Source organism: Macaca mulatta, chromosome 12 (assembly GCF_049350105.2).
Source record: "Macaca mulatta isolate MMU2019108-1 chromosome 12, T2T-MMU8v2.0, whole genome shotgun sequence".
Taxonomy (NCBI): domain Eukaryota; kingdom Metazoa; phylum Chordata; class Mammalia; order Primates; family Cercopithecidae; genus Macaca; species Macaca mulatta.
This window is the reverse complement of record NC_133417.1, coordinates 143,669,128-143,741,216: the sequence shown is the minus strand read 5'-3', so window position 1 is coordinate 143,741,216 and position 72,089 is coordinate 143,669,128. Positions and strand designations below refer to the sequence as shown.

The 72,089-nt window shown below is 46.4% G+C and overlaps 1 protein-coding gene across 3 annotated transcripts; it reads right to left on the bottom strand.

Moving 5' to 3' along the window:
- Nucleotides 1-33,304: 33,304 nt before the first annotated feature.
- Nucleotides 33,305-60,503, bottom strand: ASB1 (ankyrin repeat and SOCS box containing 1). Of its 3 annotated transcripts, none has more exons than XR_013401771.1 (6): nucleotides 60,364-60,503; nucleotides 53,720-53,861; nucleotides 51,413-51,715; nucleotides 40,672-41,057; nucleotides 37,991-39,018; nucleotides 33,305-33,774 (listed from the first exon to the last, which is right to left on the bottom strand). XR_013401771.1 is itself a non-coding variant. In NM_001261538.1 (5 exon segments), coding segments are annotated over 5 exon segments (1,008 nt in total). In that variant the 5' UTR covers nucleotides 60,413-60,479; the 3' UTR covers nucleotides 35,942-38,890.
- Nucleotides 60,504-72,089: the final 11,586 nt, after the last annotated feature.

Sequence of the window (72,089 nt, the reverse complement as noted above, 5' to 3'; positions counted from 1 at the left end):
GATACACTTTCCAATTTCTCCAATTCGCCTGGCTACATTCTGGCAAGACAAACTGATTTTATAAATATCTTCTTTTTTATCAGGGCAAATTATATATGCCATGCCTCCCATACGTTGCTTAATAAACTCACCATAAGTAAATAGTTTTGATTTTTTGCTATTAAATTTGCTATCGTATAACTACCTTTTACAACAGACTCCTTTTGAGTTGCAACTTTAAAAATATTTTTTTTGAGCAGACAGACATTTTTTCAGTTCTGTTATTTTTGTCCTTACGACACATTCCTTGATACGCACCAAATTTGGCAGCATGTCTTTGCATATAATGCCTTTTCAAATTATAGACTTTGAAAACTGGCACAAATTCCCTACAAATTGAGCAGAGTGCTTTACTATTTGCCTTGACAAAAAAGTCGTCATCTGTCCACTTTTCGTTGAACAATCTTCCCTCATCTGTATTTTTTTATTTTTGGGGGGTGGGTTGTTTTCTTTTGAGACATTGTAGAAGCCATGCTGGAATTTTAAAAAATAATAATAGATAAGCAATTCTATTTACTTTTATTATAAAAATTAATAGACAGGAAAATAGAAAGCAAGGTTTAATAACCAAATAAAATACTAATACTTACAGGTCTTCTAACTAATATGAAACACCTATCATTTACAAAGGCAGGTTGAAATATTATCAAAAATCATTGCTCAAGTCGCCAGAAGCACATACAACGCCTGATGGTGTCAATTCAACTGTCCGTGCTTGGAAGATAACACACTGGAGGCCACACATCGCCATAAAACTGAAGCCACACTTGCGTGCAGAGAGTGAGAGCATATGGTGCACGCGGCCTATGCCTAGTACAGAATACACACTTGAGTTCTTAGGCACAATTCATTTTACACGACATTGCAACAGAGTCCTCTTGTTCTTTATTAATTTTTTTTTTTCTTTTTTTTGAGACGGAGTCTCGCGCTGTCACCCAGGCTGGAGTGCAGTGGCCGGATCTCAGCTCACTGCAAGCTCCGCCTCCCGGGTTCACGCCATTCTCCTGCCTCCGCCTCCCGAGTAGCTGGGACTACAGGCGTCCGCCACCTCGGCCGGCTAGTTTTTTGTATTTTTTAGTAGAGACGGGGTTTCACCGTGTTAACCAGGATGGTCTCGATCTCCTGACCTCGTGATCCGCCCGTCTCGGCCTCCCAAAGTGCTGGGATTACAGGCTTGAGCCACCGCGCCTGGCCCTCTTTATTAATTTTAACGTTGTTTTTTGTTTGTTTCTTCTGACCAAAGTGTTTGCAATTGTAATGTGCATTAGGGATAACACTCCAGTATTTGTGGACGTGATATACTCTGATTATTCCATTCTGTTCCGTTGTCATCTACAAAGTTCATGCTTGAGAACTGTGCAATAGGGTTTAAAAAAATCGCAAAAAATCTCATCATGTTTTAAGAAAGTTTACAAATTTGTGTTGGGACACATTCAAAGCCATCCTGAGCCATGTGCGGCCCATGTGCAGCAGGTTGGCCATGCTTGCTATAAAGGAATACCTGAGGCTGGGTAACTTATAAAGAAAAGAGGTTTAACTGACTCACAGTTCTGCAGGCTGCACAGGCATGGCCCCAGCATCTGCTTGGCTTCTGGTGAGGCCTCAGGAAGCTTTCACTCACAGTGGAAGATGAAGTGGGAGCAGGCAGGTGGCATGGTGAGAGCAGGAGCAAGAGAAAGAGGGAGACATGCCACGCCTTTTAAACAGCCAGATCTCACAAGAACTCACTCACTATCTCAAGAACGCACCAAGGGGATGGTGCGAAACCATTCATGGAAAATCCACCCCATGATCCAATCACCTCCCGCCACGCGCCACCTCCGACACTGAAGATTACAATTCAGCATGAGATTAGAGGGTACAACATCCACACTGTATCACTGCCTGATGCGCTAGAAGCCAATACTATGACATGGGATTTTGAGAAAAGAAAAGCTTTTGATTGCAAGTCAACTAACAAGGAGATAGGAGTCGAGCTCAAATCTGTCCCTCTGTGCTAGCTTTAAGACAGTACTTTTCTTAGAAAAAAATTTCCAATAAACCTTTTCTGGTTTATTGAATTCTAGGATTATCAGAGATTGGTAGAGGAAAGGGGAGTGCTGGACAGTCCCCGGGCATGCACAGTCATCTCTTCATGCCTCCTCATGGGTCTCATGTACAAACTCTGCGGTGGATGCCAGCAAGCTGCTTCTGTTCAACCCTAGCTGCCATATTGCTTCCAGGTGATTTCAGCCAGTTTTGTTATCTTACAAGCAGAGAGAGTTTCGGCGTTTCAGCAAGTTGTCTCTTTTCTTATCTGCCATTCTGCAAACTCAAGAATTTCTGTTAGTCATTAGTTTAACTCTTTGGGGCACGGTCTCAACAAGAAGTAATTTACGGAAATATATATTAAGGCAGATGTTACTTTTTTTTTCTTTTTTTTAAGACAAGAGTCTTGCTCTGTTGCCCAGGCTGGAGTGCAGTGGCATGATCTTGGCTCACTGCAACCTCTGCCTCCTGGGTTCAAGTGATTCTTGTGCCTCAGCCTCCCACATAGCTGGTATTACAGATGCCCGCCACCATGCCCAGCTAATTTTTGTATTTTTAGTAGAGACGGGGTTTCATCATGTTGGCCAGGCTGGTCTCGAACTCCTGACCTCAGGTGATCCACCCGCCTTGGCCTCCCAAAGTGCTGGGATTACAGGCATGAGCCACAGCGCGCGGCCAGACATTACTATTTAAAAGGACGTAAAGCACTGCGGAGAAAGAGACCTGAGGAGCTCGGAAAGAATTCAGAACATGGCACACCCGAACTCCAGGATGCTGAGGCGGGGGGTGCGGCCAGCTTCTCAGTAGCACTCGGAACGGCCTGGAAGTGTGGCTCCTGGGTGTGCACCTGCAAGAAACACCAAGGAGCTTCCTGGCTCCCTGTCAGGGCCCCGAGTTCTCACATGAGGGCTGTGAAGAGAGAGTGTCTGAGAAACAACACTGGCCTGGTCCCTCTCACAGTTTCCCTCCCAGGGCATCCCTCATGGCCTCGGCACCACATGCTGAGCGGCTGAAGGAGGCTCCCAGGAGTGCACAGGCAGACTCTAGGAAGCCCAGAGCCGAGGGGACCCCCGGCAAGGAATGGCAACCAGGGGACCCAGTGCCGCCTGTCCTGAGTGTCCCACACTCCGCGAATGCACTAATGCAGCAAATGCGAAAGATGGCGGAGGGAGACTGGGTTCCATCAGGCGGTCACCCGGGTGCCAGCCATCCACCTACACTGCGAGCCAGCTGTCCACCCATTCAACTTCCTTCCCTGTCAGTTAGCATTTCTCCCAGGAAAAGTGGAGCAAATGGTATTCTGCTGGTGAAACTGGTTTGCAAATTGTCAACGCCAGCCAAGGAAAGTCCACAATTCACCCCTATGCTGCCCCTGGCATTTGAAGAGCATTCCTGATGCAACAAACCAGTATAGGGCACCTCCATGGCCCCTGAACCTCTGGTCAGTGCAGGCGGGCTGGCATCTGCAGCTCGGCTTCTCAGCACCGCTGCTTGAAGGAGGTGGTGACGGTTCAGTTTGCTGAACATGGAGCAGGTTTATTTGCTGCTGGAATTTCCCAGGCACTTAGAGCTAAAATAATTGCATTTACATGGTATTTGTTTACAGAGAATTCCACTCATGTTTCATTGAGTGCCCTCCTTTTAACCCAGTGGCTGAACCACCACCCACCAGGCTCCTCTTCTTCAGTTAATGCTGTTTCCTCTTCCCTGAGTACAGTTTGGGTCCCATAAGATGGCATCAGGTACAGTGCAAGGGAATTTCAGTGTAGGGTAAGGGTCAAGAAGGTAGTCTACCATGTATTAGCTATGCAAACTCCGCCAACCACTTAACCCATCTGAACCTCAGTGTCCCCATCTGTAAAGTGGGGATAATAACTCTGCTAACTACCTCACAGGCTATTATGATAGTCACATTTTAAAATCATTGACAATACTCTAAGGCAAACCACTACTAAAACAAGTGGGCTGGAATTATTTCATCAATCTGCTTCTGGTATGACAGAGTCACTTTTATCAGACCAAACTCCCTGCCCAAAATAAGAAGAAACACTGGATAAAAGGCAAAGGTCCCCGGAAGAAGGAAACTGCACTGAAGTGAACCTGACATTATGTGCTGCTTTCACCCTCCAGGTACTTAAAAATTCCTAAACAGCATGGAGTTGAGAGGATGAGAACCCAAGCAGAAACTGGCTACTATAAGTGAGAGAAGTTAAGCAGTTGCATTAGTCTCACAGGACTGAGGAATAAAAGTGGAGTTCAAGGTTATCAAGTCAGCTAAGAGCTGAGAAACTTAAGCAACAAGGGAGGGAAATGCAGGAAAGTGAGCCCAACCCTCTGTATCACTTATCTCCTCAAAATCATTGCTGATTTGCAAACAGTAGCCCAAAGGCTGAGAGAAAGCAAAAGTCAAGTGCCTGAAAAGCCAAGCAGAGCTTTGAGCACTCTCACTACGCTGTGGCAAAATTAGAGTTGGAGCATCACATGTGAATAACAATAATCCAGAAATAGACTTGGACTTACAAAGACTGAAAATCACCTCAAGGCAGCCCACTACCTGCCCCTAATCCAACTGCCTGTCATAAGCAAAAGTAAACCTTCTCTAGAGGAACACAACATCATTCATGACTGCACAATTCATGATCACAGTGTCCAGCATTCAGTTGAAAGTTACCAGACACACTGGACACAGCACTAAGATAAAAAATCCACAAGAGAATACTATTGTAGAAACAATTGAAATGTCCATCAACAACAGAATGAATAAATAAAATGTGGTATATTCATATAATGGGTTGATAGATAGCAATAAAAAACTGCTGCAGAGAATAGCATGGATAAATCTCAGGCATGATGCTAAGTTAACAAAGTCAGACACAAAGAGTTAATAGTATGGGATATATTTATAGAAAATCCAAATACACACAAAACTAATCCATGGTGACAGAGGTAAAAAAAAATTGCTTATCTTTGAAGGAAATATCAGATACAAGGGACATGATGCAGACTTTGGGGTGCCAGAAACTTAAAACATCTTCATCTGTGTGATAATTATTTGGATATGGAGATACAATAGATATGTATACAGATATGCATGTGTGTGTGTGTGTGTGTGTGTGTGTAACAATTCATCAGGCTAAATACTTAGGATTACTATATACATTATACCTCATAAAAAAAAGTAAGAACTAGTCATTCTAAATAAATAAATAGGTCCAATACATGACTTTCAAAGCAGATTTGACATAGTTGAAGAGAGAATTAGAGAACTAGAAGATAAGTCCATAGAAAATTAAATACAGAAAGAGAAATACAAATAAAAATATAGAAAATCATGTTAAAAGAAATTTGGAGCAAGAAATATTTAACATGTGAGCAAAGAAAAAATAACTACAATAAATATAAATTTATTAAATATATCAATTAAAAGACAGATGGATAAAAATACAAAGTCCAACTCTTTTATATTTATAAGAGACAGATCTTAAATATAAGGATACAGAGAATGTGAAAGTAAAAGGATTAAAAAAAGAAAAGATATACCATGCAATCACTAACCAATGGAAACACAGCAGAGCTACAATAACCAAATTAGACTTAAGAGAAAGAAACATCATGACCAGCCTGGCCAACATAGGAAACCATGTCTCTACTAAAAGTACAAAAAAATCAGCTGGGCATGGTGGTGGGTGTCTGTAATCCCAGCTACTCAGGAGGCTGAGGCACAAGAATCACTTGAACCCAGGAGGCAGAGGTTGCAGTAAGCCGGGATCACGCCACTGCACTCCAGCCTGGGAAACATAGCAAGACTCTGTCAAAAAAAAAACAAAAGAAAAAAAAAAGAAAGAAAGAAACATGAATAGAGATAACGAGGGATATTTCATAATAATAAAAGTGTCAACCCACCAGAAAGTTACGGCAATTCCTAATTTATATGCACCTAATAATATAGGCCTAAAATATGCAAATCAAATATTTATACAAAAAGAAAAATAGATGAATACACAACCAAAATGGGACATTTTAACAAATATCTCTCCAAAATGGACTGAATAAGCAGACAAAAATATCAGTAAACACATAGAAGATTTGAGCAACATGTTGAAATCTCAACAATTTCATAGAATTTTCAATTTCAAAGAATAGAGATCATGTTCTCTATTTTCTGACTACAGTGGAATTAAGCTACAATTGTGGGAAAATTAAAATTCCCAAATACTCTTTTAAACAACCTGTGATTCAAAAAAGAAACGATAATGGAAATCAGAAATATTTTGAAATGAATGGACATGAAAATATAACGTATCAAAACATACAAACATATGAAATTAAAGCTGAAGCCATGCTTAGAGGGAAATTTTTATCAATTTAAATACACATAAGAGAAAAGAAGAAAGGCTTAAAACCAATTATCAAAGTCTCCATTTTAAGAAAACAGACAAAAACAGCAAACTAAACACAAAGAAAAAAAAAAAACAAAGCTTAAGGGCTTATCCAGAAGACATTTGTGAATGTAACTTCTGTCTATTTTTTTGTATGACCTTTCCTGTGGTGCTGAAGCTTCTGTCTAATGGGGTATACCTGCAATGAAATTCACTGTAACCCACAATGTTTTGGAGAGATTTATTTCAGTAAAAAATACTGCCAGCTTAAACTGAAAAGGATAGAGATAGAACTAAATGAAAGGAGGTAGTTTGACCCCAAAACATATACTGACAAGAAGGCTGTGAAAACTACTCCACTCCAAACACACACTACATTTCACCAAAAAAAGAAAAGAAAAGTTGACTCGGGGTAGAACCAAGAGCTCAGAGAGCAGAATGAAGTGCTAGGAAGAGTCATTTCTGGGCCTCAAGACCTAATCAAGGAACTTCTAACATTTCCCCAGCTGGATTTCAGAATTGTTACGGACCAATGACTACTTTTTATCTCTCGTGTTTCCCTTTTACAAAAGGAACATCTATAATGGCAATATTATGCCTGTCCCACTGTGGTATATTACGCAGTGGGCAGACCATTTGTCTCTTTAGTTTCACAGGCCTGAAGATGGAGAAGCATTGTACAGCAGGAACTGTACTCGAAGAGCTTCATCCCAAAGACAGCAAACTTGGGGGTGTTTGACCCACGCATGGGAGGAAAGAGAAGGTGAACATAGCTACAGGGGTGTTTTAGATGGTTTGGGCTTCTATAACAAAATACCATAAACTGGATAGCTTAAAAACAACAGAAATTTACTTCTTGCAGCTCTGGAGGCTAGGAAGTCTGAGATCAAGGTACCAGCAGATTTGGTGTCTGATGAGCGCCCATTTTCTGGTTCATAGACAGTACCTTCTTTCTGTGTCCTCACATGATGGAAGGGGTGGGCTAGCTATCTGGGGCCTCTTTTATAAGGGCGCTAGTCTTCATGACCTAATCTCCTCCCAAAAGCCTACCTTCTAATACCATCGCCTTGTGGGTTATGATTTCAACATATGAATTTTGGAGTGACACAAACATTCAGACCATAGCAAAAGGGATTTGGGGTCAGGAAGATTTGGGGTTCTTTTTATGGAAGATAGTTGAACCTACAGTCAAAGAAGAAAGTTCACTCTGCCTCTCAAGGGAGGAACTGAAAAGCTATTATGGCCGGGCACAATGGCTCAAGCCTGTAATCCCAGCAGTTTGGGAGGCTAAAGCAGGCAGATTACTTGAGGCCAGGAGTTTGAGACCTGCCTGACCAACATGGTGAAACCCCATCTCTACTAAAAATACAAAAATTAGCCAGGCGTGGTGGTGCATGCCTGTAATCCCAGCTACTTGGGAGGCTGAGACAGGAGAATCGCTTGAACCCAGGAGGCAGAGGTTGCAGTGAGCCGAGATCACACCACTGCACTCAAGCCTGGGCAACAGAGTGAGACTCTGTCTCAAAAAGAAAAAAGAAAAGTTATTCTGGCAGCTGGTATGGATACAGGAAAGATGAAAAACTGAGGCCAGACCTCATCTCTGAACTCCAAAATGGTACATCCTACTAACCTAGTCCATATTTTTCACTGAGTGTCTCAAAGGTACCTCAAATTCAGCATGTCCAAGACCAGGCCTCCAATGGTAACTTGCATCTCAGTGAACAACGAAACTCTATCCAGTGCATGAGGCAGAAATCTAGACCTCATCCTGATAGCTTCCTTTTCACCACTACACATTATCCATCCAGTCAGTCACCAAGTTAAGGGGTTCTTTTTTTTTTTTTTTTTTTCTTTTTTTTGAGACAGAGTCTTGCTCTGCCGCCCAGGCTGGAGTGCAGTGGCGCCATCTCTGCTTACTTCAAGCTCCGCCTCCCGGGTTCACGCCATTCTCCTGCCTCAGCCTCCTGAGTAGCTGGGACTACAGGCGCCCGCCACCATGCCCGGCTAATTTTTTTGTATTTTTAGTAGACACGGGGTTTCACTGTGTTAGCCAGGATGGTCTCGATCTCGTGACCTCGTGATCCGCCTGCCTCGGCCTCCCAAAGTGCTGGGATTACAGGCGTGAGCCACTGAGCCCAGCCCAGAGGCTCTTAATTCTAACATCAGCCTCCTTCTACTCCTTCCCCTCCACCATTCGCCACCACCACAGTCCAAGCTGCCAGTATCAAGGCTGAACTCCAGCAATGGCCGGATTTTTAGCCTCCCTCAGACATCAAGGCCAGTTCCTGCAGTCAGAAGGCTCTTTCCAAAATGCAAGTCCCATGTAACTTTCCCTGCTTAAACCTGACCCAGCAATGCTCCATGGTCTCTATCTTCTGGCCTCTCCAGCCTCATTTTGCTCCTCTCTCTAGCCTTCTGCCCTCTAGCCTCGCTGCCCTGTCTCCTCTCAGCCCCTGGAGTGGGTTGGGTGACTTCCCACCACAGGCCTCTGTACAAGCTACTCCTCTTCCTCCACTCTCCAACTTGCCCCTCTCCTATAGCAAACTCTCCCTGACATCAGATTTTGGCTAAATGCAGCTTCCCACAAGGAGCCCTCCCACTCTCACGTTGATGCTTGCCTCATTAAACAGCATCCTTTGCTTGGGGTGCCCCTTGATAAGCCCCAGGAAAGCAGGAGCCAGCTCCTAGCACAGGGGAAGGTGCATGGAGACAACAAATGCTTGTTGAATGACAATGAATCTCACTTAACCCTTGAAATAAACTTAAGCAGTGGACATTCTTGATCTCCCTCTGTAGATAAAGACACAGGCCCAAAAAAGTAAAGAGAAATGGCCAAGATCACAGAGCTGGGGACAGGTCCCTCTCACTGAAAAGGAACAGAAAGTCTAATTCACTTCTGATTAACAAAGAGAAAAAAAAACTATTGGGAAAGTACATTTTACTTCAAAACTTATGATACAAAGAACAAATGGAGAAATAAAATGCTGTGACTGGGTTCCTTCTTGTTTAATACCTTTCCCCTTGTATTTTCTCTTTCTCTCTTCTGCCTAATTTTTCCCCTCTCCCTGCATTCAGTAGCTGACTTGTATCCCTTTAAATACTTCCCAAGGAAGCAGCCTGAACAGCCTTTCCCACAGATTTGGAAATGCTCTGCAATAAAAACGTCAAGGGTGAAATAAGACAATGCATTTTCTCAGCCCTACATCAGGCCAAATTACATAATAAAGGACCAACATCTGAACAATAAAACTCAGGATGAGAGTCACCTCTAACTTGCTGGAACCCTGGTTAAGGTCTGGATTAAATGGAGTGGGGGCTGGAGCTAAAGTTGTGATTCTCCAAGGACTTTCATACACGGGGCAAAAATCTGCTGGGCCCCTTCCCAATCTCCTCACTTACCTAGTCCCCACTCCGGCCAGAATGATACAAACCTTGCAGAGGCTCTGATGAACTTCCATCAGTTCTCAGTTGATTATTGAGAAATTGGCCTCTTGTGCTAGAATTAAAAGCCTGCATTGTTCCTGCTCGGAGTTCCTCCATCATAAGACAGATGCCCTTAGGCCCCAATATCCCTAGGGCTGTTGAAGCAATCCCCTTCCTGGCTTTCCTGTAGGTACCATGTACCTGCTAGACTAATCAGAGGTTTGTAACCACACACACCCCAAACAGGCCAGCTCAGGCCAGCAGCACAGCCAAATCCTGGGAGGCCAGGCAGCACTGGGCCAGTCCCCACTTGACAGTGTCAGGCCAGGCAGAGCCTGCAGGTCTAGATATCTCACACCCAGGCACAAGGTTGGTGTCCAGGGCTTTTCTCATCACTGTGTCTTTCATCACAGCAGGACCGACTTATGCTTCTGGTTGGTAGCTTTTTAAAGAATTTTCTTACTTAGGTGGAAGGACTGAAAGACTCCTCTCCCAAAGTACCGGAAAATCTCCCTTCTCTTCAAACACCAATTTGCACTTTGTTGCTCCCTCAATGACCAGCACACTTTTTCCCCTGGACTTTTATGATGTTAGAAGACAGTGCAAGTATCAGACATCAGCAGGATGGCCAGCTAGTGCTTCCTGGTACTTCCCCACACACCCCTAGAAAGGGAACAAAACAACAGATACCTGTATTTCCATTCCAGTGACTGAGAAGTTACACTGGAGAGCACCAGGGGAGTGGTGAAATCCCTGTGGGGCACAGAACCCCGGGATAGCACCCTAGAGAGGTGAGTGAGGTATCCTGCCTCTGCCACACTGTCTCCCCCACCAGGATCTGCTCTAAGAAGTGAGGGGACTTCTTAGAACAAAAGCCAATGTGCCATTCCCAACCAACACCCTAGAACCCATTTACAAGGATGGGTTCCTACAAAAGCTGCCTTATAAAATTCAAAAAAGCAACTGTTCCATTAGATGTGCAGGTATGAATGTAGGGATATGAGAAACATGACACACGAAAAAGCAAGGAAACATGATATCCCCAAAGAAACACAGTAAGTATACAGTAACAGACCACAAAGAAAAGGATATTTATAAAGTACCTAAAAATAAATTCAAAATAATGACCTTAAGGAAACTCAGTAACATACAAGAGAGTACAGACAAACAATTCAATAAGATCAGGAAAACAATTCACAATCTGAAAAAAAATTCAACTAACAAATAGATATCATAAAAAATGACCAAAAAAATTCTTGGAACTCAAAAATTCAATTAATGTAATAAAAAATACAGTTGAGAGCTTCAACAACAGACTAGATGAAGCAGAAAAGAATTTCTGAACTTAAAGACAGGTCTTTTGAAATAATCCAACCAGAGGGAAAAAACGAAACAATATTAAAAAATGAAGAAACTTACGAGACTTATGAGACACCATTAAATAAACAAATATTCACATGATAGGAATGCTACGGGGAGAAGAAATGGAGGAAAAAAGCACAGAAAACCTATTTAATAAAATTATAGCTGAAAACCTCCCAAGTCTTGGGAGAGACATAGATATCCAGATCTGAGAAGCTCAAAGATGCCCAATAAAACTCAACCAAAAATTATCCTCTTTGAGGCATATTATAGTCAAAGTCAAAGAGGGAATTCTAAAAGCCACAAGAGAGAAGCATCAATTCACAAATAAGGAAATTTCCATTAGACTGTCAGCAGATTTCTCAGCAGAAACCTTTCAAGCTAGGAGAGAATGGGATAATATATTCAAAGTGTTTAAAGAAAAAAAAAACTGTCAGCCAAGAATACTATATCTATAAAAGCTGTCTTTCAGTAATGAAGGAGAAATAAAAAACTTCCCAGACAAGCAAAAACTGAGGGAATTCTTCACCACCCAACTGGCCTTACAAAGAATGCTTAAGGGAATGCTATACCTAAAAACAAAGAGACAATAATTACTATTGTTAAAACACATGAAATCATAAAACTCACCAGTATAGGTAAATCTATCATACTTAGAATACCCCAGTGCTGTAATGATGCTATGTAAATCTTTCAATCCTCTAGTTTGATATTTAAAAATAAAAAAGGTCAAAAACATCAACTACAAAAGATAAAGATGTAGATTAAGGCAACTAAAATACAAATTGTAGGAGGATGGGGGAAAGTCTAGAGTACTTTCATATCACCAAACTTAAGTTGTTAGCAGCTTAAAATAGTGTATTATATCACGAGGCACAGTGGCTCATGCCTGTAATTGCAGCGCTTTGGGAGGCTGAGGCAGGAGGATCACTTGGGCCAGGAGTTCAAGAACAGCCTGGGCAACAAAGTGAGACTATGTCTTTACAAAAAATGATCCAGGCATGGTGGCATGGGCCCATAGTCCCAGCTACTCAGGAGGCTGATGCAGGAGGATCTCTTGAGTCCTGGGAGATCAACCTGGGCAAGAGAGCAAGACCTTGTCTCAAAAAAAAAAAAAAAAAGTGTACTGTAACTACAAGACTGTTTATGTTAGACCCATGATAACTACAAAGAAAAAAATTACAGCAGATACCCAGATGAGAAAGAGAAAGAAAACAAACCTTAACACCAAAAAACCCACCAAACTACAGCTGTAAACAAAAAGAGAAGAACAAAGGTCTACAAAACAAAGAGGAAACAATTAATAAAATGGTAGGAGTAAGTCTTTTTCTACCAATAATAACTTTGAATATAAACAGATTAATTCTACAGCTAAAAGATATAAAGTGGTTGAATTGATTTTTTTAAAACAGATCCATCTATATGCTGCCTACAAGAGACTCCCCTCACTACTAAAGACAAACAGACTAAAAGTGAAGACATGGAAAAAGATATTCCATGCAAACATAAACCAAAAACAAACAGGAACAGCCATATTGATAATCAGACAAAATAGACTTTAAGTCAAAAACTGTAAAAAGAGCAAAAGAAGGTCACTATAAAATAATAAAGGAAGCAATTCATTAAGAGGATATAACAACTATAAATATATATGCACCAAATATCACAGCATCCAAATATATAAGCAATGATTATTAGATCTAAAGGGAGAGATAGTCTACCACAAAAAATAGTAGGGAACTTCAGGGTTCCACTTTCAGCAGTGAATGCAGATGATCTAGACAGAAAATCAACAACAACAAAAAGTTGAACTTATACCACAGACCAAATAAACCTAACAGACATTTACAAAACATTTCATCTGACATCCGACAAAATACACCTTCTTTTCAACTGTACGTGGAATGCTCTTCAGGATAGATCATATGTTAGGCTACAAAACAAATCTTAAACTTAACAAAATAGAGATCTTATCAAGTAGTTCTTCAGACCATAATAGAAGTCAATGACAAGGAAAACTAGAAGTCAACAAGAAGAAAAATTTCAGAAGTCTTACAAGTACATGGAAATTTAACAACATGCTCCTAAATAACCAATGGGTTAATAAATAAATGAAAAAGGAAATTTTTAAACTCCCTGAGATCCAAGGTGGGAGGATCACTTAAGACCAGGAGTTTGAGACCAGCCTAGGCAACATAGTGAGACATTGTCTCTATAAGCAATTTTTTAAAAATAGCTAGGCATGGTAGCACATGGGAGGCTGAGGCAGGAGGATCACTTGAGCCCAAGAGTTCAAGGTTACAGAGAGCTATGATTGTGCCACTGTACTCCAGCCTGGGCAACAAAGCAAAACCCTGTCTGTAAAAAACAAAAACAAATTATAATAATTAAAATTCCTTAAGACAAATGAGAATAGAAACACATCATTCCAAAACCTATGGCACACAGCAAAAGCAGTTCTAAGAGGGAAGTTCATAGTGATAAACCTGTGTATCAAGAAAGAAGAAATATTTCTAATAAATGACCTGCCATGAACATCTAGGAACTAGAGAAGAACAAACTAAACCCAAGATTGGTAGAAGGAAGGAAATAATAAAGCTTAGAACAGAAATAAAATAGAGTGTAAAAAAAGGACCAATTCAAAAGATCAATGAAATAAAAAGTTCGTTTCTTTGAAAAGATAAACCATATCAACAAACCTTTAGCTAGGCTAAGAATAAAAGAGGATAGAAACAAATATATAAAATCAGAAATAAAAAAAGAGACATTACAATTAATATCACAGAAATATAAAGGATCATAAGAGACTATTATGAACACATATACAACAAAAAATTTGTAAACAAAAAAGAAATGAATACATTCCTGATATAACCTATCAAGATTAAATTATGAAGAATAGGAAATTTTAACAGACCAGTAACAGGTAAGAAAATTGAATCAGTAATAAAAAGTCTTCCATGAAAAAAATAAGCAAGTTTTTTAAAAAGCCCAGGACCTGATGGCTTCACTGCTGAATTCTACCAAATATTTAAGGAAGAACTAATACCAATTCTGCTCAAAATATTCCAGAAAATTGAATGGGGGGAAAACTTGCGAACTAATTATATGAGGCCAGCATTACTCTGATTCCAAAACCAGATAAGAACACAACAAAAAAGAAAACCACAGGCCAATATCTCTGAGGAACATAGATGCAAAAATTCTCAAAAAGACACTAGCAAACTAAATTGAAAGGCACATTTAAAAGATCATTATGATCAAGTGGGATTCATCCCAGGAACTTGAGGATGGTTCAACATATGCAAATCAATACATGTGATATACTACCTTAACTAAATAAGGCAACAAAATGATCATTTCAATAAACACGGAGCATTTGAAAATCTAACATTCCTTTATGATAAACACTCTTAGCAAATTAGGTATAGAAGATATATATACCTTGAAACAATAAATACCATTTATGACAAATCTACAGTTAACATCATACCAACTGGGGAAAAGATAAAATCTTTGCCTCTAAGATCAGGAAAAACAAGGATGCCCATTTTCACCACTCCTATTCCACACAGAACTGTAAGTCCTAGGAAAAGCAATTAGGCAAGAGAAAGAAATAAAAGACAATCTCTATGGAGTCTAAAAGATACTGCTTGAAATCTAAGGTCCTTTTTAGTATCAGTGACAAGGCAACATTGGATGTAGGGCTTCCCCTGAGATGACCATCTCCCAAACTAAGATCAAGAAAAGCAATGCCTCCAACTCCCCAGAGCGTCAGGGAAGGCCACGTGAGTAGGTCAAATCTTCATCTCCACCTGGCAGTAAAAGGTGGCCCTTCCCCTCCCCACTGGGTTTGTGTCAAAGGAAGCACAGTAAAGCCTAAATGTCTAGCACTCCCCTACCCAGGAGTAGTAAAACATCTTTCTTCATCCTTCTGGGTGTCAACGGAGGCCAAGAGGGGAATTTGGACTTCCACTCCTCCTGACACCTTCTTTTTTTTTTTTTTTTTTTTTTTTTTTTTTTTTTTTTTGAGGTGGAGTCTCGCTCTGTCACCCAGGCTGGAGTGCAGTGGCCGGATCTCAGCTCACTGCAAGCTCCGCCTCCCGGGTTTACGCCATTCTCCTGCCTCAGCCTCCCGAGTAGCTGGGACTACAGGCGCCCGCCACCTCGCCCGGCTAGTTTTTTTGTATTTTTTAGTAGAGACGGGGTTTCACCGTGTTCGCCGGGATGGTCTCTCGATCTCCTGACCTCGTGATCCGCCCGTCTCGGCCTCCCAAAGTGCTGGGATTACAGGCTTGAGCCACCGCGCCCGGCCCTGACACCTTCTTAAGTGACAAAGTGTCAGAGGAAGCTTGTAAAGACAGGAGATTTAAATAAGATCCTGAATACCCAAAATGTCCAGGATACAACTGAAATTCACTTGTCATACCAAGAACCAGGAAAATAATCAACTTGAATGGAAAAGAAAACAGTAAATAGACACCAATATCAAGATGACACACACACACGGGAACTACATGATGAAGGTTTTTTAATTTGTTAATTAATTTTATTTATGTATTTATTTATTTTTTGAGACAGAGTCTCGCTCTGTCACCAGGCTGGAGTGCAGTGGCACGACCTCGGCTCACTGCAACCTCTGCCTCCTGGGTTCAATAAATTCTCCTGCCTCCACCTCCTGAGTAGCTAGGACTACAGGCATCTGCCACCACCACACCCAGCTATTTTTTTTTTTTGTATTTTTAGAAGAGACAGGGTTTCACCGTGTTAGCCAGGATGCTATCGATCTCCTGACCTCATCATCTGCCTGCCTCAGCCTCCCTAAGTGTTGAGATTACAGGCGTGAGCCACTGCACCCAGCCAATTAATTTCATTTTTAATTGACAAATAATAATTGCACATATTCATGGGGTACATAGTGATGTTTCAATACATATAATGTGATCAGATTAAATAACATACATAAAAGATAAACATCAAATGTTTATCTTTTTTTGTGTTAATAATATTCAATATCTTGATGAATATTTTAAAGCAGCCATCATAAAAATGCTTCAACAAGGAATTGGAAACACACTGGACATAAATTTAAAAAAAAAATAGAAAGCCTTGGTAAAGACATGGAAATATGAAAAAGAAACAAATGGAAATATTAGAACTAAAGAATACAATAACCAAAACAAAGACAAAAACTCACTGAATAGGTTCCACAACAGAACGGGGAAGACAGAGGAAGGAATCCGTGAACTGAAAGAGAGAACAATACAATCAATCTAAACAACAGAGAAAAAAAAACTGACTGAAAAACGAACAGAGCCTCAGGGACCTGTGGGATTATAACAAAAGATATAACATTTATGTCATGAGAGTCCTGGGAAAAGAAAAGAAAAAGGGAGAGACTGAAAAAGTACTCAAAGAAATAATGGCTGAAATTTCTCAAATTTGGCAAAAAACACAAACTTATAGATACAAGAAGCTAAGCAAATGCTAAATAGGATAACTTCAAAGACATTCACATCAAAGATAATCATAATGAAACTCCTGAGAACTATGAACAAAGAAAAATCTTGAAAGCATTAAGAGATAATTGGACGGGCGCAGTGGCTCATGCCTGTCATCCCAGCACTTTGGGAGGCCAAGGCAGGTGGATCACCTGAGGTTGGGAGTTCGAGACCAGCCTGACGAACATGGAACAACCCTATCTCTACTAAAAATACAAAATTACCCGGGCATGGTGGCGCATGCCTGTAATCCCAGTTACTTGGGAGGCTAAGGCATGAGAATTGCTCAAGGTGGAGGTTGCGGTGAGCCGAGATCATGCCATTGTACTCCAGCCCAGGCAAGAAGAGCAAAACTCCCTCTCAAGAAAAAAAAAAAAAAAAGGATAATCAACATCTTACCTGTGTGAAAGAAGCAATTCAAATGACAGTAGATTGTTCATGAGAAACCATGGAAGCCAGAAGGAAATGGCACAAAACTTTTCAAATTCTGAAAGAAAAGAACTGTCAGTGAAGATATCCCTCAGAAATGAAGGGGGTGATCAAGACCTTCTTGGACTCAAAAAAACTAAGAAAATTTGGCACCAGAAGACCTGGCCTAAAAGAACGCTTAAGGAAGCTCTTGAAATGGAAAGGAAATGATAAAAGAAGGAATCTTGAAACATCAGGAATGAAAACAGAACAATAAGAAGAATAAAAACAAAATGGGTAAATACAAGAAATCAGGCTTTAGGAAAACATTTTACAAAACATGTATGTTTTTTCAGGCCATTGCAATGGTTACTATCAACAGATGCATGGATAATGAGTACTTGGAAAATCACTAATTCTTTTTAGGTTGTTTGAAAAAGCTAATTTAGAAGGGGTTTATTTAGGTTTTGTAAAGAAAAAAATGTCTTCCTGATTACTTTGTTTGCTTTTCAAAATATCATCATCCTTATTTATGAGTCAAATTTCTCACAGAGATCATTACATACTCATAAAAACTCAAATTTTATTCCTGAGCTTATTCCAAATAGTTTCCAGATTTAGCAAATAAAAAATACAGGAGGCCCAGTTAAATTTAAATATTGCATGGGACATAATTATAATAAAATGTATGGTTTATCTGAAAGTCAAATTTAAGTGGGCATCATTTAATCCTACAGGATTTCCTGTAGGATTTAAATCATCAGGATCTATAGAACAGAAGCTCTTCCTGATTAGACAGAACAACTCTTCTGGAACCTCCTCCTCTCTCAACAAGCCCTGCCAAGGGACCGTCCATCCTACTATCATCAGTGTTGGACAATAAATAAAAGTCCATCTTCAGAAATGCCTCATTGACATGATCCAGTGGTTTGAATGTATGTACCTCCCCACCAAAAATTCATATATTGGAACCTAAGACCCAAAGTGATGATATTAAGAGATGGGGTCTTTAGAAGGTGATTCAGTCATGAGGTCTCCCTCCCTCCCTTATAAAAGGGCTCCAGGGCTGAGCACAGTGGCTCATACCTGTAATCTCAGCCAAGAGGCTGGGAGGCTGAGGCAGGAGGATTGCTTGAGCCCAGGAGTTTGAGACCAGCCTTGGCAACATAGTGAGACCCCCATATCCACACTCACAAATAATTATTTTTAATTATGCTGGTGTGGAGGCACATGCCGGTAGTCCCAGCTCCTCAGCAGGGCGGAGGTGGCGGGGATCACTTCAGCCTGGGAAGTCAAGGCTGCAGTGAGCTGTGACTGCACCACTGCACTCCAGCCTGGGTGACAGAGTGAGATTCTGTCTCCAGAAGAAAAAAATAGGGCGGTGGCTCCAGCAAACTAGTTAAGCCCTTTGCCCTTCCTCCCCCTCTGCCATGTGAGGACACAGAAACGAGGTGCCATTGTAGAAGCAGAGGCCAGGCCCTCACCAGCCACGGAACCTGCCAGTGCCTTGATCTTGAACTCCCCAGCCTCCAGGACTATGAAAAATAGCTTTCTATGATTTTTAATTACCTAGTCTCAGGGACTGTGTTACAGCAGCAGGAATGGACTAAGACACACAGATGAGGATATTGTGGGGGCTTTTTTAAAGTTTTAACTCAGAAAGGTAAAACTTACTTGCTCCTAGTGGCCTTAAGAAGTAGGAGGCTTCACAGCTACTCAGGCAGAGATCAGCTACGGGTCTCTGCACAAGAAGGACCCACTACCCCCACCCCAGCACACCTCCCTACCCTGGCTGTTGACCTACACTTGTTCACTGATCACCTCTGCCGGCCCCTCCAGGCATGAAGATGACAAACCTGTACTCAGACCCTTCCCACAAATGTTTGTTGCTAGGCATGTCTAAGATTACAGGCCTCTGGCGAGAGACTGGGGTGGGGTCACCACTCAGCTGGGAGGGGAGGGAAAGGCTTCCTGACAGAAGCAGCATCTTAAGTGGAGCATCCAAGAGAGAGGACGGGCCCGGCAGAGCTGTGCAACGAGCAGGCCGTGTGGTCAGGGGAAGTGCACAGCTCCCTATGGCTGGGGCCAGGAGAGAGGGCACAGGGCTGGGTGGCCACAGCAATGGGTTGGGAAGGTGAGGGCCAGTGGATTGGCAACCCTTCTCAGGAAGGTTCCCCAGTCTCTCCCCAAGTCCTCCATCCTGTTGTTACCTGGTTACTGGGACATCAAATGTGGTTTGCACACCTGGAATTCCGGTTGGGTTTTACAAGCCATGAAATGTGAGCTCTCAGTGCAGCACAACCTCTCCCGCCCAGGCCCCTTGGTCCTCTAGAGCCGCCCTGGAGCCCAGAGCTCACCACAGCTTGGCTCAGAGCCCAACTGCGCCTTCTGACACAGTGTGGATATCCCATTTGGGATTTCAAATCCATAAATGCACATTTTCTAAAAACCCCTTCCCAGGGATGCTGGATGGCCAGACTCCCAGATACAAGACCTGAAGAGAAAGCAGCCTGGGAGAGCCACAGGCAGCCCAGAGCACGTGGATGGCAGGGTCTCTGCAATGGGCTCCTCTCAGCCCAGGGCACGCGGATGGCTGGGTCTGTGCAATGGGCTCCTCTCAGCCCAGGGCACGCGGATGGCTGGGTCTGTGCAATGGGCTCCTCTCAGCCTGGGGCACGCAGATGGCAAGGTCTCTGCAATGGGCTCCCCAGAGGCTATTTTAGTCTACAAAATAAATTCATTTTTGTTGAAAAACATCATTTACTCATTCCTTCACTGACTGGCATTGATAAAACACCTACAATGGGAAGGTTCTGAGAGGGACAAGGACACACAGCAAACAAACAGGCTGCCTCATTCCAAACCCAGGCCGCCTGCTTCTGTAGAAAGCATCCGTTACTCTTCTAATCCACTCTATCTTAGTTCCTCAACGAACAGGCTCCTCTTCCGCTCAGAGGCACAGGGCACGGCATGAGAAAGGCCCTGGGCTCGGTCCTGGCACCGCCAGGGCAGGGGGGCCACCACAGCCAGCTGTGTCTCCTCACCTCCCCGAGCCTCAGTGTCTACAGCGAAAGCCGAGGCTGAGCTAGACTCCACTGGCCGCTCAGGGTCTGAAGATCAAAGCCGGAATACATTGGAACTCAGGTTTCCAACTGATAATCTAATCTTCAGGGGACCCACCTTGTGTATCAAGTTCTCTTTCCTGTAGGAAACAGTCAAAGAATAGCTTAAATACCCGAGGCCTTGATTCCGTTAGGCCTGAAACATCTCCCGACCTCCACCAACAGAAGTTGGAGTACCTCAAGGTCACAGAGTGCTTCTCTCCTAATTTTTTAAATATACATGAAAGTGAGTCATACAAGAAAAGCCTGCTGGGACCGTCCAGGCCATGCACTGTGTGGAAGAGGCAACTGCGTGATAGAAATCCTGCATTTCTGCAATGCCGAGAGACACACGGGTCCGCATTTTACCACCTCTGATGCCAGGGCACGTCACACCAGCAACGGCGGTGTCAGCTGTGATTGGCGTAGTCAGTGATGTCATTTATCAACACTGGTATCCTGGATGCAGTGAAGCGTGGGCCAGACATGATGCTCCGCGTCTGAGCTGCATTGTGTCATTTATCCCTCACAACATCCCACAAAGGACATTGCATCGGCAGCCCCACTTTGCAGATGAGGAAACAAGCTCAGTCAGCTACACTCAGCTACACAATGCTCCTAAGGCCCCTCCACTAGGGCATATTAGTGCCATAATCTTAGCCCCGCTGGCTCCGAAGCCTCAAGCTCTAATGAGGATGCCATAGCACCACCCTCATTCAGGGTCCTCGGTGTGGCGGGGAGCAGGGAGAGAGGAGGAGGAAGAGCCACGACGACCAGTGCTCACTGAGCGTCTCTTAAGACACAGGCATCGTAAGGCGCCTGCCTGCTGGCCCATCCAGCTGTCCTAACAACCCTACCAGGCGGGCACTATTATGCTCCCCATATTGAAATGAAATTAAGAAAACAACCCCATTTATAATAGCATTAAAAGGAATAAAATACTTAGAAATAAATTTAACAAAAAAGAGCAAGACATGCATCCCCAAAACTATAAAACATTACTGAAAGAAATTAAAGAAGACCTAAATAAACTGGAAGATATCTTGGGATAATGAATTATTAGACTTAATATTGTTAAGATGGAAATATTCCCCCTAACAATCAATGGATTCAACACAATTACTATAAAAACCCAAGAAATTGACAAGCTGATTCTAAAATTCATATGGTAATGTAAGAAACCCAAAATAGCCAAAATGATCTTAAAAAACAACAAACTTGTAGTACTCATGCTTCATGGTTTCAAAACTTATTACAAAACAACAGTAATCAAGACAGTGTTGGCCGGGCGCGGTGGCTCACGCCTGTAATCCCAGCACTTTGGGAGGCCGAGGCAGGCGAATCACAAGGTCAGGAGATCGAGACCACGGTGAAACCCTGTCTCTACTAAAAATACAAAAAATTAGCCGGGCGAGGTGGCGGGCGCCTGTAGTCCCAGCTACTCGGGAGGCTGGGGCAGGAGAATGGCGTGAACCCAGGAGGCGGAGCTTGCAGTGAGCCAGGATCGTGCCACTGCACTCCAGCTTGGGCGACAGAGCAAGACTCCGTCTCAAAAAAAAAAAAAAAAAAAAAAAGACAGTGTTGTATTGCCATAAGGTTAAAAATATATCAATAGAATTGAGAGTCCAAAATAAACTCTTATATTAATGGTCAATTGATGTTTTTTGTTTTGTTTTGTTTTGTTTTTAAATGGAGTGTCCCTCTGTCACCAGGGTGGAATGCAGTAGTGCACTCTTGGCTCACTACAACCTCCACCTCCCGGGTTCAAGCAATTATCCTGCCTCAGTCTCCCAAGTAGCTGGGATTACAGGCACCCATCACCACCCTCGGCTAATTTTTGTATTTTCAGTAGAGACGGGGTTTCACCATGTTGGCCAGGCTGGTCTCAAATTCCTGACCTCAGGTGATCCACCTAGCTCGGCCTCCCAAAGTGCTGGGATTACAGGCTTGAGCCACCATACCCAGCCATGGTCAACTGATTTTTGACAAGGGTGCCAAGACAACTCAATGGGGGAAAGAATAGACTATTCAACAAAAATAGTTGCTTGGACAACTAGATATCTGCATACAAAAGAATGAAGTTAGGCCCCCTACCTTATACCATATATACACATTAACTCAGAGTGGATCAAAGACATAAAATGTAACAAGATACTAAAAGACTTGGAAGCAAGCATGGGAGTAAATCTTCATGATCTTGGATCGAGCAATGGATTCTCAGATCTGACACCAAAAGCACAAGTAAAAGAGAAAAATAGACAAATTGAACTTCTTCAAAATTAAATGCTTTTGTGCTTCAAAGAACATCATGAAGAAAGTTAAAAGAAAACCTACAGAATGGGAGAAAATATTTGCAAATCAAGTATCTGATAAGAGAATCATATCTAAAATATATAAAGACCTCTTCTAAGTCAAGAATAAAAAGACAACTCAATTTTAAAATGTGCAAAGGATCTAAACATACATTTCTCAAAGAACATATATAAACAGCCAAAGAGCACATGAAAAGATGTGTGGTAGTATCACTCACTAGGGAAATGCAAATGAAAACCACAGTGAGATACCAATTCATCCCCACTAGGGTGACTAAAATAGAAAAGACAGACAATAACAAGTGTTAGCAAGAATGTAGGGCAATCAAAACCCTTGTGCATTGACAGTGGGAATATAAAACAGTTCAGCCACTAAGAAAATCAGTTCAGCAGTTCCTCAAAAATTAAACATTGAGTTAATGTATGACTCAGCAATTCCATTCCCAGGTATATACCGAAGAAAACTGAAAACATGTATCTATAGAAAACTTTGTACCCATCATAGAAGCCTTATTCACAATAACCAAAAAATAGAAACAACCCAAATGTTCATGGATGGATAAATGGACAAACAAAATGTAGTGCGTCCACACAGTAGAATATTATTTGTCCATGAAAAGGAAGGAAATTCTGACACATGCTACAACATAGGCGAACCTTAAAAACATCATGCTAAGTGAAAGAAGCCACTCACAAAAGGCCACATATTATATGATTCCATTTACATGAGTATAAATGGGATAGGTAAATCCATAAACACTGAAAGCAAATTAGTTGTTGCCAGGCCTGGCAGGGACACAACTGGGGAGTGAGTGCAAATAGGTATGAAGTTTTTTGTCGGAGGTGATGGAAATGTTCTGGAATTAAGATAGTGGTGATCAACGCACAACTTTGTGGATATGCTAAAAATTGTTACACTTTTAAATAGCACACTTTAAAATGGTGAACTTTATGGTGTGTGATTAGATCTCCACAAAGGCATATAATTCTCTGCCACTGATGGCATGGCCTTGCTCAAGAACTCTGGAGGTGGTCCAGGCATGGTGGCTCACACCTGTAATCCCGGCGCTTTGGGAGGCCAAGGCAGGAAGATCACTTGAGGCCAGGAGTTCGAGATGAATCTGAGCAACATAGTAAGATCCTGTCTCTGCTAAAAACAAAAAATTTAAAAATTAGCCAGATGTGGTGGTGAGCAACTATAGTCCTAGCTTTCTGGGTAGCTGAAGGAGGAGGATCACTTGAGCCCAGAAGTTCAAGGCTGCAGTGAGCTATGATCGTGCCACCGCATTCTAGCCTGGGTGGTAGAGTAAGACCCTGACTCACAAAAAAAAAAAAAAAAAAACCCACAAAAAACAACAACAACAAAAAAAACCTCTGGGGGTGGGAGGTGCTGTACTGTGTGTCTTGTACTGTGGCTTCGTCTTGTCCAAGACTCCTCAAAATATTTGTGTATGTCCTTTACCCCAGTGCAGTACTCACTTAGTGGACACTGATCCTTTCGAGGAATGGCTGGCAAAACCAAGACTGCCTTGATCCCCAACAGCTGTCACTTGTCCACTGACTCAAGTCCCATCACAGTCCTCCCTCCCCCACCAGCCCACCCCTGACAGTGTAACTGGAACAGTATTTCTGAAATACAGATTGGGCCGCATTACTCCCTTTCTTGAAGCCCTCCAGTTGTTCCCCATAACCAGTCCTAGTTAAATGGCCTCATATTAGAATCCACTGGGAAGGTTTCTAAAACTATTGAGGCTCAAGTTCAACTCCCAGAAATTCTGATTTTACGGCTGTGGTCAGCAGATAAGAGACTCCGGGGGATGTCCACATCCTAATTCACAGAAGCTGTGATTATGTTGTGCTAACTGGGGTTGCTGATGGAATTAGTGTGGCTATTCAGCTGCCCTTAAGAGAGGGAGATCATCCTGGATGATCTGGTTGGCCTAGTGTCATCACAGGGTCCTGAAAAGTATAGGAGGGCGGCAGAGTGGAGGTCAGAGTGATGTGCTATGGGGAGGACCCCCAGCCAGGACTTTGTTGCTGGCTGTGAAGATGGAGGAGGGGGCTACAAGGCAAAAAATGTGGGCAGACTCCAGAAGCTGGAGAAGGCAAAGAAATGGAGTCTCCCCTGGCGTTTCCAGAAAACACACGGCTCTGCCCACATCTCGATTTTGGCCCAGTGAGGCTCATGTGGGGCTTCTGACCTACAGATATATAAAATAACAAACCTGTGTTGTTTTAAGCCACAAAGCTTGTGTCATCTGTTAATAACAATAGGAAACTAACACACAGTTGATCCAGACAATGCCCGGACAACAGTTTTTTAACACACCTCAGTCACTGTGCAGCCAGAATTAAGAACCACTGACCAAGGGCAATATTCCTCAGCTTTCAGCATCCACACAGACTTCTCATTTTAAATAGACATTTTTAATGATCACACATTTTTATAAATAAGGCATTTTTTCATTACTGTCAACCACCTCACTTTCACGTCTGAGAGGGATGAAGGGATGACCTTTCTGCGCCCTTCACCAAAGCATCTGTGTCTGGTTCAGTGATGGCTAAGTCCAGCTAAAGCACAAGTCTCACTGCCAGGCAGTTTCTTTCCTTATCCTTTTTTATTCCTTTGTTTAAACTAAATCAGAAAATTTTAGCCTACCATTACAGGTTTTCAGAAATGACACCCATCTGTGAGACGTTCTGAACATTTGGATCAAACGTGAATGCTTTGGAGCTATCCCTGAGGAAGACTTACAGCGCCATCAGACACCACACCGGCCCCCCTCGCAGCCTGACTGGGACAGAGCGGATCAGGAGAATGGCAGCAGATGGACTCCTTGTTCACTCTTTGTGGCATTTCACTCTAGAAAATATTTTCTTCATGTTCTGCAGCCGCATTTGGACGTGATTTTGAAAATATGCCAATAACATCAATTTCTCCAACAAAAGGCAGTGAGTTGGAAAGAACCCTTGTATGAAATCCTGGTACTAGCCAGGCATGGTGGCTCACACCTGTAATCCCAGGACTTTGGAGGCTGAGGCAGGTGGATTACTTGAGGCCAGGAGTTTGACACCAGCCTGGTCAACATGGCGAAACCCCATCTCTACTAAAAACACAAAAATTGGCCGGGCGTAGTGGCTCACATCTGTAATCCCAGTTACTCAGGAGGCTGAGTATCACTTGAACTCGGGAGGCAGACACTGCAGTGAACTGAGATTGCGCCACTGCACTCCAACCTGGGTGACAGTGAGACCTATCTCAAAAAAAAAAAAAAAAATCCCGTTACCTGACATCACCACCAACTGTGTTCTCTCGCCTTGAAACAGAAGGTTCACGCCACTCCAGGTACTGGATCCATCAATGAGGCACACCCCAGGAACAAGCCACATGGCTCTTACTGCTTATTTGATTGTGTGACTGAAACTTGAACTCAGAAATGATCTACACTTAACAAGGTTGAGACGCTGGAGTTTTCCTAGTGTGGAGGAGGGATTCCAGAGGCGTAGGGAGATGGGAATGTTGGACTGGGTTTAACATGTGTGACCCGCACACCTATCTCTCAACTACACACTGCAAGAAGGCCCCAAAGCACTCCTGCTTTCACTTGGGCACCGAGAAATGCCTGGGAGCACCTGCACCCGTGAGAAGCTGTACAACTGCTCTCCTTGGCAGGCAGGTGCGATGGTGGGGACGCTGCCACTGAGCTGGGCTCTCTGATTTCAATGGGAATGATAGGGTTCCAGAGGAGCAGAGACCAAATGCCAGTACTTGACCAGCAAAGACCAGGGGGCTACGTCTGCCAAGGGAGGGAGCAGACACACGCCGGGGATCAAAACACCTTGGTCCACAGGGCTCTTTGCCAGTGGCTAATTGAACATGGTGTCCCTAGGAATACAAGAGGACTGACTGATGGAAAAAAGAACAAAACTTTAGGTCTGGGAGCCAAAAACCTGACTGGAGTCACAACTGTGGATAGCAACAGCCTCTGTCCCAGTTCCCAGACCTAGCTCAATTCACAGGCCAAGATTCTTGAAAGGAAGACTGGGTCCCCTGAGGAAGAAGCCTGTAACACTGCTTCAAGCACATGACACGCCTCCTCCTCCAGCCTGCAGATCCGTTCCCCAGTGCTCTGCTGGGACCCGGGAGCACACCTTCCTTGCCAGCTGGCACAGGGCTGATGAGCCTGTCAGTGGGCGGCTCTGGAGGGACACTGGTAAGAGGAAGGGGTTTCTCTTCCTAATTCCACTGTGCTTTCCTTCCTTCCAACTCCCTTCGCACTCGCAGGTATGCGGGACGCCAGTGGGGCTCACCTCCAGCAGGTTTCAGCAGCACCCAACAGGGAGCATGCTGGCTGAGTTCTGCGGCTGTCCCAGCTAGCTTCCCAAAAAGTTCAGCTGCCCCACAGGCAGCCGCCCAGCATTTCCCCAGGAGCCCAGCCTTCTCCAGCTTCCCAGCAAGTCCAAAAGCATCCCCTGCAAGCAGCTATCCTGCAAATGTCTTTGGCATCCCAGCAAGTAACTTCCTGCCCACAGCTTTACCCTACCAAACATGAAGCCCTGGCCCAGGGCAACCCAGTGAACTTCTCCACCCTGGACTAGGCTGCTTTCGATTATTCACTCTGCCCTTGAGAGTGGCTGAGGGACATAGGTCTAGAGGTCCTGAGCATTTCTGTGCACTGTCATCCCACAGAGCAGCTACTGAACATGCGTGAATGCCTGGTTAGAAGGGGCACCTCCCTAGGTTTGCTGCAGTCTCCCCAACTCCCAACGATTCAGGCCTAGTATTTCTGCACTGTAACTCCTACATGGCCCCAGCAGGTCTTACCATCAATGGCACCGCCCACCAGCTTCCGTGCTTCAGGGCACGTGGCTCCTGGCGGTCCCAGGGAAAAGCTTCCCCACACGGAACTGGAACGTGTGAGACATCCCCGGATACAAGGGACCAAGCTCAGGATGCCCCAAGACGTGCTGGGACTGTCCTACCAACCACTCTCTCCTCAGAGTGGTGTGGGCCCAGAAACAATCCTGACATCCAACCAGGTCACAGCACTGAGCTGCACACAGAGCCCTTCAGTCATTCCAAGGTCTTGCACAGCAAAACTTCAGCCAAATGGACTGAGAGCTCTTCCCTGTATCCTATTGCCTCCACACCCCATCCCTACCTCCAATGATGGCCGACCCCATTTCTGTTCTCAGCCACTCCACATAATAAACAAAAACCCCCAAGTTAAAGGTGGCCTAATGAGGCAGGCATTTCCCTTGGAAGTTGAGTTGGAAGCCAGACAAATCCACCCAGAGTCACATGAGGCCAGCAACATCCATGAAAAAAGGTAAACCGTCCCTGTGAGCCACAAAAAGACCCTGGCTAAATTCCCCTAATCGAAGCTAGGTCATGTCCATGCCCTATCCATCCAATCAGGAAGAAGGGAATGAGGGCTCAGGCTATGTGGGTTTCCCTCAAGGGACTGGAAAGAGCATAGTGGGGTGGCTCAGGAGTCCCTGGCAGCTGGTAGAGGTGGCGGCTTCTGCCACAGGCACTGACAGTGACATGACTCTGGCAAGGGCTCTGGGCAGGCTGGAATATGCCACGTAGCTCCTGCAAGCTTCCCACGGACCCAGCACCATGCATGAGCAGCACCCAATGTGGACGTCTGAACAGAAGTTCAACTTCTGACTAAGGCCATCCCCACAAAGGCTGCTCTCAGATCTCCTCTCTGGCATGCGCTGTTAAGTCAAACAAGGACAGTGCACATTCCCTGCACACCTAAGGTCCTCCTCCAGCCAGAACTTTCTAGTGCAGAGTGAGGTGGAGCCCTTGGCTGAAGGTTTCCTCACCCTGGCTGCACTTGTAATGACTGGATCTCTGGTGCACATTCCGGTGCTGAATGAGGAGGTCTCTGTGGCAGAAGGCCTTCCCCTATATCTGCATTCATGAGGTCTTCCTTGGGTAGGAGTTTGCCGAGGGTGAGAGGCTGGACCTGCAACTTAAAGCTCTTCCAAACAGGCTGTACTGAGTGGCTTTTATGCAGCGCAAGCCTGGGGTTTGGCAGGAGGTTCCTTCCGTTCATTGAACTCCGAGCAACATTCTGGGTGATGCACATTCCAGGGCTAAATCATCAAGCATTTTGAAAATTCCATTCCATTCCCTCCTGCCAAAACCCCCCAAGTTAAAGGTGGTTAGGGTTAGGGTATGGTTCTCCGTTGAGAATTCTGCTGTGAGATGAAACAGAACTCCATTAATTTATGTTATTTATGTTATTTGCTGCTTTTAGGATCCTCTTTTTGTCCTTGACCTTTGAGAGTTTGAGTAGTGTATGCCTTGGGGTAGTCTTATTTGGGTGGAATCTGTTTGGTGTTCTAGACCTTCCCGTGCCTGGATGTTTAACTCCTTCTCAAGCTTTGGGAAGTTCTCTGTTATTATTTCTTTGAATCTACTTTCTACCCCTTGCCCTTGCTCAGCTCCCTCCTGAACACCCATGATTCTCAGATTTGGTCTTTTGAGGTAATTTTCTATCTCTTGTAGGCAATCTCCATTCCTTCTCATTCTTTTTTCTCCTCTGCGTATTTTCAAAGAGACAGTCTTCAAGCTTACTGATTCTTTCCTCCGCTTGGTCCATTCTGCTGTTGAGAGCCTCTAATGAGTTCTTCAGTTCAGCAAACGTATTTCTCAGTTCCAAGATTTGTTTGATTATTTCCATCTTTTGTTAAATTTCTCTGATAAATTTCAGAAGTGATTTTCTGTGTTCTTGGTGATCCCTGAGTCTCCGTAAAACTGCTATTTTGAATTCTTGGTCAGAGCGCTCACAAACTGTCTTCTCGTTAGGATCACTAGGTTTTTGCTTCGTCGTTTTTGAAGAGGTCACAGTTTCCTGTTTGCTGTTGTTTCTTGTGGGTATACATCTGTCTTTGCATTGAAGGATTATTTATTCCCGTTTTCTCTGTCTGGCCTGTTTTGGTTTTTACTGGATATTTTTGCTTAGCAAGTCTTTACTACTAGGTCACTGCCTCCTTTTCAGCTCCACATGGCACATTAAGCCCAGGCTCACCTCAACTCCAGTACATGATGGAAGCTTTGCCTGTCCTGAACTGGGAAGGTCCCAAAGGGATTATCCCAGCAGTGTGAGAAGGCTGGTGAGGGGTTTGTGCCCAAGGGACCTGGGAAACATACCTCCTCCAGCGTGCTGCTGCTGAACAGCCGCTCTGATTTGGCATCTCCTATGGCTGTTACAGAGCAGTCTCTCCCGGGCTGGGGATGGTAGTTCCCCCTCCTCCATTTGTCACTACCTGTCCTCAGAGATTTCTCTCTTCAGGCAGTCATGCTGCTGCCTGTGGGTTAATGCAAGGACAGGTCTCCCGCCAGGGATTCTAGCATGGTGGGAAAGCTGATTGACCACCTCAGTCTCACTTTTCCCAGTGTAAAAACTGGTGAGTCGGTGATATGGTTTGGCTCTGTGTCCCCAGCCAAATCTCATCTTGAACTGTAATTCCCATAATCCCCGGGAGTCAAGGGAGGGACCAGGTGGGAGGTGATTGGATCATGGGGGTGGTTTCCCCATGCTGTCCTCGCGCTAGTGAGTTCTCACGAGATCTGATGGTTTTGTAAGTGTGTGACAGTTCCTCCTTCACACACACACTCTCTCTCCTGCCACCTTGTGAAGAAGGCACCTGCTTCCCCTTCCATCATGATTGTAAGTTTCCTGAGGCCTCCCCAACCATGCAGAACTGTGAGTCAATTAAAGCTCTTTTCTTTATAAATTATCCAGTCTCAAGCAGTTCTTCACAGCAGTGTACTAATACAGTCAGGGAAAGATTCTCCACTCAACTGTTGCTAGGCAGAATCCGGGGAAGGGGCATCATGGATGCAGAAGTCTGGTTCTCCTACCATCTGCCTGGAGTTTTTTCACTTCTCTGTGGCCCCAGAATCTGTCTCATTCTCTTACTTGAGTCCTGGGTTGTTGCTGGTGAAAATTTCACACTGTATATTTATTTTGGTTTTCTGTTGGAGGTGTGAAGCCAGCTTGATTCTATACCGCCATTTTAAAGCTGAAAATCCTCCAGGGCTAAATCAGAGCAGACCTTTGGCGGAACACTTTCTGCGCATTTGTAAGGACTTTCTATAGTGTGAACTCTCTGATGCTGAATGAACTTAGCGATATGGCTACAGGTTTTCCAACCTTTACTGCATTAATGAGGCCTTTCTGTTGTGAACCTTCTGGCAACAAAGAAAGGTGAGTCCTTTGCTGAATGCTTTCCCACGTCAGCTGCACTCACAAGGCTCAGCACCACAGTGGACTCCCATGTTCAATGCAGCTGGAGTTGCAGCTAAGAAACTTCCCATACTCACTGCACTCATGAGACCTTTCTCCAGCACTGGGTTCCCCGTCCTCGGGTTCTCTGGTGCTGAACTGTGCATTTGCAGCTCACGGCCCCCTCACATGCCATACTTTCCAGGTGAAAGCTTCCCCCAGCTTCGGTGCTCCCGCGTGGCTCCCCTCACCGTGATGGCCTCTGCTGCTGCTGAAGAGGCCAGTGCTGGGTCCCATCCTTGCCTCACACTAAGGGCTTCCAGGATGTGTGGACTCCACAGCTTTCCACGAGGCCCTGCCCTCGGCCCTACTGCAATGATTCTCTCCGCTGTGCTGCTTCTGGGCTGGTTTAAACTGAAGCCAAAGCCTCTCCCACAGGCCTCTCAGGGGTATGCTTTCTGCCCGGGCTGTGCTCTCCGGCACTCAATCAGGGGCAAAATGCTTTTCAAGACTGAGCATTTTCTCTTCACTTCTCCCCATGGAAATGACGATTATTCAGCTTTTGCTCGCACACACTTCCCATCAGCCCTCCTCCTGCCCTCCATTCTCCTAATAGGGTACTATCATAATATGGTTACTGTTTAGTGCTTATATTTTAGGACTATATAAATACTATTCATAACTAAATTATATAATAGTATTACTGTGGTAACTTTTTCTTTCCTACCCAATTTGTTTTCCTTGGAGTTATGTCCCTTGGTTTCCTAGGTACTTGTCAATAATTCAATCTCAGCTCCTATGTAAACCCTCAATATGTTCAGAGGCAACAGGTGTTCTAACAGTTAAGTCATCTCTGGAGCCGACACCAAACCCAACCTGGCTGACTTCTATGCTGAGTGCACGGCTGCCATCCTGGAATCTCCTTTTGCTGTGCTCCTGGGGAGTCACCTTGCTCTTTGCGTTGGATCTCCCATTGCCTTTATGCCATGCTTTCTCCTTTTGGAGTACATTCTCTAGTCCTTTTATTTAAAAAGCTGTGTAAAGGCCAGGCGTGGTGGCTCACACCTGCAATCCCAGCAATTTTGGAGGCCAAGGCGGGCAGATGGCTTGAGTTCAGGAGTTCAACACCAGCCTGGCCAACATGGCAAAACCCTGTCTCGACAAAAAAATCAGCCAGGCATGGTGGCATATGCCTGTGGTCCCAGCTACTTGGGAGGCTCAGGCAGGAGAATCACTTGAGCCTGGGAGGTCAAGGCTGCAGTGAGCAGTGTTTGTGCCACTGCACTCTAGCCTAGGTGACAGACAGACCCTGTCTCAAAAAAAAAATAAAAATAAATAAAAGGGTGTGTGGAATATACATTTTTCAAGAGCCTACAAGTCTTTTGGCATGACTTTTAATCTATTTGGAAATAATCTTCCTTCAGAATTCAAGAAGGCCCACATTCCCTGTTTCCTATGTGGCATCTGAGGACTGCAAAGCTATTGATTCCTAATATTCTGCATGTGTACTGTTCATTCCCTCCAGCAGTTCCCCAGTGTTCTGAAATCTCACACTCATGTGCCTGGATGTGCACACTGATATGGAATGAAAGAAGGCAAGGTGCTTTCCCCTTCCATTGTGTTGGCACTAGGTTCGCTGAGCCCTTGTAATCTGCAAACTTACAGCCTTCATTCTCAGAATTCTTTTATTCGCTGGGATGCATTGAAAGACGTGTGAGGGCATGTCCTGGGCCACGTAATGTATGGATAACTTTAGGTCTTTCCTTTTAGGCTACTGAGATTCCTCAAAGAAGTATCTTTCTGTTTTATTTCTTGCTAGAGGATACGACTGAGCTATGGATTTGAGATACTGAAGGCTGAAAGCGGCATACCTCCTCCGGTCTTTCACTGGTTTGAAGTAGGCACAGTTGCCCAACTGTGTGGAATGGGGAGTCTAATGGCTTCTTAAACAGGCCTCAGCTTCTAGTTTCACCTTATCTCACAACTACTTCCAGAAGTACCTAGAAGTGCCAGTTCCAGAGCCTCTGGGAGCTCTGCAAGACAACTCGGACATTCAGATGTTCTCATTTATTTCTTACAATGTAGATTTCTCAGGTGTTTCTAAGGCAACTACCATTCACCTATTTTCTGGAGAGCTTCCCAATTTCGTTGCTATTTTTAATCCTCCTAGTGGATTTATGCTCTAAAGAAAAAAATTCCCTGTCATATCAATGGGATTTCAGGAAGCAGCAATGGTAAACAGTTACATCTAGCTGTACAGGAGGCTGGGAAATGAAGCCTTTATTCCGGGAATCCGAGTGTCCAGCTAAAAACTGTGAGTTGTATTATCACAGATGGAGAGAGTGGATGGTGAATGGAAACTAGCAATCTCTGCCACATAAATCCAGCTAGTTTCGAGGCAAAGAGAGACTGAGATTGTTCGTGATACAAAGCCTTCTTTGCAGGAGAGTAGGAGAGATGGCAGAGGTTCCGGGACAAGGAATGAAGAGGCAGAACACACAAGGAACCGCTGACAGATGGATGCATGTCTTTATTTAGTTCGTTCATTCCAGGTTCATCCCGAATCTTCACATCTCACCCTCCCACTGTGAAAACAGGTCCCATGTAACAACAGGGGGCCAAAAGCAACAGGTTTGCCCACAGTCTCCATCACCCCCCACCCCACGGAACACTGTGGGGACAATGGCACCTTACTTGAAAGCCACGGGTTTCAAACATTTTTAGGGGCACAACTCTCTTCAAACTGGAAACCACGAGCCACTAAATAAAACAGGCTGTCAGGGAGTTTCAAACTGGGCAACATTTGGGGTACGTCCCTGGAGCCCGAAGCTCCCTGAGAGCAGGTGAAAAGTCCTGCTTCAGAGTCCTTCTTTCTATCCAATCACTTGAAACGTTCCATAGAAAGAAGAAAGAAAGAAGAACTCCCTTCTTCTTGAAATGTGCACACCAAGATTTCACACGACCAACACTTCCACCTGTTGAAATAAACAGTCCACAAAATTAAGGCATTTGAGGGCAATTAGAGGGAAATAAAGCATTTATTAAAGTTACAATGGCATATCAAAAATGTCCATTATGCTTTTGAAGGCTCTTAACTAGGCACAAGGGCAGAAACAGTCATGATCCCGGCCACTGCAGGCAAACACGTGTTGATTACCAAAGCAGAAAGGGAGACAGAGGGCTGGTGGTGAGCATTCTCTTCAGCAGGTCCCCAGGCACCAGGCCCCCTCCAAGTCATGCCTCACATGCCCAACAGCAAAGAGAAGCAGTGGGAGCTGTGCAGACACCGCAGGGCAGGGCAGGGCACTGCCGGCTAAATTACAGCAGCAACTGTATGCACGAAACAGCTTCTTCATAAACACCATTCTCAAACTGGATTTATGCACATTCATACACTACCTAGTATATCTAAGAGATCTTGAAATCAAAGCAACATAAAAAAGAGAGACCCGCCTGCATTCCAGGCACTGAGCAATGACATGTCAAGGCAACAGAAGTCCCCCTCCTGCCCCCATTCACTTCTCCATCCCACTGTCTGCTGAGAATTTATAGTATTTATTCCACACATCACTGTACTTCAAAATCTGCACATTACTCTCCGTGGGATTCTCCTGGGATGTGAATCCCACCACCGTGCATCATGTACGCATCTAAACTATTTCATTCCACACTGAGAGACTCGGGTTTGGAGCCGGAGGAGGGAAGTGAGGCGTAAGTGAGAAAGGAGGTCATATGGCCCAAACAGATACTTCCAGAGTCCAATCCCAGCTGGCAGGGATCCAGGCCCCTGGAGGCCAGGCCTGCTTGCTGAGTACAGACGGCCAGTGAGGAGGCGGAAGCTGTAGCCCCAGAGCCAGAAGACCCACACTAGTGTCATCGCCACAGGCTCCCAGAGTCCAGGTCAAGGGGCAGTCCTCACCGAGAAGGCACACCAGCTTCCTGTGAGCGTGTCCCATGGATCCAGGGGTGGCTAGAGGCCCATCACCATGGGTGTTTGCACTTCCTAAAACTGCACACAGCGACCTCCAAACTCGTTCTTGGTTGGCAGCAGTGGAAATGCTGCAGTGCTGTTCGCCAGTGTACAGGCTGTTCAAGGACCCAAGAGGAATTTCTCACCAATACGTAAACATGCACAACAGCTAGACTGCGGTTCCCTGACTTTGGGATTTCAGAGACAGGCGAACTGAAGAAGAAATTCTGGGGCTGACAAACAGCAACCAACATTTTGTTTTGCAACCAAGAGCATTTCAAAAAGCAAAAATATTGCCCTCTACTTTTACCTTCATTACATAAAAGGACATTTTATCATCCAAATAAGGAAGAAAATAACCTCAAAACAAAAAACAATCCTTTAAGTTGAACAAATGTGACTTCATCAATTATTTACCATGTTGTTCTCACACACCTCACCTGCACAGAGCGCTCTGTCCCCTGTGCTATGCTATGGGCCACAAGGACTCTGGCCCATTGGGGCCCACAGTCCAGCCTGGATCTCCCAGGTCACAGGCTCATCCAGCCCTGTCATCACCTCAAATGTGTTTCCACTAAGAAGAGGGACAAGTCACCAGGACAGCAGTTTACACGCACATGGGGACTGCTTGCGTCACACACTGCTTCCCATGTGACCCCATAAAACCCTGCCAGAAAGGCACAGCAGGAAGCCTTGTCCCTGTCTAAAGCGGAGCCGCCTCTGTTAACAGGGACTTGGCCAAGGCCACATGGATGGCAGCGAAGCACAGGCCACGCATCTCTCAGACAGACTCTCCCTTAGCTCAGTTCTATGTCTGCTGTATCTTCCTCTCTTTCTCTCAAGAGCTTTTCATTTGAAAAATCAATTCATGGAAAAAGGAAAAAGAAAACTTACTTAAAACAATTGTTCCTTCTCTTTCAAATGCCAAAAGAAAACACAAAAAAACAAGCATTGTTGCCTTAAACACTTTTCTGGAACAAGGCAGAATACAAATAAATAAATAAATAAATATATAAATAACGTGAGTGATACAGAGAGTCACAGAATGTGGGTGATATTGATGGGTTTCTCTAAAACCCCTCACCCGGGACTCCAAAGCTGAATTCTCAGAGGTGTCAGCGTTGTCCCCACTCCACCATGGCCCAGCCCAGCCCATCTGCTGACGGCAGCCAAGGCCCAGGGCCCAGGACTCTGTTCCACGGCCAGCAGCTGCCCTGGCAGTGGTGACAGTCAGATGCTCCTGGGATGCAACCAGGGGCAACCTTCAGGCTCCTTTCCCCTGGCCACCGAGCCCCTCTCCTGGGGAGCACTCCGGGCCAGCCAGGCAGCAGCCTCACTGAGACGGGACTTGCGCGCCCCAGGGCCTAGGAAGGTGATTTCCTAACGTGCTGAGGTGGAAAGTGCTCCTCTTTCCTGTTCTGTATCCTGTCCTTGCCAACAGAAGAAAAAGGGAGCTTTAGTGAAGGGAGTGTCACTAAAACCAGGAGGAGTGACCTTAGCTACCCACCCTGTTTTCAGATTCATATTTGGCAGCTTTGAAACAAGACACTGAACCTCCAAATTGTTTGGATTCTGAAAAACTTGGCAAAGGCCGGCTTGAACAAAGAGGAAGTTGAACATGTCCTCTGCAAATGAAAAGCTGAGACCCTAGACACCTGCAGGCCAGCCGGGCCAGGCCACAGGCCAGGGAAGGGCTGCGAGAGGCCCCCTCCTCCAGCTCATTCTCTCCCCAGACACATCATTCCCTGGCCGGGTCTGAGTGAGGTTCCTCTGCAAGGATTCAGTCCATTCCTCCTAGAAAGACCAGGGGCAGTGACCTCGTCCCTCCAAAACAGACACTGGCTGTGCAAAGGAGCGTGACGCCCACGCTACCACACCTGGGTCCTTGCCTCTGTTCAGCCTGAAGGTCACACCAGCGCACTCATGCATGGGACTCCCACAAGGCAGCATTCCCAGGTGCCGCTTCCCAAAAGTTCCAAGAACTGAGCCACCTCCTGTACCGGGCAGGGCTGGGGAGGCCTCATCCTTAACAGGCCCCTGCAGGAAGCACTCAGTAGAGCAGACAGAGCATGTCATGTGTCTACAACACGGCTCACCTTGAGAAAAGTCACCCTCCTCTCCTACACTGAGCCCAAAGGGTGGCAGGAAGAAGAGAGTCGAGGTGGGAGGAGCTAAATACTAAGCCAGTAAAGAGCCAGAGTGCAGGGAGCTAACAAGCCTCCCTGAAAGCCCCTATCAGCCTACCAGGGTGACGAGCCACTGCCTACGCCCTCCAGTGACAAGGCCCAGCCCACTGTGGTGGCTCCAACTTCCATATCATCATCCTTAACTCCCTATAGCGCCTGCCCCAGCCACAGCCCAATTTCTGTCCCAGTCCCGCTTTGGGTGCCACAGAGAACATGCCCACTCCCTCCCCCAGGCTGAAGCCCCCACAGCACCTGGCCGCGGCTGTCCTGGCCCTCCCCCGCCACTCACCTGCGGATCCTCTCCTATCTGGGGAAGACCCTCCTGGCTTCAGCAGGACCCAATCCCAAGCTCCCCTCGGGAACAGCACACAGCCCATATTTACACAACCATCGCAGCTTCTAATAGTGTCACCTCAGCTGAGGAAACACCTCCATTTACCCCTCTGAATCCCCTGAGGACTGTTCTTCCCTTCGGAACTGCAACTGCACACGCACGGGTCAGCGGGGGCGACCCACAGAGCCCATTTGTGACACAGGGGGCTGGGGTCTAGAATTCTATCCTCAGGCTGTAGAACGCAGTAATGGCCAGACCCTGCCTGCCGGCGAAGAGACGCAGCGATGCTACTAAGTAAATAAAATGATATCGTTGTTCAATTTTTACAAATTGGAATTCTCTTATTACAGAAAATCTAAACACAGATTTGAAATCTGCTCCTTCCTAAATCTATCTGAAGTCTAGAATCACCATGGATCCACACAATGGTCCTCACGGGCTTCAAATGATGAAATGTGATTCACTGGAAACAGCAGCAACCTGGGAGGGCTCTGAGGCTGCAGCCACCAGCCCACCTGCCAGTGACCCTCAAGCTGGCTGTGCAGCCCTGGGTGAGGGGAAGCCCCACCCACGCAGCCAAAGCTACAGCAGTGATCACCCAGGCCATGTCTCTCTGGGGAAAGAAAGACTTCTGGCCTCACTGCCATCCCCTTGCAGAGATTCTAGAAGCAGCTACCAAGACAAAAGAGCAATCAACCAACCGCCAGATGTTTTGTGCACTGGACAGCATGCACCTGGAGGCTCAGAACCACCCAGAGGACTGGCTGCATTTTTCACTTTCTGGTATGTGTGGGGGGTAGAAGACAGCGCCTCGGGCATTTCCTCGCCTGTTAGAACTGGCAGTGAATGCTGTTGGAACAGTCCTTGGTCCCAAGGAAGGCAGTCATTTCCTGGGGAGTTTGGTGTGGGCCTCCTAAAATCAATCACTGGATGCTCCCTAAGGTGAAGTGGCAGAAAAATCATGACACCTGATGAGAGGCACAGAAGGTATTGGAACAAGTGCTGTGCAGCCAGGAAACCACCCTTGAAGGAAGACAATCGCTATGAGACCTCCACCATAAAGCCAGAATACTGAAGTGGCAAGGAAGGGGCATGTATGACAAGCATGTGTTACCCCAGGAAAGGGGAAAAACCCAGCAAGTTCATGTCTGCATTTCTGTCCTCTACTTTGCTTACAAAACTCCCTTTTCATTGAGATACTAGAAGGCTTTAATCGAACAATCAAATTGAGAAGTAGAAAAATAAAGAGAAGCACAGTTCCAGAAGTGCTAGGAGTCCTCCCTACAGGGAAATTCGTAGGCCTCCAACCTCAGTCCCTACATGTACACATTCCATGGCCCGTTACATTAATATGCAACTGAAAATCCAGAAAAGAGAATTTGGGAAAAACAATAATAACTTTTGTATGAGCCTCTCAGCTGACAATGACCCAAGGACTGTTCGGCGGCCCAGGCACCTGAGGAGCAATGACAGTCCACGACGACATCTTCAGTAGCAACAGCCATCAGGATACCACCAGCAGCACAGCACTCAGGGTTTGGTGTCCACCTTCTCTGCAGATCACCTTCTCCCTTGCTGGAATCAACCGCAGCACTCGAAGTCTACTCATGAAGTAGAAACTTCTTTATGGGGTCTGGCAGAGGCAGTGAAGGAATCAGATGAAGCCGGTATTTGCCAAGAGCTCTTCTCACAGCCACACGGCACAGACACAGCAAGGTTCTGGGAACACCTGGAGGCCGTGGGAAGAAAGAGAGGGAGAGCGGAAGGTTCATTCTATCCTAGCTCTAGAGAGCAAAGGCAGCCAGGACTGGCAGCCAGAAGTGCACAAATGCTCACGACCAACTTCCAAATGCTCAGCGAAACACAAAGTCATGGCTTTTCCTGATGGATGAGGAGAGCAGGCCCAAGGGCGGAAGGTCTCATTATCTGCTCCTTCTGTCGGTGGAAGGAGCCAAACCTTTCCAGCCTCGTTAACCCAGGGCATCTGCTCCCTGGGTCACAACTTGACCATGTTTAATGCACTAGAGAAAGAAATCAGAGTGGACCACTGAAGGCCCCAGCAGGTGCAGGCCGCTGACGCCCAGCCTCTGTCAGCCTCTTCCCTTAGTCAATCACTGAAGCGCCACCAGAGCCTGGGGAACACAGGCCAAGCAGTGCTTGAGGGGCACAGGCTGACAACTTTGCCCCCAATGAAAAGAGCGCAGCCAAGTTCTGTCTCGATTAGCGAGGAAGCTGAGGAGTGGAATGGTCATAAATGCAAGCTGCTTTTTCTATCAGTCTAGTTCCCAGCTGACCACTCATTAACTATTTGCGGGAAGGCTACACAGGAGCATGCTTTAATCACTGGTTTAGGGAAATCCAGTAACAAAAACACAATGAATTTCAAGTCCTTTGAGAGGCACGGAGAAGGAAGAGGTTATCAACTTGGATGTCTCAAGACCCAGACTGGGAGCGGTGGGAGGGGCTGACACGTGGGCAGGAAGTCAAAGACGACACATGAGGTCAATGTCTGAATCCCACAGAGAGCCTCAGACAACAAGACCTAGCTACGGATCGATTCCAATCTCTCATGTGATTAATGCATTAATCGCTAACAAAATCTTTGTTCATAAATAAGCAGACTAGGAACTTCATTGTAACAAAACTTAGGCTTATCACACAGTCCTAAATAGCGAAACTTCAGTGGAATTGAGAGGAGAGTGAGGAACCCTAGAAAGCCCCGCTTGCAATTTGTTTTAAGGGCTCACTTAAAAACCAGCATAAAAGAAGTCACTGTCTATAAGAATCTGTGGCCACAAATTAGAGCAAAAGGATAAAGAGAATATAACTTTAGACTAGGGCAGTGGCTCATGCCTGTAATCCCAGCACTTTGGGAGGCTGAGGCAGGCAGATTACTTGAGTCCAGGAGTTCAACACAAGCCTGGGCAACACAGCAAAACATCATCTCTACGAAAAATACAAAAATTAGCTGGGCATGGTGTGCACCTACAGTCCCAGCTACTTGGGCGGCTGAGGTGGGAGGATCGCGAGAGCCCAGGAGGTCATGGTTACATGGTTGTGCTTGTGCCACTGTACTCCAGCCTGGGTGACAGAGCAAGACCCTGTCTCAAAAAAAAAAAAAAAAAAGGAGAGAGAGAGCAGCATAATTCAAGGAGTTCTGACAATACACATGTACTTTTAGAGATTCCCTGATACCAGTTCTTGGTATTCAGGAATTTAAAAAGAGAAGATCAATCTGAACAACCATCTGGAAAACTGCGAGTGCTAACTGAAGATTCTGGCCAAGTGCTCAGTTGGAGGTTTTTGTTTTTTGTTTATTGCTACATCTTGATTCATTCAATCAACCCAGCCCACAAGTCAGAGCTGAACTCAAGCCACTTACTTCTGGCCTCTTTAAAGACCTGCAAGGCCTCAGGGTCCACCTTTCTTCTTCCTCTCGACTCTGGGCCCAACGATTCCCACTTCACTAGATTCAGGTTGGCTCCAAACTCCACCAGCAGGCTCACAAAGGCTGCCTCACAGCCGTGACGCAGAACAGCATCCATGACGCACCCAGGGGAGCCCCTGTAGAATCCCTGTGTGTTGACAGGACCGTTGCAGTTGAAGTCGGGGTTCGCTCCTGCCAGGAGGAGCAGCCGGAAGCACTGGAGGTTGTGGTAGGCTGCGCTGATGTACAAGGGGCAGACCACCAAAGAAGTGAGCCGCCGGGAGAATCGGGGCTGGATGTCAGGAGTCAGGTGGTGGTTGACGTCGACATCAGCCCCATACCTGCAGGCAAGAAAGGGAAAGTCAGACCGTGCAGGGGACTGACCACAGCCCATAGATACCACAGATCCCACAGCCACCCTGAGCAGAAGGCCTTGATTCAGTGACACCAGCTGCTACAGGAGACTCCACAGATCAGATAGCTTCATTACGTCCTGCAAGATAAGGCAGAGGAAAGAACCTGGAATCCCCGCACATACAAAAATTCCTAAGGGAAGTCCTTCAAACCTTTAAAGGTCCAATAATCCCAAGGCTATTTAAACTATTTCAGAGCAAAGACAAAGAAGAGAAACTTACAAATTCATGTGATGAAATTGGCACAATAACCCCAAAACCGGACAACGGCCAAAGCATAAGAAAAACTCCCAGCTAATTTCATTTATGAGTATCAACTTTTAAATCTTCAATAAAATTTTAACCGAAGAGAATCCTTAAGTATATTAAGAAAGCAACATACCATGACCTCATGGAGTTATCCCAAGAACGCACAGGTAGCTCCAATATTAGAAACTGTATTAATATAATCCATTGTAAAATGAGGCTGAGGGGAAAATCCTCTGATTATCTCTGCAGATGCAGAAAAAAAAAAGAAAAAAAGGTGGGCATATGACAAAACTCAAGAGCTATGCATGTTTAAAAATGCTCAATAAAACAGAAAGTGATGGCTTTTCTTTAACATGATAAAACATACTCCCTCAGGCCAGAAGTCTGCATCTCATTTAACAGGGAAAGGCTTGAAGCACTCTGGCTAAAGTTGGAGCAAGACAGCCTCCTGCTTTCCAGCCTCCTATTGAACACTGGTGTTAAAGGTACCCCGTGCAATCAGGCAAGAGAACGAAATTAAACGCATAAAACTGGAAAATAAGAGGTAAAAATTTCCTATTTTCAGAGGATACAATGTGTCTGAAAAGCCCTAAATAATATGGAAAAACAATTAACAAGCAATGAGAGAAATGATTGAAGTAGCAGGTTGTCAAACCAATAGCCTTCATATAAAAAGTAGAAGGGAAAATTCCATTTATGATAGCAAAATAAATTTTACAATGACATATCTAAGCATAAACTTAACAATAAATGTCTAAAATTTGCATAAGGAAAATGATAAACTACTACTTAAAGTCAACAAAAGTAGACCTAAGAGAATGGAAAGACATAGCACAGTACTGATTGAGACTCAACATTAAGAATCCTCCCTAAATTTATTTTATAAATGAAAATGTCATTACTAGAACTAAGTAAGTTGATTACAAACATAAATAAATAAAAGTAGCATCCCTGAAGCTACATTAGTTGATTTATAAAGTTCATCTGTAAGATCAAAGAAGATGAAAAAGTCAAGCAGTAAAGGGGGCAGGGGTGAGAGGTAGCCATACCATAAGTGAAGTTTATTATAAAGGCTAAAAATAAAACTGTGGTATTGGTAAGTGTTGCGGGAAGTCAGGGACCCTGAACGGAGAGACTGGCTGAAGTCGCAGCAGAAGAACATAAATTGTGAGGATTTCATGGACATTTATTAGTTCCCCAATTTAATATGTTATAATTTCTTATGCCTGTCTTTACTGCAATCTCTGAACATAAATTGTGAAGATTTCATGGACACTTATCACTTCCCCAATCAATACCCTTGTGATTTCCTATGCCTGTCTTTACTTTAATCTCTTAATCCTGTCATCTTCCGAGGAGGATGCATGTTGCCTCAGGACCGTGTGATGATTGTGTTAACTGTACAAATTGTTTATAGAGCATGTGTGCTTGAACAATATGAAATCTGGGCACCTTGAAAAAAGGAACAGGATAACAGCAATGTTCAGGGAATGAGGGAGATGGCCTTGGACCCTGACTGCCTGTGAGCCGGAGGGAACAGAGCCATATTTCTCTTCTTTCAGAAGCAAATAGGAGAAATATCACTGAATTCTTTTTCTCAGCAAGGAACATCCCTGAGAAAGAGAATGTGCCCTGAGGGCAGGTCTATGAACAGCCCCCTTAGAGGCATCCGTGTTTTACAGTCGAAATCGAAGGGATGAAATAAGCCCGGGTCTCCTGTAGTGCTCCCAGGCTTATTAGGAGGGGGAAATTCCTACCTAATAAATTTTGGTCAGACAGGTTGTCTGCTCTCAAACCCTGTCTCATGATAAGATGTTATCAATGACAATGCTTGCCGAAACTTCATTAGCAATTTTAATTTCGCCCCATCCTGTGGTCTTGTGATCTCACCCTGCCTCCATTTGCTTTGTGATATTTTATTACCTTGTGAAGTATGTGATCTCTGTGACCCACACCCCATTCATGCACTCCCTCCCCTTTTGAAAATCGCTAATAAAAACTTGCTGGTTTTACGGCTCTGGGAGCATCACGGAACCTACTGACATGTGATGTCTCCCCCGGACACCCAGCTTTAAAATTTCTCTCTCTTTCTCTTTCCCTTTACTTCTCAAACCAGTCGAGATGCTTAGGGAATAGAAAAGAACCTACGTTAACCATCGGGGGCGGGCTCCCCTGATAGGTATGTGAACAAAATGGCAGAATGATGGAACTTTAAGAAAAATCTCAAAATGGGCCAAATTGCATATAGAAATTTCATATATGATAAAGGCAGCATCTCAAATAAGGGAGAGTGTAGACGTTTTACTGTTTTTGGAGGTAACTGGACATCCATATGGAAAAAGGTAAAAGTATATCCATTCACCACAGCATATACCGGAATAAATTCCAAACTGACCATAACTTAAAATGTAAAATATGAAACCATGCAAAAACTAGAAAAAAAACTCCAAGTAAAATTTGCCTAATTCTGACACAAAATCCACAAAGAAAATGCTTTTAACATGAAAATTTTTAAAACAAGAACTCTTGCATAGCATAAGAATGACAAAACAACATAAGCAAAAGTAAACCAAGCAATGAAAAACTGGGGAAAAATGTTACAAAGGGGTTAATACCCTTTACATATAAAGAGCTTCTAAAAGAAAAAGATCAATAGCCCTACAGAAAAATTAAGAGAGATGGGGTCGGGCGTGGTGGCTCACACCTGTAATCCCAGCACTTTGGGAGGCCAAGGCGGGCGGATCATCTGAAGTCAAGCGTTCAAGACCAGCCTGGCCAACATGATGAAACCCCATCTCTACTAAAAATACAAAAATTAGCCAGGCGTGGGCGTGCCTGTAATCCCAGCCACTCAGGAGGCGGAGGCAGAGGAATTGCTTCAACTCGGGAGGCAGAGATTGCAGTGAGTTGAGATGGTGCCATTGCACTCCAGCCTGGGCAACAGAGCAAGACTTCGTCTCAAAAATAAATAAATAAAAATAAAAATAAAAAAAATTAGAGAGATGGACAGCTACAAATGGCTCTTAGCCACATGAAAAGACGCTCAGCCTCACTCGGAACAGAAATGCAAACTAAAACTATTCTGAGATATCACTTCTCACTTATCAGATTGGGAAAAATCCAAAAATTTATTGACCAGGCTTTTAGGAAACAGGAAATCTCATTCATTGAGCAATGGAAAGTGAACTTTCCTCCCGTGGAGGGGGAAATCTGTCAATCGCTAGTAAAATTACATATGCATTTACCCTTCGACCCATCAATCACACTTCTCGGAATCTATTTCCAAAATACATCTGCAAAACTATGAAAAGATATATGCACAAGGCAATTCATTAAAGCACTATCCATAACAGCTGGAGACAGTACACCATCCACGTGTCCACTAACGGGACTGGCTGAATGAACCTGCAGCTCATCTGCACTATGCAGCCCTGTGCAGCTCTGAAAAGGAGGAGGGTCGCTGTACACTGCTCCGGAACGGCCTCCGAGCACAGGAAGAGGGAAAGGAAGCAGCACAGTGAAAGCATACAGTCCACTACTCTTTCTATGGGGGAGGAGGTTGCAGTGTGCTTATGGTAAACCATGGAACTTTTTTTTTTTTTTTTTTTGAGACGGAGTCTTGCTCTGTCGCCCAGGCTGGAGTGCAGTGGCCGGATCTCAGCTCACAGCAAGCTCCGCCTCCCGGGTTCACACCATTCTCCCGCCTCAGCCTCCCGAGTAACTGGGACTACAGGCGCCCGCCACCTCGCCCGGCTAGTTTTTTGTATTTTTTTTAGTAGAGACGGGGTTTCACCGTGTCAGCCAGGATGGTCTCGATCTCCTGACCTCGTGATCCACCCGTCTCGGCCTCCCAAAGTGCTGGGATTACAGGCTTGAGCCACCGCGCCCGGCCCAAACCATGGAACTTTTTAAATGGCTATCTACTAGGGAGGGAGAGAACAGGATCAAGGAGACAAGGACACAAGCTAGATTTCCAAAAATTTATACCATGGCCAAGCGTGGTAGCTCATGCCTGTAATCCCAATGCTTTGGGAGGCTAAGGCAGGCAGATCACTTGAGGCCAGGAGTTCCAGACCAGCTTGGTCAACATGGCAAAACCCAGTCTCTACTAAAAATACAAAAAAGAAAAAAGAAAAAGAGCTGAGCGTCATGCACACACCTGTAGTCCCAGCTACTTGGGAGGCTAAGGCATGAGAATAACCTGAACCCAGGAGGCAGAGGCTGCAGGGAGCCAAGATTGTGCCACTGCACCACAGCCTGGGAAACAGAGCAAGACTGTCTCAAAAAAAAAAAAAATTATACCTTGTTTTACAATTTGACTTTGGAACCACATAAATTTTTTATGTTGTAAAACAAAATTAAGTAAAAAGTAATCCTTAAAAACTGAAAGCAGCAGGATGTGGTGGCTCATGTCTATAATCGCAGCACTTTGGGAGGCCGAAGCAGGCAGATCACTGGAGATCTGGAGTTCGAGACCAGCCTGACCAACATGGCAAAACCCCGTCTCTACTAAAAATACAAAAATTAGCTGAGTGTGGTGGCAGGCACCTGAAATCTCAGCTACTCAGGAGGCTGAGGCAGAAGAATCGCTGGAACCTGGGGGGCAGAGGTTGCAGTAAGCCGAGATCGTGCCACTTCTCTAGCCTGGGTGACAGAGCAAGACCCCGTCTCAAAAAAAAAAGAAACACATGAACTCAATCAGATATCCAGCTGGTGCCATGATGTGCTGCCCACTAGGGCATCTTTCTTTTCAGGCACACTAAACATCCAGACTCCCATGATTAGCACAGACCACTCCCAGCATCAGGTTCACCCGGAAGGCCCCAGGCCAGGATGCACAGCTTGCCGGCAGGGCAGCGTCACACAGCTCTTCACATGGGCATGCACACAGCCATGAGTGAGGTAACCCCTAGGCTGCCCCTCCTGATCCCCACTGACAGCCCGATGGAGGAAACAAAACTCACATAGGGCAGGTGCAGGAGCCACCTGACGTAGAAGCCTCACTCTCCACCAAAGCCAATCTCTAAATGACTCCATTTACTTTACTTGCCCTTGTCACTGTACTCAGAGATGACCAAATATATGGCTCTCTATCAGACATTTAGGGTTCTTCCAGGCCAAGTGCAAACTCCCATTTTTACTCTAAAGAGGGATCAGTCAATGAGGGGGCCCTGGCTCAGAGTCAGAGTCCTGACAAGGTAGGAAGGCCACCTGGCATGAGAGGTGAGCGTCCAAACAGGTCAGGAGCCATGTATGGGAAGGGGCAGTAAAACGAGGCTAGCTGGTGCCACACAGCGGACAACACGGACAACACAAGCAATATGTGGAGGGCAGGGGAACCGGGTTTCTCACTGGTGAAAGGAGAATAACAAATGCGGAAAGGAAGAAAACTAGGATGAGTCTTGTGGTGTGAGCCTGGATTTAAGGTAGCCAGGTGAACTCCTATCAATGTATAATAAAGATATATAAACAGAAATGTGGAATGTACATACAACCTTAGCTTGGTCCAATAGGAGGGTGTGAAAACAGTGATACCCCAAAAGCAATAGGCACTTCTAGTGTCCAAAGGCAGGTTTCCGCACACCATTCTTCACTAAAAGAAACCAGGACTCCTTGGAGAAATGACTTATTCCAGGACTGAGGCAGTCAAAGCACGAGATGAGCCAAGAACATCTTGTTACAGGAGAAAGCAAGGCGCTGCTCACAGAACGATTAAAGACGTCAAAAGGACAGAGGTGGCTTGAAGCAGCTATCAGTAGCCAAACTGAGACAATATGAATATCAAAATAAGTAACAATAATAACGAATTATAACTCATTGAATAAATCAGAAACCATGAGTCTACACTAACAAATAAATGAACAAATTAAAAATCTGAGACGAACAGGACATATACACGGTTGTAAAGCGCCCCTCCACAAAATACTACTTACAGAGAGAACAGGAATAGCTTTACGGTAGCGAAACACAGCAGGCGCCACCTTAATCAAATAACGGAAGTGAGTATCGGCAGTAATGGGCACACGGAGATCATATGTAGCCTGATAGGATGGAAATGTGAATCTCACTTCGAGATTCCTGACCAAAACGCACGACGTGACTCTAATCTGAATCAACGTTAGAGTCGGCACCTGTTTTCTTGAGCTTTCATCAGCCCACACGGTCCCGCAATGTCTCACAAGATTTGTCACCTCCGAAGTATTTCATTTGTAATAGGAAAGGGCAATATGTGGGGAGCAGCGATGACAGGGCCAGAACACACAGGGTGCAGGGAGGACAGAACGGTGTCACCTTCCGTGCTGCACTCACACCGCTCGCCAACAGGTAAGGCCAGCAACCACACTTTCTAACCATCTCGGCACCATCCTAAGTGTCCAGAGAAACGTTCCCCTGGAACCAAAACCGCTGCTTTCAGGCAGCACAGGCCTGAGGACGAGCACGTGGACCAACACACTCACATGACAATGAACTTCCTCTACAAACACAAACACCACCCACTCGCCAAGACATTCTAGGAGTGACAGGGGAAGCATTCTGAAGCACACAGAGCCAATGAGAAATTGATACTTTACTTCATACACCCAACCAATTAAGCAAAGGAAAACTAGATCTCAAGCAGTGATGGTTTTTTTCTCCTTATTCTTAGGGAAAATCTTCCAAAACGTTTGTAATTTTGGGCAATATGACAATCTGGTATTAGCTGAGTTATGGGACAGATAGCCCTTCATCCACTCATAAAAATATACTGGATGAGATCCAGTTAATTTTAATCCTGAATATTTTCCAAATTCCTCTATTGCTTTTAATATCACTGGCAAGGAACCACTGGAAGAACTCAATAAATCAATATAACTTTTGCACATACAGAAATACCACTCTGTACCTTTTTTCTAAAATATGAGCAATACATATCAAGGGAATTTACAAATAACAAAATGGAGGTGACTTACAGAGGGACAGAAAATTACAAGAGTGAAAGATGAGAGCCCTAAGGGGGAACTGGCACAGGGAAGGCAGAAGCTAAGTTATTTCCAGATAACATCACTGTTCAGTAACTTAACCACATCACTCTACTTTCCAAAAGTTAATTATCTTGGAATTTAGAACATAGAAAACTTTTTAATAGAATAATACATGTTCTTGGTACCACCTTGTAAAAGTAATGTCCTGTGCTCCAGTGAGGGAGTAAGATGTCTCAGTAACGTTTTCGCAAGAAGGGCATCTGTGGCTGGGCGCAGTGGCTCATGCCTATAATCCCAGCACTTTGAAGAGGCCGAGGTGGGGGGATCACAAGGTCAGGAGATCGAGACCATCCTGGCTAACATGGTGAAACCCAGTTTCTACTAAAAATGCAAAAAAGTAGCCGGGCGTGGTGGCAGGTGCCTGTAGTCCCAGCTACTGGGGAGACAGAGGCAGGAGAATGGCGTAAACCCAGGAGGTGGAGCTTGCAGTGAGCCAAGATCGTGCCACTGCACTCCAGCCTGGGCAACAGAGCGAAACTCCATCTCAAACAAAAAAAAAAAAAAAAAAAAAAGAAGGGCATCTGTATATGTACTTCTCGGGTAGCCTGCAGGTAACTCAAAGCAGTTGTGCATCATGAATTGACTGAAATACCCAAAGGGATTTCTGGAACCAACATGGAATTTCACTGATTGATCCTACTCAAAAACATTTCCAAATTAATAGCTTGCATTCTCCAAGGTGCAAAGACATGGGACTGAGGTAACTTAGATAATCAGGTTAGAAATCCTTAAAAAGAGGGAAAAGCCTCACAGCTTTATCACCCTCTAACATAACAACCTTACCACTCTCATTCCTTTATCCCCCAAAAAGCCAATTGTGTAGCTATTTAATTTATAAAACCCTTCAACAGGAAAAACACATTCTCAGTACCTAATTTAAAGACCATGTTCTATGCTGGGTAAAGGGAATCCCAGGTCCCTGCTCATCGGGGCCACCCTGCAGCGTGTAACAACAGAACCCTTACCTAATCCTTTTCAATATGGAAAAATTTCCCTGAGAACCAGCCACCTGAACTGCACCCTGTCCAAACACAAAGCCATTTGGTCTCCAGAGTAAGACGGGGAAAAAAGCATCTTTGCTGGAAAGAAGTCACTAGAAACACGAAAAATAAAAACAATCTGGTTCAAACAGAAAAAAAGAAAAGGTAACCATTAGTATGATTAAAATAAGACCGTAGGCCAGGTGCGGTGGCTCACGCCTGTAATCCCAGCATTTTGGGAGGCCGAGGCGGGTGGATCACAAGGTCAGAAGATCAAGACCATCCTGGCTAACACGGTGAAACCCCATCTCTACCAAAAATACAAAAATTAGCCAGCCATGGTGGCGGCACCTGTAGTCCCAGCTACTCAGGAGGCTGAGGCAGGAGAACTGCTTGAACCCGGGAGGCGGAGGTATGCAGTGAGCCAAGATCGGGCCACTGCACTCCAGACTGGGCAAAAGAGCAAGACTGTCTCAAAAAAATAAAATAAAATAAGACTGTAAACCTAATACAATGGAAGGGGAAAGCAAAAAAATATATATATATATGAAGAAAAGATATCAAATGGAAATAGTTACAAAACAGAAAGATAACAGAAACAAACCCTAACATCAGCTATAGCAATAATGTGAACTGTATTAAAAAACAAAACTTGGCCAGACGCAGTGGCTCACGCCTGTAATCCCGCCACTTTGGGAGGCCGAGGCGGGCTGATCACGAGCTCAGGAGATAGAGACCATGCTGGCTAACACAATGAAACCCCATCTCTACTAGAAATACAAAAAAAGAAATTAGCCGGGCGTGGTGGCGGGCGCCTGTAGTCCCAGCTACTGGGGAGGCTGAGGAAGGAGAATGGCGTGAACCCAGGATGCAGAGCTTGCCGTGAGCTGAGATCGCGCCACTGCACTCCAGCCTGGGCGACAGAGTGAGACTCTGTCCCAACAACAACAACAACAACAACAACAAAAAAACTCCTAGACAAATAGTTCCACACAAGCACAAATAGAACTTCCGAAACTCCCTAGGATTAAAACTAAATATTACATAACGACATGTAAATGGGCCTTAAATAAAATTAAAAGTACTCTTGTTTTGATAGAGCATAATACCTAAGCAGGAACTTTTATGAGCTCAATTAGCATCAAAATTTTCAAAGCAAAACCTATTCAAAGTACAAGGGGGAAAAAATGGCAAAATCACAAATGTGATCAGAGACTAACAGGCTTCTTTAAATTTCTGGCAGATCCAATGACAAAAATGTTAAAAAAAAAAAAAAAAGAGAGAGAGAGAGAGAGAGCGCGAGCTAACCTAACAAAGTGTAATGTGTAAATAAAAGACCCATGCTCATGTACCTGTTTCAAGCATTCACGACAATGTAGTCTGATATTAAAAAATAATAATAAGTCAGCACTGTGGTGCATAGCTGTAGTGTCAGCTACTAAGGAGGCTAAGGCAGGAGGATCACTTGAGCCCAGGAGTTTGAGGCTGCAGTGAGCTATGATCACCCCACAGCACTCAAGCCTGGGCAACAAAGTAAGACCCCATCTCAAAAACTAAACAATAATAATAATAATAATTTTTTTAATTCAAAGAATCCCCAAAATGAAAACTATCTGAGCATAATACAATAAAAAGTGTTATTAAAACCTTATCTTCCATAACTCTAAGAACAAAGAGGAAATCAACTTCAATTAGAGCTATTTAAACAATAAGGAAAAAGCTCAGACAGGATGGTCAAAACGACAGTAAAAGGTAAAATGTTGCAAGTTTGCATTCTTAATCAAGAAAAAATGAATAAGCAATCAACTCAAAAGGGAAAAAAACAAAAAATTAGAAAAAGATAAAAGTAGATATAAAGGAACAGGTAAGCAGAAAGACAAAGAGAACTGATAAAGTCAAGAGGCAGCTCTTCAGAAGACCAGCAAAATAGGCGAGTCATCTAAAGAGCCGAATTCTAAAGACAGAAAAACTGCAAATACAGAGAAGAAAAATGAAGTGGCTGCAGGAGCCAGGCGAGCTCCGCAGGACTGACCTAATAAGGGCCTTCAGGATGTCGGCCCGGCCCACGCGAGAGGCATGGTAGACGGGGGTGCTGCGATGGTGCCGGCTTCCGTTGGGGTCCGCGCCAGCTTCAAGAAGGATCTGGGTACTCTCTAGGTGCCCGTTCACCACAGCCACATACAGGGCCGTCTGTCCTTTTACGTCCACCAGATCCACCTCGGCCCCCTTCCGGATGAGGAAGTCCACACAGTTCCCATGGCCTGCAGTGGCCGCGATTCGCAGCGGTGTGCAGGGGAGCCAGCCACAGCACCAGACAGACTTCTCATTGATGCGGCTGCAGGAGGAACACGAGGGGCTCATGAGAGGCAGCCGCAGGACAGGGACGGGCTGCACTGCCCCCCTCACCCTGGCAGCATGGACACGGTCCCCCTCTGGTTCATAACACCTCCACCTGGGCTCTGCCTTCTGAAACGCTCTCACACATTTCCCCTATGGGACCTGGGCATGGCAGGGCAGGCATTACGAGCCCCATTCCAGAGACAGGAAACTCAAGGCACCAGCGGAATGATCAGCACCAAAACTAAGATCTCTAGTTCTTTATTTCCCGACTGCCGTCCGAAGTGCCTTCTTCTATAAAGGTGGGAAGGGTCTGCCTGGGAGGCAGTGCCGAATGAACAGGAGTGTGGGTGAGAGCCCTAGTCTGCTCTTCCCCAGTTACCATCTGTGAAGGCTTGAGGCTGGGCCTCTCTCTGGGCCTCAGCATCCTCACCAGGACTAGCTGACTATGTAGGCCCCCAAACTCTAACACTGCACAAATCAAGGCCTGAAGGAATCACTAAGGTGGCACGGGAGCTACACCCCTGGCCAAGAGCAGCAGAGGAACCTGTCCAGACTCAGCTCTCGGCAGATGTCACAATCAGACTGCAAATGCCTGCCCCACCCACCGACCCAGCAAGGCAGCGACCATGAGGGGTTCACAGCGAGCTCCCAGTGTCACTGAGAACAAAGCTCAGGGGCCCAGAGCACCAAACCAGGGCCCAGGAACATGCAGTGGAAGCAGCTCCCAAGCCAGCCCTCGGGGCTCCTCCGCCAGCTGTGTGTAGGCTCTGACTGCCCAGGAAAGTAGAGGAACACTCCAGTAACTCATCACCGAAGAAAATAGCAATGGGAAAATGTAAAGAACCAGAGATGCCCGGAGCCTGAGTAAAAGGAGGAGAAACAGTGCTGGGAAATGCGATGTGGAAAGACTTGGGCTGAGACCTCACCGAACTCTATTTCATTCTGTTACATCTGCAAGTTGAATTAAGGTTTTCTTTGGGCTTGAGTCACCCACTTTACATATCTGTGCGTAATCCATTAATCTTCCTATGACAGTCCTTTCTGGAATTTTTCTTTTACATACTGATATCTGTTCTGATTAAATACTGCTAAGACACTAGAAGGAAATGAAGAAATACATTCCTGTACTGTTAGAAATCCTTTTCTTGGGAACTATGCAAAGAAAAGTTGTGGCATTAGTCTCGGCACAAATATGCAGGCACTGCTTCTATCACTGCACTGGCATGTGGGTCCTGAAGGGAAAGCGGAAACACAACAGCAGCATGGACAGTTCCTGGCTGCCGCTGAGTTTAAGCTGTAGCTGGGACTCCCGACCTTAGACCCGCAGAACAATCAGAGAACACTCCGGAAAGCAGGCACCGGAAAGCAGGCGGACTCTGCTCTCCCAGCAGCCTGAGCGGGGAGGGGGGGCAGGCGTCACCTGCCGCGAAGGAAGGGCTGGAGATGTTTTGTGGGGACAGGCAGAGTTTGGCAAGGCCAGGGCAGGGGACCACGGATGAGGGGAACAGTAAGGAGAAGGCTGATGAGGTAAAGGGCCTAAGGCTGAGGCCCAGGTCCTGCGGGCAAATGACTGAGGGCCTGAGAAGCTAGAGGAAAGGGCACCAGGGAAGCTGGTGAAGCAGGGTGACGCATAGAAGCGCCTGCAATCGAGAGCCACGAGAGACCCAAGATGGGGCAGGGCCACCACTGAAGAGGGAAACAGTGGTACCTTCAGGAGTGACATCAGAAGGCTGAGGCCCACAGAAGGCCAGAAGCTGCCAGAAGACACTAAGGTCAATGACAGAGCAGGACCTGAACTCAGGGCTCCCTGCCCACACTGTCTGGCTGTCTCCTACAACTCTGCCCATGCTGCCTGATTCTCCTTTATCCCCGTCCTCTAAAACTGGAACACATCCTTCCCAACATCAGGGTCTGCATCTGCACAGGGACTGTGGGGCTCAGCTTCGTGCAGACCTGCAAGGCCCGAGTACCCGGACCAGCCCCGGGGCAGGCCACTCACCTCCGGTAGCTCTCCTCTTGCAACAGGCTCCTGAGGGTCTGGAGGTCCCCGACGTAGGCTGCATCGTGGAGCCTCGTGTCCTCACAGTGCTCCAGCGGGTGATCACAAAATTGCTCCCTCAGCCACTCCTTCAGATTACGACCTGCACTGAAGAGAGGGGCTCCTGTTAGCTCGGGGAGGCCCTGCCAAGATTAATCAAAAGCGGGTGCCATCTGCAGCAAGCCTTCCCTCTCCCAGCTACAGGGCACCTTCAAATGCTCAAGAAATAAATCACAAGCTGGGCATGGTGGCACGTCTATAATCCCAGCTACTCAGGAGGCTGAGGCTGGAGGATCACTTGAGGTCAGGAGTTCAAGACCAGACTGGGCAACACGGCAAGACCCTGTCTGTAAAAACAAAATAAATAAACCACAGAAAATGGTAGAAACTTCCCCTTATTAAACTAGCACACTCCTGACACCAACCCTGACAAAAAATATTTTTAAAAGTTGATGGGGCCCAGGAACTATAACCCAAACCTACTGAAGAATAAAGAAGCAAGATCCTAAAGAAAATATCAGCATATTGAATCAATATTGTGTCAAAGAATCCACTGATAAGCCAAACCTGAAGAATACAGATGCAAGATCCTAAAGAAAATATCAGCAGATTGAGCCAGACAAGGTGGCTCATGACTGTAATCCCAGAACTTTGAGAGGCCAAGGCAGGCAGATCACGAGGTCAAAAGATCAAGACCATCCTGGCCAACGTGGTGAAACCCCGTCTCTACTAAAAATACAAAAAATTAGCTGGGCGTGGTGCCGCGCACCTGTAGTCCCAGCTACTCGGAAGGCTGAGGCAGGAGAATTGCTTGAACCCGGAGGCAGACATTGCAGTGAGCCAAGATCGCGCCACTGCACTCCAGAGCCTGGTGACAGAGCAAGACTCCGTCTCAAAAAAAAAAAAAAAAAAAAAAAAAGAGAATACTAGCAGATTGAATCAATATTGTAGCAAAGAATTTACTGAATAAGCCAAACCTACTGAAAAGTACAGAAGCAAGATCCTAAATATCAGCAGACTGAATCAATACTGTATCAAAGAATCTAGCAAATACCTTAATACTGGGAAACTATGAAGGAGAACCACACTACACTACAAAAAAGACATACGGCAAAATCCAAGGGCTGAGCAAATGCTGCTATCTGCTACACGGGTGACTCCCTACCATGCTGCCCTGGGCAACGGCCACAGGGAGTCCTGCCTAAGAAACTCCTCAGACAGGTGCACTTGACCATAGAGAAATCCCACCTCAATAAAAACAAAGGTTAAAAAATACATGTACGTAAATACAAATCCAGCCCATTTAATGAAGACTATAAAACTCAAAGACAACACAAAAGAACAGAATAAGCCGAAAAAAACACCAAGTACTTGGATTAAAAGATTCAGTATTTAAGGAATTTTAAATAAAGTGCAACCCATTTCTTTGGTGTTTTGTTATCAGATGTCACAAAAAATATTCCAAAGTTTATATGAAAATATAAGGGAGAAGAACTTTTTTGGTTTAGTAAGTGTACAGAGAAAGGACCTACCCTACCAGGTAACAGAACGCTCACCAGAATAAAAAAGATAAATCAAACCATCAGCTGCCCAGAAAGACCTCAGTATAAACAGCTTAATACAGGCAGCCTTCATTTCACTGCATTTCACTTTATCAAGCTTCACAGGTAATTGTGTTTTTTTACAAACTGAAGGTTTGTGGCAACCCTGTGCTGAGCAAGTCTTTTGGTGCCATTTGTCCAACAGGATGTGGCCATTTTGTGTCTTCTGGGTCACAATCTGGTAATTCCTGCAATATGTCAAACTTTTTCATTATTATTTTATCTGTTTATGGTGATGAGTGATTTGTGATGTTACTATTGTAATTGTTTTGGGGTGCCACAAACTGTGCCATATGAGACAATTAACTTAATCCATCAACGTGGTCTGTGTTCTGACTGCTCCACCAACCAGCTGCTCCCTCTCTCTCCTCAGGCCTCCCTGTTCCCCAGACACCATATTGAAATTAGGCTAATTAATAACCCTACAACGGCTTCTGAGTGTTCAAGTTAAAGAAACAGTCACACATCTCTCACTTTAAAATTAAAAGATGGAAATGACGAATCTTAATGAGAAAGGCATGTGGAAAGCTGAGAAAGGTTCAAAGACAGGCTTCTTGTGCCAAACGACCAAGTTGTGAATGCAAAGGAAAAAGAGCTTGAGGGAAATTAAAAGTGCTACCCCCGTGAAGACACAATTGATAAGAAAGCAAAACAGCCTTATTGCTGATACAGAGGAAGTCTCAGTGGTCTGGAGATACGATCAAACCAGCCACAACATTCCCTTAGACCAAAGCCTAATCCAGAGCAAGGCCCTAACTCTCTCCAATTCTATGAAGCCTGAGAGAACTGAGGAAGGTGCAGAAGCAAAGTCTGAAGGTAGCAGAGGTGGGTTCACGAGGTTTAAAGAAGCCATCTCCATCACACAAAAGTTCAAAGTCAAGCAGCAAGTGCTGATGTGGACGCTGCAGCAAGTTATCCAGAAGACATGGCTAAGATAACTGATGAAGGTGGCTACTTGGTGTTTTTTCTGCTTATTCTGTTCTTTTGTGTTGTCTTTGAGTTTTACAGTCTTCATTAAACAACAGATTTTCAATGTGGAAGATGCCATCTAGGACTTTCATAGCTAGAGAGGAGAAGTCAATGCCTAGCATCAAACCTTTAAAGGACAAGTTGACTCTCGTTAGGGGCTAACGCATCTGGTGACTTTAAGTGGAAGTCAGTGCTCATTCACCATTCCAAAACTCCTTCTGCCTGTGCACTATAAATGGATCAACAAAGCCCAGGTGTCAGCACATCTGTTCACAGCATGGTTTAGTGAATATTTTCAGCCCACTGTTGAGACCTACTGCTCAGAAGATTCCTTTCAAAATAGTACTGCTTGCTGACAATACGCCTAGTCACCCAAGAGCTCTCATGGAGATGTACAAGACTCATGCTGTTTTCATGCCTGCGAACACAGCCATTCCGCAGCCAAAGGATCAAGGAGTCATTCTGACCTTCATGTGTTAGCATCATTTAATACATTTTGTCAGGCTATTGCTGCCATAGGTAGTGGTTCCTCAGATGGATCTGGGCAAAAATGAACTGAAAGCCTTCTGGAAAGGATTCACCAATTCAGATGTCATTTAGAACATCTGTGATTCATGGGAGGTCAAAATATCAACAAGAGTTTGAAAGAAGTTGATTCCAACACGCATGGATGACTTTGAAAGGCTCAAGACTTCAGTGGAGGAAGTAACTGCAGATGCAGTGGAAATCACAAGAGAACTAGAATTACAGCCTGAAGATGTGACTGAACTGCTGCAATCTCATGATCAAACTTGAATGGATGAGCAAAGAAAGCAGTTTCTTGAGATGAAATCCACTCCTGGTAAAGATGCTGTGAACACTGTCATAATGACAACAAAGGATTCAGAAGGCCACATACACTTCGTTGATAAAGCAGCAGTGGGGTTAGAGAAGACTGACTCCAATTTTGAAAGAAGCACTACTGTGGGTAAAATGCCATCAAACAACATCTCATGCTACAAAGAAATTTCATGAAAGGAAGAGTCAGTCGATATGGCAAACTTCATTGTCATCTAAGAACTACCATAGCCCCCAGTAAGTCAGGAGCCACCAATACTGGAGCAAAACCCTCCACCAGCAAAAAGACTATGTCTCACTGAGAGCTCAGATGATGGTTAGCATTTTTCAGCAATATTTTTAAATTAAAATGTGTACATTTTTAGACATAATGGTATTATTGCACTGTTTTTGTTTTGTTTTTTTGAGATAGAGTCTCATTCTGTGGCCCAGGCTGGAGTGCAGCAGCAGATCTCCGGTCACTGCAAGCTCCGCCTCCCGGGTTCACGCCATTCTCCTGCCTCAGCCTCCTGAGTAGCTGGTGGCGCTCGCCACCACACCCGGGTAATTTTTTGTGTGTGTATTTTTAGTAGAGACGCAGTTTCACCGTGTTAGCCAGGATAGTCTCAATCTCCTGACCTTGTGATCCGCCCACCTCGGCCTCCCAAAGTGCTGGGATTACAGCGTGAGCCACCGTGCCCTGCCTATTACACTCTTAATAGACCATGGTATCATCATGTAAACGTAACTTATATATGCACTGGGAAACCAAAAATTTCATGTGACTTAGTTTATTGCAGTGTTCACTTTATTACAGTGTTCTGGAACTGAACACGCACTATCTCCAAGGTATGCCTGAATGTGATAAACTGGCATCACAATCAGCGAGAATGGAAGAGTATTCAACAAATGGCGTCTGTACAATTAGATACTTATTAGGAAATAATTGAGTTACTCAACTCACATCATAACCCAAAATAAACTCCTGAAGATTTAAGAGTTTTGTAAAAATAGTTACACAGATTCGTGTGTAAGTAAAGAGCAAAAACTCAGACTGCTTGGATTCAAGTCCCTGCTCTGCCATGCTGTCCTAGTGTGAGACCAGACAGGCAGGTATAAAGCACCCCCTCCATAAGGGGGCTCTTTCCAGATGCTGACATTGTTTTTTATATTAAAATTAAATCTCTTTTGAGTACTACTGTACATGAGACTCAACCACAGGTACAATGGGGGTGATCAGTAAGTGTCCATGGTCTCCGGGGTTTGAGAGTCCATTGAGTTGCTCATGCTGATCCCACAACCAGACCAGCCGCAGATCAACAAGCAGGCATGAACAGCTTTTTAGGCCACCATCCCAACCTTCCTTCAGTAATTATCCTCCCCTGTAATTACTCCACAGTTGCAGTTACTATAGGGTGAAAAAGTCCAAAGTCGGAGTGGGAAAGATTCAGGTGTAGGGCAACAACCAACAGGTAAATGGCGGCCACAGGACTTTTGTTGAGCCCTCTTCTGGGCCCCCTCTCCTGGCCTCTGTGCTATCCATTCCCGGCCCTGCTCAAAGCAGACTCAATCTTTCCCCAGCTCCAGATTTAAAAGCAACTTCAAGTTTGTGTTTTGCTGATCAGCTACTCCAAGGACAACTTAACTGCCCCAGAGAGCACTTAAGCTTCAACTGAAAATCTGTTGCCCCTCTACCCCAGCCCTGAAACACACTGAATAACAAAACAGCAGTACATGAGGACATAAAAAGGAGCCCTCAGCCGAGTGTGGTGGCTGCCGCCTATAATCCCAGCACTTTGGGAGGCAGAGGCGGGAGGATCACCTGAGGTCTAGAGTTCGAGATCAGCCTGGCCAACATGGTGAAACCCTGTCTCTACTAAAATACAAAAATTAGCCGGGCATGATGGCCAGCATCTGTAATCCCAGCTACTAGGGAGGCTGAGGCAGTTCAAGTTCAATCGCTTGAACCCGGGAGGCGGAGGCTGCAGTGAGCCGAGATCACGCCACTGCACTCCAGCCTGGGCAACAAGAGCGAAACTCCGACTCAAAAAAAAGGAGTCCTGTGCAGCTGACAAAGCCCGTGTTTCTTCCCCAGGACCCCTCTTTATACTGGGAAGTAGCTGTTAGTCCTCTTTTTCCCACAAACACCTATCATTCCGTCTTTCACTCTCACAAGAGATGACATCCTAGACCCTAAGGTCCTGGCTGTCTCTGAAGTCAAAGTCAATGCCAACCAAAGCCCAGGATGGTAGATGCTTTGTCTGGCTTGTTCTGGTCACTGCAGTATTCTCTGCTGGGTCTAGCCAACAGCAGGTCTTCAATACAAGTCTGTTAAATGATTGGAAGGAGGTGGGGAGGGAAGGATGGATGGAAAAGCCTGTCTGCACCAGTCTCCAAGTCAATCTTTTGAGATTTTTAAGAAATTTATTGGTTTATTACTAAGAAGGAGAGGGACCCCTCCAAAGACAAATATAGGCATGTAAAGAAAGCCCAGAGCACATGAAACTATTGGCGCTAATGGCAAGCTCAGAAATCCGGCAAGAAGGAACTCCCACCACACCACTGGGAAAGGGGAACCTGTCCTGACCGCTTCCTTCACATCTGCACGGTAGGGACACTTCAAGGTGGAGACTCTAAGTAGGACAGTTATTTCGGAAGGTGGGTGTGGGCCTTTCTGGCTGCCTCCTTTGCTGGTGGGCCAAAGGCCCCTGGACATGCTGTGTCACTGACGAGCTCGCTGGAGACGGCGTCCCCGTCGTCCCTGGTCTGTGCCTGTGGGAGGTGGGAAGGCTGCCCCGCTGTGCCACCAGACACGCCATGGGCGGCAGAATGGTGAAAAGGTGCCTGCCCTCCCTACGGCTACCCTCTGGCTGGCTTTCCTGATCCGTGCGCTCAGAGCTGGAAGGTGGCCCACGTCCTACTTTTGCGGTTGGGTCATGTCAAATCCATATAGGCTAACCGGAGGGAAGTTCCACCGGAACGAAAATCTAGCGCGGGGACGGCACTCGAGGCCGAGGGGCGGGCAGCGCGTCCGTGGTGGGGTCGCGCAGCACTGCGAGCCGCGCTGACCCCCACCCCCGGCCTGCGGGGCGCGGCTCCCTGGCTCCCCCGTGGACCCGGCCAGGACGGGACCAGGACGCAGGGCCTCGGCAGGGACGCCGGAGCCAGCCCTCCGCCATCCCCACAAGCCCCGCGGCCCAGCGGCCGCGCGCACGTTACCTGCGGAGCCCGGCCCTGCACGCCCGTCTGGGCTGCCGCCCTCCGCCATGGGTGCTTCGGCCTCCGCGGCCGCCCCGGGCCCGCGCGCGCCCCTCGGGCAGGAAGGAGAGCGGCCCGCGACCACTTCCGGCGCCGAGAGCGAGGGGGCCACGTCGGGGTCGCGGCTTCCGGCGGGCGCGCGCCGGCCTCACTGGTTTCCGGGGCCGCGCAGAGGCCGCGCCTCCGCTTCCGGCCTCGCTACGGAGCCGGGTGCTGGCTGGTCTTGATGTCCGGCTAGGACTTCGCCGGTAATCGACTCTCAGGATGCCAGCCGCGCTGTGGTTTCCCCGCATAAGAAGCCAAGGAGTCAGAAAGCGCGTTGCCTGGGGCAGCAGCCTGGGAATTTCGGTCGGGCGGGCAGTCCCCACCCCACGGACGGGGCGTGGCTTCTCCAGATGTAGGCGGGGCCCCGAGGGCCGTGGCTGGCGGGACCCGGGCCTCGGCCAGGCTGGCTGGGTCCCCGCAGGTGGGCCCTAGCCGCGAGCAGCCCCCGGGAGGGTGGATTGGGAGGCGCGGGGACTGGTGAGGGACCACCGCAGGGCTGAGCGTCATGGCGTGCTGTGGTTTTAGATGAATGCTCCCCCAAATCCCTTCCATGAAGCCCCACAATCAGGTCCGTAGCTGATGACAGCCGGTGGCCGACACGAAGTGCATTGAATAAATGAATGCATTCGTGAACAAGTAATATTTCTTGCACACTCCCAACTTCAAATATCGCAGCGTCGTCCCACCATGAGTATTGGTGTTGGTCCTTCAGCGTGGATTCCCTTGGCTCCTCCCATTCTCCCCTGCTGTGTTAGCGGGGCCTCATGCAGGAGGAGGATTTGTACACAGCACAGCAGGAGGCTGATGAGGGAGTCCGGAGACCCCAGCAGTCGTGGGCGTGAGCTGCTGGCCCATCCATGTGTACAACATTCCAGACGGGAGTAAGGGAAGCCGCAGGGGCAGCCCTGCAAGTGCCCCCGCTGAAGCTGGCCCTGGGTGGCCCAGACCGGGTGGGCCCACTGGGGGCAGACATGGCAGGCCCTGTGGGGGGTGGAGGCAGGAATAGGGGTACTTACTACAGTGGTGTTTGGACTTGTTAACAGCAGAAAGCACCACTGGCATGAGGGACAGGTGACTCCGATGATGACGCTGCTAGGCCAGGAGCCAGGAGTGTGCCCAGCCCCTGGCTCCACCACAGCCGCACATCTCAAACTCTTGGAGCTTCAGCAACTCTGAAGCCTGAAACCGACTCACGTGTTGTTGGATGGATGAATGGATAAACGAAATGCCGTCCATCCATACAGTGGACTGGTACTCAGCCTTAGAAAGTTAATGCCGTCCATCCATACAGTGGACTGGTACTAAGCCTTAGAGAGGAAATGCCGTCCATCCATACAGTGGACTGGTACTCAGCCTTAGAAAGGAAATACCGTCCATCCATACAGTGGACTGGTACTCAGCCTTAGAAAGGAAATGCCGTCCATCCATACAGTGGACTGGTACTCAGCCTTAGAAAGGAAGGGAATCCTGACACACGCCACAACACGGATAACCTTGAGGACGTTATGCTGAGTGAGATAAGCCAGTCACAAAAAGACAAATACAGTACTGTGTGATTCCAGTTATTTGAGGTCCCTGTAGTAGTGAAATCGTAGAGCCGAAGGGGGGTTGCCAAGGACTGGGGGAGTGGGGAATGAGGAGTTAGTGTTTAATGGGGACAGTTTCAGTTGAGGAAGATGAAAAAGTTTTGGAGCCTGGTCGCACAACAATGTGAACTGTGAATTAACAGTACTGAACTGTGCATTTAAAGAAGGTTAAGTTTTATGTTCTGTATATTTTACCACAATCGTTTTAAATACGTTTTTAAAAGAGGTTCCAGTGCAGTCAGTCAGGGGTGTGGGTTGGGTGTTGGGTGTTGGGTGGTTCAGAGCACCCAGGTGATTCTGACGTGCAGCCTGGGCAGAGCCAGGTCTCCGTGGGCCTCCGCTGCTCCACCTGCCTGGTCCCGGTGGGCCCACAGTGGGTGTCCCGCGTGTCAGCAGCCTTTGCATCAAGGTATTGAGTGCCCTGAGCAGAGCGGCCCTCCTGCACCTGCACCTCCGTCTCCTCTGCCACATGTTGCCCTTGGGATCCTGCCTCTTAGAAGAACCTGAGGCAGCACGTGGTCCGTAGTGGGAAGGTGGCCTCACATCCCCGCTTCTGTGCCTCCTAAATGCCCACATGGTGCAGGGCAGTGTCCACAGAGCCAGTAGTGCTGGAGGGGGAAGGACACTCAATCACTGTCCACACTTTGCCAATGCCATCACCCCCATTTCTCAGGACCCTGAGATCTGCGGGCCTGGTGCTATGCCCAAAACCACACAGCCCACAGGTGGCTGAGTTGGGGTCACATCCAGACTGTCCAGCCCCACAGCCTGTCTCCCCCTCAGACCTCACCTCTCCAGGGTCCCTCTTCTTCAGGTCCTCTGAGTCCAAAAGACCCACCAACACAGGGACACTCAGTGACTGCTGGAGATGAATCAACTTGGGTCCCATCACCTACAAGCAACAGAGATTTGCCAGTGCCATCCCAGCCTGGCACAGCAGGGACAGGACCAGTGCACTGGGCTGTCTTGCCACTCCAGGTCCCAGTGGCTCCCTCCCGTTTTCCCACCCCTAAAATCACCTGGTGCTTCCTGTTGCCCCCTGGAGGCTCAGGCCTCCCCCAAAGAGAATGAATAATCCCTGATCAGAAATGCATCTTCCAGGCATTCATTCTAGGGAAATAATCAGATGTGTAAGAGATTCAGCTACAGTAGTGCTTGTTACCATCATTTTGTAACAAAAATGTCCGACAATGGGCTTTCTGGTTCAGGAGGTCTGAGAAGGGGCCCTCATCCCTCATCCTTCCTGTTGCAGGGAACCGGAGTTCCCTCTGGAAGCATGGCAGGTATATGAGAGGCTGGAAACCTGAGCTCCGCAGCTGCAGGCTGGTGAGGACCCTGACGGGCCTGGGTGTGCTGATGATGCTGCCGCTCAACCCCTACAGCTGTCTCCGGGAATTCGGCAGCAGATGTCACCCAGGCAGGGACCAGAAATGGGAATCTCTCCTGATCCTAGGCCCTGTGGGCCTGTGTTTGGGGTGTCTCCTCCCAGGAGGCCCAGCCCTCTCTTCCCCTTTTAAGGATCTCCTGCTTTGAAGGAAACAGGGCAGCTGAAGGTCTACCAGGTGAGGCCACGAGATGAGGGCAGCTCACTGACCCTCCATGCTTTGCCCTGGAAACATCTTTACCAGCCCCTGCCCCGCAGACCCTGTCTCAGGCCTTGGAGCCCACTGCGGAGAGTCAGGGTGTTTGCCCCAAGCTAGGGAGCCAGATCCACATCCTTCCAGCTGAGTCATCAGGGCAGGGTGACTCCTCCGAGCACCAGCTGCCTCCCTGTCAAATGAGGCTGAGAATACCCACCTGGCAGGCTTTGTAAAGACACAAAATCCCATAGAACGTGCCACAGGCTTCCTGGGGCAGAGAGCGCCTCAGTACACAGTGGGCGTCAGTGTCATGGCTGCTCATGCTCACTATGGCATGGCTTTGCTGAGTGGAGCCAGGCCCGCTTCCAACCTCCCACCCCACCCTACCCTGTCCGAAATTGAGCCCACATTCTCTGCCCAGCTAGGAATAGAGCAAGGCTCAGGGGCAGAGGCAGTGTCCCAACAGGCCCTCAGCTTGGGGCTGGCGGGGCTGGGCAGGGCCCAGGCAGTGAAGTTCCTTGCAGCCCTTGAAGCCTCCCTCTTCCAGCCAGGTTGGCCTCTGGACATGGTTTAGCCTGGCAGTGGAGGCCCCAGGGGAGGACCGGGGAGCCCAGCCATGGGGACTGCAGAGGATGGTGTGGGCCCTGGGAGCCCTGCCAAGGGGGTGCCCTCTCTCAGTCCCCCTCACAGGTGCCATGCTGCCTCCCTTGGTGTGACCGAGAACTCCACTAGTGTCAGGAGGCCATGGCGCTCAGTGAGACCATGCATTCTCTGCCAGGGCCTGCGTCTCTCCAGGCAGCACCCATGGAAGGACCTACTATGTGCTGGTCACTGCCACAGTGGGAGGAGTCAGAGGTGAGGAAATCTCGGTCCCAGAGCAGGGACTGGCAGCAGAGACAGGAGATTCTTAGAGACTCTTCGGCCGCAGGGGGACCGACAGCCCAGCTTGCCCAGCACTGAGTGGGCCCCAGAACACAGGGCTGCCAGTTTTCAAAGCAGGGTGAGTGGAGACCCTGTCCCAGCCCGCTCCCTGCCTGTCCTGCTGCAGTGCTGGAGTCTTTGAGCTGGCCCCACCGTGCCCTCCTTACCACCAGGTGAACTTTTCCTGCCATACCAGTTGGTCTCTGTCACTCGGGCTCACAGACTCCTTCATGGTCCCCTGAATGCCCATCTATAGGCTCTTCGAGAAGCCTGGCATCTGAGGCCCTTCCCGAGAGGAGCCCCAACCTCCCTCCCCTCCTCCAGCTCCCAAGCTCCCTGCCTAGGACCTGACCCTCTAGGACCAGCACGCTGTCCCCGGGGTCTGTACACAAGGCTCCCTCCCTCCCACACCCCTGTCCTGGGGACCTCTCCCTCCTCACCAGATGCCCCCCACTCCCCCCACCCCCGCTTCCCACCCCGCAGCTGGGGCCTTGGCTCCAGGCCCTCCCGGCAACATTTATCTCTCTTCACCTAACAGCAGCTGCCAGAGGTGCTGGCCTATCTCTCCTGGCAGACACTTAGGTTCCACGAAAGTGGCTTCTGGTGGGACGGGTATTTTGATTCTCTCACAGGAGCTGGCCCAGGCCTTGCTCCTGAACCAATGGATAAAGTCATTCGTGCTCTGAAATTGACAAACTGCCACACCAGGGTACCGGGGTCCTAGGGTTCAGGTTAAGCAAAGCTGGACACCATCCCAAGGAACCTATAGACCAGCATGGGGGCATTGAATGGCAGCCCCCAAAACAGAGACATCCATGGCCTAAGCTCTGGAAACTGTGAATGGGACCTTATTTGGAAAAAGGGTCTTTGCAAATGCAATTAAGGATCTTGAGATGAGATCATTCTGGACTTAGGGCAGGCCCTAATCCAATGGCGGCTGCCTTTACAAGAGAAAGGCAAAGGCGGATTGGAGAGAGAGAAGACAGTGTGGAGACAGGGGTGGAGAGTGCAGTGACGCGGCCACAAGCCAAGGAACACCTGGGGCCCCCAGAAGCTGGCAGAGGCAGAAAGGACCCTCCCCTAGAACATGGGGGTTGGGGGAGCACAGCCCCGCCCACACCTGGGCTAAAGACGGGTCTATGGTGAATTGTTTCCGCAACTTCAGGGCTCATACATCCAGTAAAGAAACGAATTACAGTTGCTCCTTGAGGTGAAGACCCAGCAGGAGAGCCCGGGGCCGGGAGCCCCGCCGAGGGTAGGAAGACCTAACTCCCCTTAGCCCTGTTACTCAGAAGCACGGCTTTGCTAACAGTTTCTTTTTCAGGATCTTTTCTCATGTTTAGAATGTTTTTTTCCCTAGGTTATCAGCAGAAAACACAGGCCCAAATGGGCACATCGGTGGAGCTGAGCCTGTCGCCTCATCCAGTGCCACTGAGGAGTCCTTGTGGTGTCTCCCTGCAGAGGTCACACTGGGGTCAGAACCGAGGCTGCCTTGGGCAAGGGCCAACCGCAAGGCTGTTTCTGAAACCATAAAGTACCAAGAGAATGCCCTGTGTTACAATTAATAAATAGCATTGTTAATTGACGTGAACAAAGCCGGCCTTCATTGCTTTATTTGGTGGCCCATTTGGTGAAGCACTTAAGAAGAGCCCTGGCCAACATACACACATCATGGTTTTAATTACATCCTGTGAATTTATTTTTCCAGAGAGAAATATTTCTCAGGGAAATGTCCATAAAAGCAACTTTAGCAGAGTGTGATGGTGTGTGTGTGTTTCCTCTAGGAAATCTGTTTAGTTTAAGTCCCAGCTTTGAGCAGCACTTTTCACAAAGACGGGACCTGAAGAAGGCTGCCGACAGCCGGAGCAGGCGGTGTCCCGGTGGAGAGGAAGTCTCCAGGCTGCTCTGCCCTTCGTCTCTCTGGGAACTTGCCCCTCTCCCCTTTTCCACACAGGGATTCTGAATTGCTCTTGAAAGCCCAAAGGGGGCTGGGCTTTTGTCTAAACCCCACACACTTCTGCCCCCTCCCCCAGCTGAGATCCCCTCTGTGGCTGGCATTTCTTAGTGGTGTGAAAAGGACATTTTTGAAAATGGAATCCTGTTTTCACCGCTCTGAGGAAAGTCACAACTTCAAACTCTTTTCCAGTGGTTCCTGTTGTCCCTCGAAAACATCTGTTTGAGGACTAGGCATTCTCCCCCAAACTGCTGGGATTTTTTCTTAGGTTGCCCTTCCAATGTTAAGGCATTTAGCCCCCATACCACTACTGCATCACCTAACTTCGTTCGCAGGCCACTGCTCACTGTGTACATAACCAGCATCACAAGCACAAGGACTCAGGACTGGGCATAACCAGCATCACAAGCACAAGGACTCAGGACTGGGCATAACCAGCATCACAAGCACAAGGACTCAGGACTGGGCGTAACCAGCATCACAAGCACAAGGACTCAGGACTGGGCGCTTTCTAATCTCTTCAGTTTCTGGGTCTCCTGCTTCCAGGACAGGGCTGGAGCCAAGGACTCACTCGCGACTGACTGACTGACTGCTCGGCTGGCGAAGGGAGGAGTGCATTTTCAAAAGGAAAGTAAGTTGTCCCCATTACACCAATCTAAGAAATGACCACTTTTCCTTTCTCTACGTGAACTTCATGTCCTTATTCACAGGCACATAAAATTACAAAATCATGATCATGGTGTAGACACACATTTACTCTCCGCTTTCCTTTCTGTCGTGAACCTAACGATGCACTTACCTATATGGAATTCCTCAGGCTGTCTCAGACACAAGCAAATACTTCTGACGGCAGAGAGAAAAGTCAAGACATGGTCAGAAAATCAATGTCCAGGAGCTACGGTTTCTATAGTGTGGGCGATTAGATGGCTGACGGCCCTCCTGATGGAAACAGCTAAAATGCTGAAGAAAATGTAAAACTCGTCTTGCTAGAGGCATCCTCAGGCTGCCATAGAGGCCAGAAGCAAAGAGAAGGCAGAAACCTTGGCAGCTTAGTGGAGCCTGAGCCAGCACTCATCTCAAACTCTGTGCTGAGAGCTTGAACTTCCACCTGGATGACTGCATAGGGTGCAGAAACCAATGAAGAGCAGGAGTCTAATACAAAATGCTTGCATAGCACCGGCACCCCACAGAGCCCCACCCCCAGTGGAAAAAGTAATGAGAATAAGAACAACAACAAAAAACACGAATAACCTCATTTAAAAAACAGGCAAAATGACTGGAAACAGTGGCTCATGCCTGTAATCCCAGTGTTTGGGGAGGCCAAGGTGAGAGAATTGCTTGAGTTCAGGAGTTTGCAACCAGCCTGGGCATCCCAGCAAGACCCTAACCCTATCAAAAGAGAAAACAACAGGCCAAAGACTTGAATAGACATTTGTCCAAAGATACATCAATACCAATAAGCATTTGAAAAGCTACTCAATGTCTTTAATCTTTACGGACATATAAATCAAAACCATAATGTAATAGCATTGTGCACCCATTAGGATGGCTACTATTTAAGAAAAAAAGAGAAAATACAAGTGTTGGCAAAGATATGGAGAAATTGGAACCCTTGTGCACTACTGGTGGGAACTGAAAATGGTACAGGCACTATGGAAAATGGTGTGGTGTGGCTGGGCGCAGTGGCTCAAGCCTGTAATTCCAGCACTTTGGGAGGCCGAGACGGGCGGATCATGAGGTCAGGCGATGGAGACCATCCTGGCTAACCGGGTGAAACCCCGTCTCTACTAAAAAATACAAAAAACTAGCCAGGCGACGTGGTAGGCGCCTGTAGTTCCAGCTACACGGGAGGCTGAGGCAGGAGAATGGCGTAAACCTGGGAGGCGGAGCTTGCAGTGAGCTGAGATCTGGCCACTGCACTCCAGCCTGGGCAACAGAGTGAGATTCTTTCCCAAAAAAAAAAAGAAAGAAAGAAAATGGGCCAGGCGCGGTGGCTCAAGCCTGTAATCCCAGCACTTTGGGAGGCCGAGACGGGCGGATCACGAGGTCAGGAGATCGAGACCATCCTGGCTAACACGGTGAAACCCCGTCTCTATTAAGAAATACAAAAAACTAGCCGGGCGTGGTGGTGGGCGCCTGTAGTCCCAGCTACTCGGGAGGTTGAGGCAGGAGAATGGAGTGAACCCGGGAGGCGGAGCTTGCAGTGAGCTGAGATCCGGCCACTGCACTCCAGCCTGGGCGACAGAGCAAGACTCCGTCTCAAAAAAAAAAAAAAAAAAGAAAAAGAAAGAAAATGGTGCGGTGGTTCCTCAAAAAATTAAACAGAATTACCACGTGATCCAGCAATTCCACTTCTGAGTCTATCCAAAAGAACTGAAAGCAGGGACTTCGACATTTGTACACCCGTATCTATCTACAGCAGCGTTATTCCCAACAGCCAAAATGTGGAAGCAACCCAGGCATCCGTGAGTGGACGGACGGAACAACAAAATGGGGTGTGTCCATATAACGGAATATTCTTCCGCCTTCAAAAGGAAGGAAATCCTGTTACATACTACAGTGTGGATGATTCCTGAAGATATTTATGCTATGGAAAATAATCCAGACACAAAAGGGCAGACACTGTATGATTTCACTCATGAGGTATCCAGAGTAGCCCAATTCATAAAGAGAAAGAATGGCAGTTCAGCCAGGGGCTGGGGGAGGGGAAATGGGGAGCTGGTGTTTAATGGGTACAGAGTTTCCATTTTTAAGGTGAAAACTTTCTAGAGATCAGTTGCCCAACAATGTGAACACACGTGACACTACTGAAATGTACACTTCAACGTGGTTAAGACGGTAAATTATATATTACGTGTATTTTATCACAATTTAAAAAAATTTTTAGGCCGGGCGCGGTGGCTCAAGCCTGTAATCCCAGCACTTTGGAAGGCCGAGACGGGCGGATCATGAGGTCAGGAGATCGAGACCATCCTGGCTAACACGGTGAAACCCCGTCTCTACTGAAAAATACAAAAAACTAGCCAGGTGAGTTGGCGGGCGCCTGTAGTCCCAGCTACTCAGGAGGCTGAGGCAGGAGAATGGTGTAAACCCGGGAGGCGGAGCTTGCAGTGAGCTGAGATCCGGCCACTGCGCTCCAGCCTGGGCGACAGAGCGAGACTCCATCTCAAAACAAAAAAAAAAATTTTAAGATAACATTGAGGAGGAGCGGTGGAGGTAGAAGTAATAAGAACTAAAATATTGGCTCAGCAAAAAAGCCTGCTCATCTCAACCTTAGCCCAAGCTGGGCCTCACATGAAGTTGAGGTCAAAAATCCCACCCAAATTCACACTTTGGTGTTCTGAAAACTCTCAAGCATAGAACCTAAGTGGCAGCAGTTCTAGGTTGATGGGGCCCAAAGCAACTGGCAGAAGCAAATATAGTTCCTTTCTAGAGATGACTTCAACCTGGGCCTCAAAGAATTCCCACAGATAAAGTTCCAAGAAAAATGACCTCTCATTGGGGCAAAAACAGCAAAGCACACACGAAGGGAGAGTCAGCGAAAGGGTTCATCACAGGCTTCAGACACTGACGAGACACCGCATATGAAGCTATCGTCTGTCCAACCAGTGCTGGCTTACTGAGCCCTGTTCAAGGAAGTAGACACAAAAGTGAGATAAACAGACAAAAGTCCCGGCTGCCATGGAGTTGACACACCTGTGCCCTGGAGACACACACAGGAGAAAGGCACAGGAAGTGCCAGGCTGGGGAGACACATACACACAAGAAAGGCACTGGAAGTGCCAGGCTGGGGAGACACACACAGGAGAAGGGCGCAGGAAGTGCCAGGCCTGGGAGACACACACAGGAGAAGGGCGCAGGAAGTGCCAGGCCTGGGAGACACACGCAGGAGAAGGGCGCAGGGAGTGCCAGGCTGGGGAGACACACACAGGAGAAGGGCACAGGAAGTGCCAGGCCTGGGAGACACACACAAGAGAAGGGTGCAGGGAGTGCCAGGCTGGGGAAGGTGTCAATTTCAACTTTAATGTTTAAGTAGTAAAGAGAAGCCTGAAAATGTGAACAAAGTTGGTATGCAACAAGATCATAAAAAAAAGAAAATGTGAACAAGGGCCAAGAGACTTCACAGAAAGAACCAGTATATTTGAAAAAAAATTAAACAGAACTTCTAAAATGAAATTAAAAACACAGTGGTCGGAAAAAAAAAAAAACATTTAGTATAATGGTTGCAGTGAAAAGTATATTAGATATGTCTAAAGAAGCAATTGGTTGTGGACTTAAAGACGGTGCTCAATAAATCATCCTAGCCAGGCAAGGTGGCTCACACCTGTAATCCCAGAGACTCAAGAGGCTGAGGTGGGAGGATTGCTTGAGGCCAGGAGTTTAAGACCAGCCTGGAAAGCAGAATGAGACCCCATCTCTACAGAAAAAAAAAAAAATCCAGACATGGTGGCATGTGCCTATAGTCCTAGCTACTCAGGAGATTGAGGTGGGAGGATCACTTGAGCCCAGGAGGTTGAGGCTGCAGTGAGCTATGGTCCCACTATTGTACTGTCTGGCCTGGGTGGCAGAATAAGACCCCATCTCTAAAAAATAAATGAAATTTTAAAAATTTTAAAAAATCATCCCAACTATAGGACCAAGAGACAGAGATAGAAGAATATAAACAAGAAGTGAAGGACGTGGTGGCTGGGGTAGGAGGGTCTAAGGAGCATCTACTCTGGAGTTCAAGAAGGGAGTCAAGAGAGAAGAAAGGAAGCAATATTAAAGGAGATACGAATGAAATTTTTCCAGAGTTAGATATCCAGGTATCTCTGTAAATCCTTACCAAGATTTAAATAAAAGCACACTTCAACGCATGTTGAAGTCCTGAGGCTACAGGACACCAAGGAAAAATTTTAAAAAGCAGCCAGAGAAAGAAGAGAGATCACATAGGAAACAAATGTAACTGAAAGCCGACTTCTCGACAGCATCAGTGGATGCCAGAATGCACTAGAATGACATCTTCAATGTGCTCTAAGAGATCAATTGTCATCCTAGAATTCTACACCCAGTGAAACTACCTTTCTGGTATGATGACAAAATAGACAAAGTTTGTCACTAAAAGGCACTGTCAAAAAGATGGGTCTCTTGGTGGTCACCACTTGCCACAAAGCAGATCTTAGATGATTTCCCAACAAAACACAGGATAGATTAAGGAATAAGCCTTATCAGGGAAGTGATAGCAGAAGGAGGTAGACAAATTATTAGGCAGACTGGGGGCAGGTCCCTAGTGAAACCCCAACTTCAAACCAAAGACAGTTTAAAGCCCGAAAGCCAAGCTACCAGTCTTGGATAAGTCCACAGACCAGACTAACCTGTCTTCCCATTTGGCACACTTTCCTCTGATTGATCCCCACCCTTCACCTATTTTACATATACCTACCCTTCCCTAATTGGTTTTTTTTACACTGTCATGCCCTTCTCTGAATGGTGCCTTTGTTTTAGCCTTTTTTGCATACTCACAAACCAATCAGCACACACACCCCAATTCTGAGCCCATAAAAGCCCCAAACCCAGCCACACTGAGAGAGACACCACATGACTTGTGGTGGGAGACCATTC